The 64,646-nt window shown below is 34.9% G+C and overlaps 3 protein-coding genes and 1 pseudogene across 4 annotated transcripts; 1 reads left to right on the top strand and 3 right to left on the bottom strand.

The window, feature by feature from the left end:
• The first annotated feature begins 20,474 nt into the window (after positions 1 to 20,474).
• On the top strand, positions 20,475 to 24,869 carry LOC120167906 (transcription factor E2FB-like). Its single transcript, XM_039176787.1, has 12 exons — positions 20,475 to 20,618; positions 21,513 to 21,699; positions 21,886 to 21,942; positions 22,075 to 22,160; positions 22,242 to 22,330; positions 22,421 to 22,475; positions 23,113 to 23,165; positions 23,252 to 23,302; positions 23,400 to 23,448; positions 23,568 to 23,633; positions 23,717 to 23,793; positions 23,964 to 24,869. The coding sequence occupies exons 1-12, from the start codon at positions 20,526 to 20,528 to the stop codon at positions 24,190 to 24,192; spliced, it is 1,092 nt and encodes a 363-aa protein (XP_039032718.1). The 5' UTR covers positions 20,475 to 20,525; the 3' UTR covers positions 24,193 to 24,869.
• Positions 24,870 to 25,006: 137 nt separating this feature from the next.
• Positions 25,007 to 26,153, bottom strand: LOC120167907 (annotated as a pseudogene).
• A 9,717-nt stretch (positions 26,154 to 35,870) lies between these two features.
• On the bottom strand, positions 35,871 to 56,880 carry LOC120167920 (probable CCR4-associated factor 1 homolog 9). 2 transcript variants are annotated; one of them, XM_039176809.1, is made up of 3 exons: positions 56,876 to 56,880; positions 41,813 to 41,817; positions 35,871 to 36,738 (listed from the first exon to the last, which is right to left on the bottom strand). In XM_039176809.1, exon 3 carries the CDS (start codon positions 36,714 to 36,716, stop codon positions 35,871 to 35,873), a length of 846 nt encoding a protein of 281 aa, XP_039032740.1. In that variant the 5' UTR covers positions 36,717 to 36,738; positions 41,813 to 41,817; positions 56,876 to 56,880. The 2 variants fall into 2 exon arrangements, with proteins under 2 accessions (XP_039032740.1, XP_039032739.1); XM_039176808.1 differs by lacking the exons at positions 41,813 to 41,817; positions 56,876 to 56,880 and adding an exon at positions 54,354 to 54,410 and having other exon boundaries at positions 35,871 to 36,734.
• LOC120167921 lies at positions 54,363 to 54,784 on the bottom strand. The gene has a single exon (XM_039176810.1). The coding sequence runs from the start codon at positions 54,704 to 54,706 to the stop codon at positions 54,395 to 54,397; it is 312 nt and encodes a 103-aa protein (XP_039032741.1). The 5' UTR covers positions 54,707 to 54,784; the 3' UTR covers positions 54,363 to 54,394.
• Positions 56,881 to 64,646: the final 7,766 nt, after the last annotated feature.

The raw sequence follows: 64,646 nt of genomic DNA, 5'->3' as shown, positions 1-64,646 counted from the left end.
TCCGTTTGATTTAAGTCTCTCGACTGTTAATTTCCGTTAACTCATTAACGGAAGCCTGAGATGACAATTAAATAATAAAAATAAAAATAAAAAATCCATGTGTAAACCCACTGTCTTCTTGTTCTTCTTCTTCATCATCATAATCACTCTCGGGTCTTCTTCTTCACCACTACCACCATAATCCAAAAAGAGTTTACTTTTCATTCACTCTTGTTCTTCTTCTTTTCACCACCACCAGAATCCTAAAAAAAAGGAATTTACTTTTCATTCGCTACTATAATAAAAATAAGTAAAAGCAAAATGAAACCAAATATATAATAAGTTAGAAAGGTTCTTTCATGTTTCGTGTTTTCAAACAATTTTGCTAGTCATATTGTCTCTCTTTTTCACTTGTTGTTTTCTCGCTTGAATCATTCACTGTTTTTCATTTCTTGTTTTCTTGAGATTTCACATTTGGAAATATGTAATGAAAGAACCAATCATGGCGATGATCATAAGATCTTTGAAAATGTCTCTACAAAATGGCAATGTCTGATTTCTTGCGACGAATGGATGAAAGCAAGGCTACCGTCGTCGGAGATTCACTTGGTGGATATAGTTATTTCACGAGGACCAAGACGCTTCTTAATGATATCTCTGGGAAGGCTCGGGATGGGGAGATAATGGTCGTGCTCGGAGCTAGAGATTTTTATAAGTTGATGGTAATGCATAAAAACACTATCCCACGTTGAATGAGAAATACCACTGGTTTGGGTATTTATAGTGTTTATTTTTCCCTTCCTTATACAGTGATAGAGAACAAGGAGTAATCTTGTGCGTTGCCGCCATTGTCCATCTGTCCATCTCAACTTGACTTGTGCTCATGGACTAGCTTGTGGCAATACGTGTCTTCAACTTGTTTGCATGGATATTATATTTTTGAAGATTGATATTTATAGGCTACACGTTGATCTATTTAATTTAAATTTTCATAGGGTAACAGCTGATTAATTAGTTGTCATTTGTTTTTTAAAATCATAACAGTCAATTTCTGAGAATTAAATCTGTAAACGTTTTGGATGTATCTGGACAATTTCTCAGCAATGTTCAAAGCAAATAATGGGCTGATTATTGTGCCAGTTACAAGAGTAATTACAACATTTACATGTGTAATTACAAGAGTTACAAACGATTGGAAATAAAATCACGAATCTAGACTGTTTTGGGGCCAATAGTTACAACAGAGTTTAATTTCAAAAATTAAATCATATTTATATCTAATTTTCGTTGGACATTTCTGTCCCTCAAGCTCAACCTATAAATAGAGAGGCTTTCTACGCTTCTCAACTCGCTCTCAAACACACAAATCCTCTCAACATTCAAAAGCTTCTTAAAGCTTTCTTATATTTTCTCTGGTGATTCAGAAGAGCAGTAACATTGCAGTCCACTCCAATTTTGAGTGTATGAATTCTCAGAGCGATTATACTAACCTCGGGGGACGATCCGCTTATCGTGACAATTACATACATCGAGGTGAATTTGTTTCTAAGACAGTGGTTTTCACCATGACACTGTTTTGATTGTTCACTTGCTTTTTATTTTTATTTGTCCTGTCAGTGTTAACAATGTGATTTCGCAGTATTCATTTCCAGCATAAGTCAACTATGATTGATGCTTTGGTCGATATAATTGCTAAAGGGAGTTTGAAGGAGAAAGTGGCTCTAAATGATGAAGCTTTGGAATCGTGAATGTTGAAAGTGTTGGGGAAACCGGGTTATTTCCCACACAAACGTAGTTTCAAAATTGACCTAAAATGTCAAAAATCAAAACCACCAAAAGGTTACACAGTGGATAAACCCGTCAAACTGTTGAATATTGAAACACAATGGAAAAACCGAATAAAAAACAATAAAGAAAAATTTACGAGGTTCGACGAGAATATCGTCTACTCCTCAGGCACTACACCGGATGATAACTTCACTATCAACAAATATTACAACAAATGGAATTCTTTAGAATTCCCAAAGTGAGAGAATGAAGAAAACAAATGGAAGAGAGAACTTGTTTTTCGGATGATTTCTAGTAGAAATACTTCTGCCTATTTATAGTTGAGTTTTAGGGACTAAACTTATAAATAACCTAATATTTTAGGGATCAAAGATGAAATTCCCATGTGCACAAGTTGGCCACCTACCAAAGATGAATTTTCCAATGTGTACAAGTTAGCCACCAACCAAAGATGTCAACTTTGCCAACTTTCAAGTCAAACATAGCAAATCTCCATCTTGGCTTGAAATTACCAAGCCTACTCAACTTCTTCAACTCCCCAAATTTGATGAAATTATTTTAATATAGTGCCTTTAATTGCGCTTATAAGCGCCACACACTCGAAGGTGTTCATACTTTCAGGATTTTAATCAAGTTCAAACAATGATTGAATTGATTACTGTTACCACATTGGTCATCATATCTGCAGGATTTTCTGCTGTTGCAATTTTATGAAGTAGAATCTTTCCTTCTTCAAAGATCTCCCGCACAAAGTGATACCTCACGTCGATATGCTTAGTCCTTGAATGGTAGACTTGATTTTTCGCTAAGTGAATAGCACTCTGACTGTCACAATAGAGACTAATGTGACTTTTAACAACTCCCAAGTCTTCCATCAACCCATTAAGCCAAATTACATCCTTCATAGCCTCTGAAACTGCCATGTATTCTACCTCTGTAGTAGACAAAGCCACCGTAGATTGTAAAGTAGACTTCCAACTTATTGGGGCTTTAGCAAGAGTAAACAAATACTCAGTAGTTGATTGACGCTTATACAAATCACCAGCATAGTCAGAATCAATATATCCAACCACACACTGACCAAGTGATTCATCCTATTCAAAAACTAAACCAACATCCACGGTTTGTTGGAGATACCGTAGAATCCATTTCACAGCTTACCAATGTCTTTTTCCATGATCATGCATGTACCTGCTCACAACTCCAACTGCTTGTGAAATGTCAGGACGCGTACACACCATTGCATACATCAAGCTTCCAAATGTATTAACATATGGAACTTTTTCCATATACTCTCATTCTTCGTTAGTTTTAGGAGATAACTGAGAACTAAGTTTTAAATGAGAAGCTAGTAGGATACTTACATGTTTGGTATTTTTCATTCATGACAAAACATTGTAATACCTTTCTCAGATACTGCTTCTGAGTTAAACAAAGCTTTCCTCTTTGTCTATCTCTGCTTATCTCCATACTAAGAATCTTCTTGGCCACACCTAGATCTTTCATCTCAAACTCATGATTCAACTGAGCCTTTAATTTGTCTATCTCCTTTTGACTCTTCGAAGCGATCAACATATCGTCAACGTACAAGAGAAGATAAATGAAAGATCCATATTTGAGCTTTTAGAAATACACACAATGATCATATTTGCTTCTAGTGTACTTTTACCTCCTCATAAAGCTATCAAATCATTTGTACCATTGCCTCGGAGATTACTTCAATCCATATAGTGATTTGTTCAGCTTACAAACCCATTTCTCACAACCACCATCTTTGTATCCTTCTGGCTGAGTCATATAGATCTCCTCTTCTAAATCAACGTGCAATAAAGCCGTCTTTACATCAAGTTGAGCTAGCTCCAAATTTAACTGTGCTACCAAGGCCAATAATATTCTAATGGAGGAATGTTTCACAACAGGGGAAAATACTTCATTGTAGTTGATTCCCTTCTTTTGAGTGTAGCCTTTAGCTATCAACCTTGCCTTGTAGCGAACATCATTCTTACTATAAGATCCATCTTTCTTTGCAAATATCCACTTGCTTCCAAATGGTTTTTTACCTTTCGATAATTGTGCAGTTTTCGAGTGTTGTTCTTTTAGAGAGATTGCATTTCTTCATCCATGACACTTTTCAACTTATCACTTTCCAAGCTTTGTATTACTTCTTGGTAAGTGATTGGGATATCATCATCAACAACTGGAAGAGCATAAGCCACCATATCAATAAATCGAGCAGGTCTCTGAATTTATCTCATTGGCCTTGTAATTGTAAGTGGTTCTGGTGTCTCCAATGGTTCTTGGGTTTGAACCTCTTCATCTTCTGATTCTTCTATTGAAATTGAAGAATCAGTTGCATCAACTTCTGGGATCATCGTCTGCTGAAACTCCACCTGTTTTGGAGTATGCTCCACCTGCTGCGGAGTACTACTTGTCTAGACAGCTTCATTTGTTACCTTCTTTACTAAGGCAGATTCATCAAAGGTAACATCTCTTCTACAAATTGTCTTCTTGGTGTCTAAACACCAAAGGTGGAATCCCTTCACTCCATGGGTGATTCCCATAAAGAAAGCATTCTTTGCTCTCGGATCAAGCTTGGATTCCTTCACATGATAATAAGAAGCGAATCCAAATACATGTAAGGAATCATAATCAGTAGCATGTTTTCCATACCATACCTCCAATGGTGTTTTTCCTCCTATCGCTGATGATGGCAAACGATTGATGAGATAGCCAGCATATGTCACAACCTCAGCCCAAAATGCCTTGCCTAACCCAGCATTAGATAGCAAACATCGAACTTTCTCTAATAGTGTTCGATTCATACGCTTTGCCACCCCATTCTATTGTGGTGTATTTCTAACAGTGAAGTGTTGAACAATATCATACTCATGGCAAACATCAAAGAATGGGTCACTTTTATATTCACCTTTATTGTCCATCCTAAGACGTTTGATCTTTCTACCAGTCTGGTTCTCGATCATATTTTTTTCTTTTAAGGAAAATTATGAGCACTTCATCTTTAGACTTCATTGAATAACTCAAACTCTTCTGGAAAAGTCATATACAAAAGTTACAAAATAATGGTTTCCTCCCAAAGACGATGTCTTTGAAGGACCCTATATATCTGAGTGAATATAATCCACAATACATTTTGTATTATGTATAGTAGTGTCAAACTTTACTCTCTTATGCTTTCCCAGAACATAATGCTCGCAAAAGTTCAATTTGCAAGCCTTTGCACCTTTCAACAATCCTGGCTTTGCCAGAATTTGCAAGGATTTCTCTCCAGTATGTCCCAACCACATATGCCACAACTGGGTTGTGTCCAACTCATCACCTTCGAAAGCTGTTGTAACTGCTCCAATAATTGTACTATATTGGTAGTAATATAAATTATTTTCATGATACCCTTCATTATCACAAGTGCACAGATGTGACTTTTAAAACTCCATCTCTCATACTGACTACTGAGCCTTTGGATTCCAAGGCTCCTAATGAGATGAAATTTTTCTTCAAATTGGGCACGTATCGGACATCAGTTAGAACTCTGGTTGATCCATCTTAATTCTTTAATCGAATTGAACTTATCCCAACAGTTATACAGACATTTTCATTGTCCATATAAACAACTCATGCATTTAGTTCTACTAAATCGGAGAACCACTCCCGATTAGGGGACATATGATAGGTGCAACCCGAAACTAATATCCACTTATCTGAATGAAATGTTGTTGATGAAGCAACCAATGATATGTCAGAGTCATTTGCATCATGTTCTGCTACACATGCATCTAGGGCAGTTTTTCCTTTCTTCTTCAGCTTCAAACAATCTTTATTCCAATGACATTTCTCATGATAAAAGGCACATTTATCTTTTCCCAGTCTGGACTTCGACTTTGATCTCCCTCTCCACTTTGCCTTTTGACTTTTCGAGCGACCTATTGCCACCATGGCCTCTACTGCTTTGTACTTGCTCTCCTTCTTGGTTTTCTTCTTGAGCTCATAACTATACAGAACATTAATTACATCTTTAAGAGTAACATTATCCTTACTATGAAGTAACTTTGTCTCAAGGTGCTCAAATTCATCTGGAATAGATGACAACAACATCAAAGCCAAATCTTCTTCTTTGAAGATTTCATCCATGTCAAATAAGTCTGCCACTATCTCATTGAACGTAGTGATGTGTTCATTCATACTGGTGCCTGGTTGATAAGCAAATCTGAACAATCTTGTTTTCATATGGAGACGATTCTGAGAGCTTTTCTTTAGGAATTTTTCCTCCAATGCTTTCCACATCTTACTTGCAGAAGTCTCGTTCTTGTAGTCATACTTCTGTTCTCTGGAAAGACAAGATCGAATCGTGGTGCACGTCAAACGATTGATTGTTCCCCGTTCTTTATCCTTCATATCTACGGGTTTTTCTTCCTTAATGGCAATGTCTAGACCTTGTTGGAATAAAGCATCTAACACCTCGCCTTGCTACATGCTAAAATGACTGGATCCATAGAACAACTCTACCGAGAAATTTGCATTTGACATCACCCTTATCACCGGTCCAGATGAAAACCTTGATGTCTCAACTGATCCGTATTTTGACATTTTAATTCTAACGAACAATATTCAATAGCACGAAATGTATCATTTCAGTAACGGGGCCATCAGGATACCTCAACCGAAGCTCTGATACCAATTGTTGGGGAAACCAGGTTATTTCCCACACGAACGTAGTTTCAAAATTGACCTAAAATGTCAAGATCAAAACCATCAAATGTTGCACATTGTATAAACCCATCAAACTATTGAATATTGAAACACAATGGAAAAACCGAATAAAAACAATAAAGGGGAGAACACACCAAATTTACGAGGTTCGACAAGAATATCGTCTACTCCTCGGGCACCACACCGGATGATAACTTTACTATCAACAAATATTACAACAAAAGGAATTCTTTAGAATTCCAAAAGTGAGAGAATGAAGAAAACAAGATTAAGAGAGAACTCGTTTTTTGATGATTTCTAATGAAAATACTTAGGTATATTTATAATTGAATTTTAAGGACTAAACTTATAAATAACTTAATATTTTAGGGACCAAAGATGAAATTCCCATATGCACAATTTGGCCACCTACCAAAGATGAATTTTCCAATGTGTACAAGTTAGTCACCAACCAAAGATGTCAACTTTGCCAAATTTCAAGCCAAACATAACAGAAAGTGATTTTAGCTTACGTTATGCAAAATGATATGATTTATCCAATGTTCATTTTGGAGGAAACCTTAATGTTCGATACTGAGTTTTGACTTCCTCGGACAAGAGACATCCTTAGTGGTTGGAAGCTTCAGCAAATGAAGTAAATTATTAGGGAAAAAAAATTATCGAAGAAGAATGGTGGTTACTTATTATCAAATAGAGTTGAAGGTCGGATTCAAAACAAGTTGAAAATGGTCAAAAATAAGGAAAGTGAAGAGTCTTATCCAATGGAAACATTTTTTTTTTCATTTTTACTTTGTTTGTTTTTTATTTTCTTTTGTTTTGTTGAATTAGAAAATATATGATCTTTGAAATAGGGTCACCTTGGCTTGTGGAGTAACAAATGAGATTTGTGTTGCTCCATAGGTTTGGTAGTAAATAAAAGCTATGATATCTCTGCCGACTTACATGACAGCAAGCAGATGGCAGCAAGCAGATGACAGCACACTGGTCATTGAAAGAAGAAGAAGAAGCAAGTTCGTACCCATTCGAGAAACCATTCGTGTTGTTCATCAATGGTGTTTTGCACTTTATGTCATTCTACTGCGTTTTAAAGTACTGGAACTAGAGTTTAGAACCCTCCAACAAGGTTTTATCTTTGAAATAAGAAGACATTAAAAGAAACCCCATTAAACATGTGGATAAACTAGCTTCGTTTATGGGGAAATCATTTGTTAATGATAAAGAGGTTGTAGATGTTATATGATGGTGTAGTTTGGAGAAGTTGAAGAATTTGGAGATGAACAATAATGGAGTATGAGATGAGTTAACGTTTGAAGAAATAACAAAAGAAGAAAAAGTGAGTCCACGTTTGAACAAAGATTCTAGGTTTTTTAAAATTTTGAAATTATTATTTTTTAATTGCCAATTCCGAATTTCGTTAATGGGTTAACAATCCAAGGACTTAAACAAGACAGACCGATAACATAAAGACCAAGTGCACTTAATTAAAATATGTTGAAAACATTTTGATATTTCGATATAACAAATTAAGATATATGAATTTTAAGATTTTCCAAAAAGATTTTCTAAGTATATTCGATATAATTATTCGAATATCAAAATATTACTCCAAATCTTTCAAATGTCATTTTTAATCCTTACTCAAGTGTAAAATTAAGTTTTAAACTTAAAATAATTTCAAAACAATTTTACAAAATATTTTGAACTATTTCAAAGCCAAAAATTCCAGATTGCTCAGAGGGAACCGATTTCCCCCCAAGGGGGTACCGATTTCTCCCTGAATGGTTTGGCTCCGAGAAAAACATAATGCTCGGAGGGAACCGATTCCCCTAAGGGGTATCGATTCCCCCTATTCAACGGTCGAAATATTTGAATTTTACACTTAGGGAATCGATTCCCTATGAGGGGGTACCGATTCCCCCCACGCTCCAAGCAGAAATATTAATTGTTTTCACACTTAAACGGCTCCAATAACTTCATTAATGATCCACAACATTCAGAAATGATTCAAGGTGTATTTAAACAAGCTTAGAAGCCATTGATCAAAAACAAGAAACAACAAGCAACTAGAATCAAGAGAGAATCAAAGAGAAAGCATCAAACCTCAAATTTGAGCATTTCAAGCCTATTTTTCATTCAATATTCATTTTGCTTTCAAGAACACTACTTGTACTCAATTGTATTCATTTTTTACTGTTCTTTTCTTTGTTCTAGAATTTTGCAAACAATCTACCTTGTGAGGATTTCCTTGTAAGTTTGCAAATTTGTAATCTTCTCTTTGAGAAAGAGTGTTCTTAAGAATTGGGGTATATTCTTGAGGGTGTTGTAAGGTTATCTCTTTCACCTCAAAAGAAAGAACAAATTAGTGAATTTGTTGGAAAATCCTTAGTGTGAATAGCTAAGGTAGTGGACGTAGACTTTGATTGAGAAAGTCGAACCACTCTAAATCGCTGTGCAATTACTTTTAATTTTCTGCAAAAGCTTCCACAAAATTTTAATTGGCAATTCACCCCCTCTTGGCCGATTCTGTCGATCGATTAACTCAATAATTGGCATCATAGTTTGACTCATTTGAAGGTTTAACCGCCTCTTGAGTAGATCCGAGAAGAGTTACATCGATAATCAAAATCATCAATGGCCTCCACTTCAAACGTCGACTCCGGTCTCGATTCCATGCCCGTCAACAAGCCTCCTTTCTTCAATGGAGCTAACTATGCCTATTGGAAGAATAAGATGATGTATTTCATTCAAGCCAGTGACATGGGAGCATGGAATGTTGTAGAAGAATGATATATCAAACCTCTCACTCATCCAAGATTGTGGAGTGAAGGAGAGACAAGAATATTCCAGCTCAACTCCAAAGCTATCCATATCATATTTTGTGCTCTTTGACCAGATGAATATGGAAGAGTTTCATCTTGTACAACCGCCAAAGAAATATGGGATAAACTACAAGTCACTCATGAAGGCACCGACGAGGTAAAAGAATCTAAAATTAGTCTTCTAACACATATCTATAAAAATTTCAGGATGAAACCAAATGAAGATATCAAAGTTATGACGGATAGATTCTCAACTATTGTCAATGGTCTCAAATCATATGGAGAGATCATTCCTAACGAGAAGCTTGTGAGGAAGTTAGTTTACTCACTTCCAAAATCATGGCAATCCAAGAAGCCGACAATCATCGAGGCTAAGAACCTAAAGTCCTTAACTCTTGAAGAGCTAATCGGTTCTCTCCTCACTCATGAAATGATGCTTGAAGATGAGGTGGACCTCGATAAGATTGAAGAGACACCAAAGGATAATGAGAAGAAGAAAAACATTGGAGTTGCTCTCAAATCCACAAAAGATGAGAGTGATTCGGATGAAGATGACGAGGAAATGGCATTGTTTGCCAAACGGTTCAGAAAAATGATGAGACCTTACCGAGGAAGAAAATTCAAACGAAATGAAGGCCTAAAAATGAACCAAAATAGAAGGACCCGATCATTTGCTATGAATGCAAAAAGTTGGGGCATATCAAATATGATTTCCCACAATTGAAGAGAAATGGTCAATCAAAGAATAAGCACAAGGCTCATGTGGCTACATGGAGCGATGAAGAAGGTTCCGATGAAGAGGAACAAGAAGTAGCAATATTGTGCTTGATGGCATTCGGGGAAGATTCTAAGGTAACCTCTAACTCATCTGAATTTGATGATTTATCTTATGATGAGCTATTAGAGGAATATAATGGGTTGGCTTTGGATTATGAGAAATTTTTTTTAAAATATAAAAAATGATGTTTCAAAATTGAAAAATGAAAATAAACTCATATCCAAAACCAACAACGATCTTGAAAGTAAAATCAAAGATTTGCAAATCAAACTAGAAGAGTTTGAAAAGAAAAATTTGGATTTGCTAAATTTACTTTCAAATGTCAATGATGATCATCAAAACAAAATTGATGATCTTAAAGCTTCTTTTGATAAAGTTGGAACAAAACGTTTTTGAAAAAGGAGAAAATTCAAAATCTAACTTTGTTAGAAAAAAGTTTTAAAAACTACAATCATAGAGGTCCCCGAAAAACCTCTAATGGAAAAATCGTTAGAAGTATATGGGTTCCTAAAGGACTCATTACTACTAAAGATAAAGATATCCTACACAAATGGATACCTAAGGGGACTAGGATTTTAGAAACTAATGAATATGGACCCAAAAGAATTTGGGTACCAAAAATTAGAAATTAATCTATGTTTGTAGGAAAATGAGTATTGCTATAAGGCACGGGAAACAAATTCAAATTCATGGTACCTTGATAGTGGATGCTCGAGACACATGACCGAGGACAAAAACCGGTTCATTGAGCTTAACGCCAAAAATAGAGGATAAGTGACTTTTGGTGATAACTCAAAGGTCACATTGAATGTATACACACTATAGGTAATACCTCTTCCATACAAATTAAGAATGTTTTATATGTGAATGGATTAAAGAATAATCTTTTGAGTATTAGTCAATTATGTGATAAAGGATTCAATGTCATGTTTGAAACCAATGGTTGTAAAGTTATTGACATTGCATCTAATCGAATTATGCTTGTTGGTCATAGAATAGGAAACATATACATTGTGCATTTAGACTCTATTGATATGAGTAATTTATGCCTAGTTTCTAAGGATGAGCATGATAGTTGGTTATGGCATAGGAGACTAGGACATGCTAGTATGAGTGTTTTGCAACGGTTAATTCAAGGAGACTTAGTAAGAGGGCTGCCTAAACTGAAATTTGATAATGATAAAATCTGTGATGCTTGTGCTAAAGGAAAACAAAAGCGGGTTTCTTTTAAATCCATTAATGACGTATCAACTAGTAGAGTATTATAATTGATCCATATAGATCTTTTTGGGCCAACTAGGACTACTAGCTTGGGTGGAAAATAATATGCATTTGTCTTGGTAGATGACTATTCTAGATATACTTGGGTTCTATTCTTAAGTACTAAAGATGAAGCATTAGAAAAATTCATCACGTTTTCAAAAGTAATCCAAAACGAAAAAGGTTACTCTATAACTAGTGTTAGGAGTGATCATGGAACTGAATTTGAAAATCTTGGATTTACTGAGTTTTGTAATTGTAATGGTATTAGCCATAATTTTTCATCACCTAGAACCCCTCAACAAAATGGAGTTGTTGAGAGGAAAAATAGAACTTTAGAAGAAATGGCTAGAACCATGCTTTGTGAAAATAATTTGCCAAAATACTTTTGGGCAGAAGATACAAATACCGCTTGTTATGTTATAAATCGAGAAATGATTAGGCTTATTTTAAAGAAAACTCCATATGAACTTTTCAAAAATAAAAAGCCTAACATTAATTATTTTCATCCTTTTGGATGTAAGTGTTTTGTTTTAAACAACGGTAAAGACAATCTTGGCAAATTTGATGCTAAAAGTGATGAAGGATTTTTTCTGGGTTATTCCTTAAATTCAAAAGCTTATCGAGTATTTAATAAAAGAACTTTAGTTGTAGAAGAGTCTATACATGTTGTTTTCGATGATAATTGCTTTCCGAGGAAGGATTCTTGTTTGAATGATGATATAGGTATTATAAATACAAATGACATTAGACATGACGTTGGAGAACCATCATCAAATGAAGAAACGAAAAATGAGGAAACTCATTATCCTCTCGAGAATCCAACCATTGAAGAAAGGGAAGTCTCTTACCCAAGGGAATACAACTATATCAAGGATGGTGAGATTATAGGTGATCCATCCAAAGGACTTCAAGGGAATACAACTATGTCAAGGATGGTGAGATTATAGGTGATCCATCCAAAGGGGTAACAACTCGATCTTCTCTTAGAAATATTTGTAATTATGTTACATTTATCTCATGCATAGAGCCTAAGAATATTAAAGAAGCATTAAATGATGAACATTGGATTATGGCTATGTAAGAAGAGTTAAATCAATTTGAGAGAACTAAAGTTTGGACACTAGTTGAAAGGCCTAGTAATAAATCTACTGTAGGTACTAGATGGGTATTTAGGAATAAGCTTGATGAGAGTGGTAATATAGTGAGAAACAAGGCTAGACTTGTTGCTCAAGGGTATACTCAAGAAGAGGGCATAGACTATGATGAAACATACGCTCCCGTAGCTAGGATGGAAGCAATTAGAATGGTATTAGCATTTGCATGTTTTCATGAATTTAATTATATCAAATGGATGTTAAAAGTGCATTTTTAAATGGTTTATTAAAGAAGAAGTGTATGTGGAACAACCTCCAGGTTTTGAAGATTCAAAATTTTCGGATCATGTTCTTAAATTGACAAAAGCACTTTATGGTTTAAAACAAGCTCCTAGAGCTTGGTATGAAAGATTGTCAAACTTTTTAAGTGAAAAAGGTTTTTCAAAAGGGAAGGTTGACACTACATTGTTTTTAAAGCATAAAGGTAAAGATTTATTAGTAGTTCAAATTTATGTTGATGATATAATATTTGGTTCTACTAATGATGTTCTTTGCCAAGAATTTTCTAAGCTAATGCAAAGCGAATTCGAAATGAGCATGATGGGGGAGCTCTCATTTTTCTTGGGAATCCAAATCAAGCAAAGAAAAGATGGCATCTTCATCAATCAAGCTAAATACGTCAAAGATATGTCAAAAAGTTTGGACTGGAAAATGGGAAACCTCATGACACTCCAATGAGCTCTTCTACAAAGCTTGACTTCGATGAAGGAGGTAAATGTGTGGATGTTAAATTATATAGGTCAATGATTGGTTCTTTGCTCTATCTAACTACAAGTAGACCAGACATTATGTTTAATGTTTGCTTATGTGCTAGATTTCAATCATGTCCTAAGGAATCACATTTACTAGCTGTTAAGAGAATCTTTAGATACCTTAAGGATACTCCTAGTTTAGGACTTTGGTATCCTAACGAAAAATTAGATAGGAAAAGCACCTCCGGTACTTGCCAATTCCTTGGAAATATGTTGATTTCTTGGTTTTCAAAGAAACAAAACTATGTTGCATTATCTACTACTGAAGTCGAATACATTTCTGCTGGTAGTTGTTGTGCACAAGTTTTATGGATGAAACAACAACTTTTTGATTATGGAATTGAAGTAGGTACCATTCCTATCAAGTGTGACAATACTAGTGCTATTTGTCTCACTAAAAATCCCATCCAACACTCTAGAACTAAGCACATTGAAATAAGACATCACTTCATTAGAGACCATGTCACTAAGGAAGATGTAGTTCTAGAATTTGTTGATACTTTGCATCAATTAGCGGATATCTTTACAAAACCTTTAGACAAGGAACGTTTTTGGATACTTAAGAGAGAATTAGGTTTAACTGATCTATCTTCACTTAGTGTTTAAAATAATTTTAGCACTTTTAAGAATAAATGAAAAATGCATATAATAGTATTTTTGATTGCATTCATTACTTTTAGTTAGGGGGAGTTTATGATTCTTGGTGAAAATTAATTTTATGTTTAAATAATTTTTAATGATAAATTTGATTGATTAAACATGATTAATTTTCAATATATGAGTTGCCAATACCACTAGAGAAAATTAATTTAGCATTTTGAGTGTTTAAAAATCAGATTTTAGCATTTTAGTGCAGAGGGAATCGATACCCCCTTAAAGGGGAATCGATACCCCCTTAAAGGGGAACCGATTCCCCCTTTGAAGGGGAACGGATTCCCCTTGTAGGGGAACCGATACCCCCCCTGGGGTTCTATTTTTAACACGGGCAAAACACCCCAAACTCTCAAACCCTCTCTTCTCTCTTACCGTCGTTCCTCTCTATAATCTCTCCCTATCTCCATATTTCATCAAAACAACATTTTTAATCGGAATTCTCTTCAAATATCATCTCCTAAACCTGTTGGAATCATCAAAATTGTGCAAACTTCATCTAATCTCACTCAAATCTGAAAATCTTCAAGGTATTTTTCTAAAACTTCTTTTTCATCAATTTTTTATTTTAGAACTAGTTTTAATTAGTTATAGGTTGAACTTTAGATCAGGCATTGATTGTTTAGTGATTAGAAACTAGATTTTACAACTAATTTCATAAAAAACACAAGAATTTTCCAAAGTTCTTTGAAATTTTTGAAATAAAAAAAAATTGTTTTTCAAATTATTGTGTTTTGATTGAATTATGTTGTTTTTATGAAAACTATACATATATTGACTTTCAAAATCTTATTTTTCAATAGTTTTTCAAAACTTTGCCCATTAGGATTGGTTTAGAGAACCTTGAAATATTGAGGACTCAATTGAGTTTTGGGATTGATTACATTGCATACATGTGTTTTATAATTGCAGGTTATTCATTCTATTCTGATTTTCTTAAACCATGTCAAATCCTAAACGTGCTAGGTCTTCATCTAGTCGTTCAAACCAACAACCAAATCCACCTCCAAATCCTCCTCCTATTCCTGAAATTCCTATTCCTAATCCCGTTGATCCTAATATGACTATCCAAAACTCGTGCTTCAATCAACATGGTCCTAGAAATCATCGTTTTTGGTATTATCAGTATTTTGACTCTTACAAAATTAGAAAAGAACGTATCCCATCTCTTCAAGCTATGATAGATATCAATTTTAGATATCTTCCTCTTTTACAAGAGTGGAAATTTGATAAACTTTGTGACCTTGAACCTATAGTTTACCATCAACTTGTTCGCATATTCTATTCTAATGCCGTTTGTATTAAAAACTGAGCTCAAACCAAAACCTTAGGAGTTCGTTCCTATCTCCTAGGACAATTCTTCCATCTTGACTCGGTTTACATAGCCAATAAATTAGGATTAGATAATGATTGTATATCAAATGAAAAATAGATTTTAGGTTCTTGTTATAAAAGAAGGGATAGTGCGAGTGTCTTAGATCTTCATGATCGTTTTCTTCATCTAATGATTTCTTGGTGGTTTCGACCATCCGGAGGTCGTTACTCAACTCTTAGAGCCTTGGATCTTTGGTGGTTACATTGTTTCCAAAACAATATTAAAATAAACCTACCTCAGATTATTTTTGCTGAAATTGTTGAAACCGTAAATCTTGTTCCTAATAAGAAACTATGTTCATCTCTAGTTTACGGTTGCATTCTGAGTAATCTATTTTCTAAAGCCGGGCTTAGAGTTGGTATAGATGTCGTATTTCCTCTCAAAAATCAAATTAATATTCTTTCCTTAACGAGAGTGGGATGGATAAAGAATAAAGAAACCGATGAATGGGTTCGATCCTCTGAGGATACTCCGGGAGCTAGTTCTTCACAAGCTCCACCAGAACCTGACGACGATCCCGAGCTTGAACAATTAATGCAAGCTATTGACGAAGCCGACGATGAGCCGGAGCAGCACGAGGAACAAGCTCAACAAGACGATCAAGTGCCTCCATATTTTCAATCATTTATGGAGACATTTGATTTCTGTTATGCATCATTGGATTCTCGCTTCACTTCCATAGAATCTCATTTCTCGACTATGGAAGCTCAATAATTGGAAATTCTCCAGGAGATGCGTGCAAACAATGAAGCAACCAACACTCGTATTAATGCACTCACTCATGAAACGACAGCTATGCGAGCTTATTTCCCTCCTCCCGATCCTCCTACGAATGCTTGAACTTTGATCTTTGCTTTGCTTGTTTGGATTGAACTTGGATATTTGCATTATTGTTAAAACATTTTGAATGTTTTTGGATTGTTTTTACTTTGGTTGTTTATGAATGTTTGAACCTATATTTGATTTGAATTTTATGTTTCAGTTTAATGTTTATCAATTTTTGAATCATTATATATATATGACCAATTTCCATTGCATATTTATTTATGAATATTGATTATGGAACTAATGACTAATGTTTCTCTTGATTGTGATCTTAGCAGCTTAAGCTATATATATTTATCATCAATTGGCTAAATGATTTCAAAACCTTGATTAATATCTTTTAAAAGTCTTTTTGATTTAATAAAAAGGGGGAGAAATGTTAAAGTGTTTTAAAGGGGAGAAGTGTTAGAGTAAGGGGGAGTAATTTCAAAACTTGATTTCAAAATCTTAAAATTACTAAAATGTTTTGTTATATCAAAAATTGGGAGATTGTTGAAAACATTTTGATATTTCGATATAACAAATTAAGATAAATGAATTTTAAGATTTTCTAAGTATATTCGATATAATTATTCGAATATCAAAATATTACTCCAAATCTTTCAAATGCCATTTTTAATCATTACTCAAGTGTAAAATTAAGTTTTAAACTTAAAATAATTTCAAAACAATTTTACAAAATATTTTGAACCATTTCAAAGCCAAAAATTCCAGATTGCTCAGAGGGAACCGATTCCCCCCCAATAGGGTACCGATTCCCCCTGAATGGTTTGGCTCCGAGAAAAACATAATGCTCGGAGGGAACCGATTCCCTCCCAAGGGGGTATCGATTCCCCCCCAAGGGGGTATCGATTCCCCTATGTTTAACGGTCGAAATATTTGAATTTTACACTTAGGGAACCGATTCCCCATGAGGGGGTACCGATTCCCCCCCCCACGCTCCAAGCTGTTTTATTAATAGATTTCACACTAAAATGGCTCTATTGACTCCACTAATCATCCCCAACGTTCAGAATCATTTGAAGGTGTATTTAAACAAGCTTAGAAGCCATTGATCAAAAACAAGAAACAACAAGCAACTAGAATCAAGAGAGAATCAAAGAGAAAGCATCAAACCTCAAGTTTGAGCATTTCAAGCCTATTTTTCATTCAATATTCATTTTGCTTTCAAGAACACTACTTGTACTCAATTGTATTCATTTTTTACTGTTCTTTTCTTTGTTCTAGAATTGTGCAAACAATCTACCTTGTGAGGATTTCCTTGTAAGTTTGCAAATTTGTAATCTTCTCTTTGAGAAAGAGTGTTCTCAAGAATTGGGGTATATTCTTGAGGGTGTTGTAAGGTTATCTCTTTGGCCTCAAAAGAAAGAACAAATTAGTGAATTTGTTGGAAAATCCTTAGTGTGGATAGCTAAGGTAGTGGACGTAGACTTTGATTGAGAAAGTTGAACCACTCTAAATCGCTGTGCAATTACTTTCAATTTTCTGCAAAAGCTTCCACAAAATTTTAATTGCCAATTCACCCCCCCTATTGGTCGATTTCGTCGATCGATTAACTCAACAAAATATCGGTGACCAAAGTCAATCATACCGAAAACAAAAGAGACTATTGGCGTAGTTTACCTTAAGTTAAATTTTCAGACCGATAACGTTTTTCAGAAAATGTTTTATGTGAAACACGCAGACCCTGAGTCAAAGATTAAGTAATCAAAATGTAACAATCGATAACATAAGTGACAAAAATTTAATAAATAAATGATATAAGTGATCAAAACGTATTTTTTTAATTTATTGAGTAAAAGTGATCAATTTGGTAGTTTACCTAATTAAAAATTAATCTTTTTACTAACATATCACATCATCAAACTAAAGATATTTGACATGTTAGTGATCAGTACATTATAAAACAATAACGAAAATGATCAACATGTTATAAACCGAAAATATAAGTGACTAAAACATTACTTTTAAAATTTAATAGTCAAAAGTAAATACTTATAAAACAAAGTGACCATTTCAATAGTTTTTCCGAAATAGTGCTGAGAGTGAAATAAAAGAAGGCTTTAAAGAATTCAACAGCAATGTGAAAAAAAGGCGGTTACGACCTTCGGCGAAGATTTCGATGACTTTGAAAAATGCTGATATTTTCAAAACGAGTCGTTTGAATATTGATGAAATGCACCGGCAGGATTGGTGGCGAAGGGAAGATTCCGGCAACTGTTTTGAGATTTGGAGAAAAATATGTCAAAATGAAAAATGAGTTTTCAAAACAATTTTCCGCTGCTCCTTTTGTTTTTGTTTTTTTATTATAAACATACAAGAAAAAAGAGGACAGCCAGTAAAGAGTTAATAGCAATGGAGCCGAGAATGGATCATTACGAGATCATGGAACAAATCGGCCGTGGAGCTTTTGGCGCTGCCATTCTCGTTTATCACTAAACCGAGAAGAAAAAGTACTATATATATTCGATAGGTACTCAATGCCCTCAGGTGTTAAAGAAAGGGATTCTGGTAACTCCATTTCCTCGTCTCCAGAACCCATCGGTGTTGTGAGAGATGAATTCGATATGAGAACCATGGCTAGGCGAGTGACCCTGGCATCAAGCTGCTATGAAGCTTTAAGTTCGACACCAGACGTCTCAAATAATCCTGCCGTTAAAGAGGTTAGGAACTCCATTACCTCATCTCCAAAATCCAAGTTATTGGATCCCGTGAATACACCGGCAAAGGAAACTTTGGATGTCAATTCTTATAGGCAAAGGGCAGAGGCACTTGAAGGGCTTCTTGAATTGTCAGCCGAGTTACTGCAGCAAAACAGATTGCAAAAGCTCTCCGTGGTTTTGAGGCCTTTCGGCAAAGTTCTGGTGTCCCCAAGGGAGACGGCCATCTGGTTATCAAAGAGTATGAAAGGAACGATGACCGAGGACCGCGAATGGAGTTCATGAAATACCTGTTTCCAGGGTGAGCTTTCTTTCTCTTTGCTAACTTAATTCACATTGCTGTTGTAAATTGTTAACTTCTTAATCACAACATTCATCTCCTTTCACCTCTCTCTGTAATTCTCTGATAGCATTATCATTTTACAGTTGGAAATACAAATCGTTCGTCCAAACAGATGTATGAATATGGTATAGAAATAGAATCACGTTTAATGCAAACCAAAGTGAAATTGCTACGATTTTTATTTGTTGGTTGTACCCTCGTGGCATTGTAATATAATTTTATGAATCAACTGAATTAGAGATGAGCAACTTGAAAAAAATTAATTTTTTTATTTGATTTGACTTAACTTGAATCGACTCATAATATCATAAATTTGATTTAATTTGAAAAATTTTAAGTTCGAGTCGAATTATAAAATAAAACTTGAGTAACTTAAATTTTTTAATAATTGATAAATTAGTGTAAAAGTTTGAATAGTGTATTTTAAGTTTGTATATATATATATATATATGAAAAAATATGTGTATATTGTATATATTATAGTAGATAGTTTAAAATTTGGAACTAAATTAACTTATCAAATTATAAAAATTATAAAAATCAAAGGGTAAATTACACGGATCATCATTGTACTTTGCTTTATTTTTTATTTTATTCATTGTACTTTAAAACTTGTCAATTTCATCATTGAATGTAATATAATTGACAAATTTGATCACCCAATCGTTTCCCCCACAAACGACATTAAACAATATTAGTTTATTAATTATTTCTTCTTCTTCACCCGAACTCTCTCTCCCTTTCGATCCATCGTCTTCAACCAACGATGGCTTACACCGCCGCCACTAGCAGTCTCAATGTCACATCCCGAGTAAACCCTAACCACCCAAATCGATCATCAAAACGTTGCAAATTATGAAAGCCCATAACGACGTCGCTATTATTTTTGCCATTTTTGATCGATTCTGTCTTCTTCGCACCTCACCGCCTTCACTAATGAGTTCCTTGTCAAGTTCCGACCGAAACCCAGGTGATAATGTCCCTTCGTCGTCGCTCTATCATCGTGCGTCTTACCTCCTCCGTGGGTAAGAGAGGAGGGATGATGGGGAAGATGACGTGAGCATTATGCTAGTTGGGGGTAACAGCTCAGTGACCCAAAAACTAATTTTATTAAGTTTAGGGGCCAAAAAGGCTAAATGTATAAAATTAAGTGATGAAATTGATCAGTTTTAAATTACACTGAGTAGAATAGGAAATAAAACGAATAATATTTCAGTTTTCAAATAAAGTTACGGAATTTATAATTTATTTATATTAATTTTCCCTCGTATTTGTTAACTTCTCTCCTTCCCGCTTTTTTCATTTCCCATTGTGCCAAACACTAGATCTCAAGAGCAGTTAAACCAATCAATTCCCCTGCAAAATCAACACCCGCAAAACCCACAGCTAACTTTCTCTGTAAAGCCATCGTTTATGGATCCCGGAGGCGATTATCACCGCTTTGCTACGACTGAGCCTCACCGCGTCGCCGATCAAGAACTCGATGCCATCGTGGTCAAGTCTCCTGTAGTTTCTTTTCTCCTCTATTTCAAACTTTGTAATTTAATGTGTTGTTGACCATGGGATTTAATTGAGATCTAATGTATGAAGTAAATTTTATGAATTTTTTATCGTTATTTGCTGGATTTAGAATTATTGGAGAAAAAAAGTTTGGTTTTTAGTTGATGGGGATTCTCTGTGGGTTTTTTAATTGGGAAGTTTGGCGGGGTTTGACGAAATTGGTTTATTGTTGGGTTAATTACTGTCTTGATTTGGTTTATTATGCTTAATTTGACTGAATAGGGTTTTATTAATTAAGAAAAAAGAAAGATAAAGTCGGGAAATATATTAAAAGATCTAAGAACAAAAACAAGGCCAAAGCATAAAGTAAATATAATGGAAAAACTTTCTACTACATCAAATACTAATATAAGTGTTAATGTGGAAGTTCAGGTCATTGACATGGATTATTCAGAGATTTATGTCATTAGAATTAGCTTTCTTCAGGCTACTGGTTCCGGAAATGATGTTTGTCGGAAGTAGAATTAAGCACAAAACCGGTATAGTCTTGACTGTCGTTAATAGCGCATTATGAAATGCAGCTTCTTACTAACCCAGTTTGAGCCGAAGTGAAGATTTTCCCCTTGGGCAAGTAACAGCCCATTTAACTTGTGATGATTTCATTTATTTGTATGTTTTGTTTACGAATCTATAATGCTGATCGGGATCGATGGTATTGTGAGTGGTAAAAGTTCTTGAAGCTTGGTTGTTTAATAAAAGATTATTGTTTCAATATTAAATTTTTTAGCATGCCAAAAACATTATTTACTTCGTGTGACAATTTCTTTCTTGATTTAATTTTCTCCCCAAAAATGAATGTCCTATCTTTCTAATTGCAATGTGAAAATATTGTCATATTAGTTTAAGAGGAAGAGTGATGTAGCAGATCAAGAAGTTGAGTCTGGTGACTGGGCCAGGCCTCCAGGGCACACTGAGGTGGTTGGCAGACCCCTCCAAACACCTGTATCAGGAAAAGGGGGGAATGCTCAAAAAACATCAAGGCTAACAAAAAACAGTAAATCTGGTCCTCAGGCTCCTTCAAATCTCGGTGAGTAGTATTGTACGCAAGTTATATGGCTAACGTGATGTCTTTGATTCTTCGATATACATCTTATTTAGTGACAGATCATTGTAAATCCACAAAATTTACTTCCAAACCTCTACTTTTTGACCTAGTTCTACTGATTAGGAATAAAAGTTGATGTAGATAATGATGAACTTCTGAAGCTCACAGGTTCTCCTGGCAATAATGTCACTCCTGGAAGTCCTTGCCGTTATGATAGTTCCCTAGGTATTTATTCTTCTTCTTCAAAATGATTCTAAATGTTACTTGGCTAATTATTGTTGGCATTGTTTCAAACATCTTATGGAATTGAGTGAGTAATTCGTAAGACACTCATAATGTTCTCTGAATTTAACCCAGGGCTTTTGACAAGGAAGTTCATCAATTTGATTAAACAAGCTGAAGATTGTATTCTTGATTTAAATAAGGCTGCTGGTACCTTGGAGTTAACCGTTTCATTGTTTGGGTAAACAATCCGGTCATATAATTCATTAATTATAGTTCTTGATGGTTTTCTATTCCTAAAGGTGCAAAAGAGGAGGATATATGACTTAACCAATGTTCTTGAAGGAATTGGTCTCATAGAAAAGAAAATAAAGAACAAAGTTCAGTGGAAGTACGAGTTACATATTTTATTCTCAAAACCCTTTTTGGCTCTGATTGATTTTCTGCTTAGGAAAGCACTCAAACCTTTTATTTAAATCGGGGGGCTTGATGTCTCAAGGCCTGGCGAAGTTGATGAGAATGTTGCCACTTTGCAGGTATGCTTTTTATAATTTTTGACAAATTGTTAATCAAGATGCAGATCCATGTATGGATTACGCTTCAGCTGTTATGATTTGTTATTTAGTGTTTGTACTTGATAGAAAATTAATCTAGTTTTACCGTCTTTTCCTCCTAATCAGGTGCATGTACATGTAATAATAGTTGATTTTGTGTTTCTCTCTGGATTATTTTATTGCAGTTTTGACTGTGTTCATTCAACATGGTTGTATTTCCATCTCAAATGATGAAAGTGTTGTGCTGGTTGAAATTTGAAAAAGACTATATATTCATTTATGGTAAAACCAATCTGATGTATAAGTGTGGATCCCCCAATGGCTCCTTAGGATACTGGGAATATTCTTTACAGCTTTTCAGACCTAGAGTTGTGTCAAAAGCCACATCATCTTTTCGACCTTTGTCTTTGTTGGCCTCTAATTTTAGCTCGGAAGTTACAGGCATGTTAATTGAATGTTCTAAGCACAAATGATGATACTTTGTTGAGTTCAGTTTAGCTAAGTTTTATTGTTAATAAGTACTATACTTGGCAATGATGGATCAATGTTTTTCTTTTTTCTTTTTGGTTTATCATCGGCCAAGTTTGTATTGAAAACTTCATAATGGTAACATTTGTAGGCAGAGATTGAGAACCTTTGTTTTGAGGAACACAGATTAGATGAAAAAATCACGTTAAGCTGCTATGGTCTCCTTCTGTGTCTCTCTTCAATCCATTTCATCCTCCGGATTGTTATTTACATTTCTTTTAATTGTATAGAGAAATGCAAGAAAGATTGAGGAACCTTAGTGAAGATGAAAATAATCAAAAGTAAACTTTCACTTCCTACTCAAGATGTTACTACTTTTACACTTTTTCCGTAATCTCAGCTGATCAACTTAAATCGTTTCATCTTTTCCCATATCAGATGGCTTTTTGTGACTGAGGAAGATATCAAGAGCTTACCCTGCTTCCAGGTTTGTTCATTGCTCAAACACTATATATTAATGTTTTTGGTTCAGTAATTGTGAAGTCATCTAGATCTGTTAACGCTGGGGATGCTTTCTTCTTTCTGTTGTTAATTTGCCTTGTTTAGAATGAAACGCTAATAGCTATTAAAGCTCCACATGGAACCACTCTGGAAGTCCCTGATCCTGGTGAGGTAATCTCAAAAGCTTGAAGAATCTAACATGTGTTATATGTTTTTATTTTCAATCTTAATAGCAACGTTCTCCTTAATAATAGGCTGCTGATTATCCCCAAAGGAGGTACAGGATTGTCCTTAGAAGCTCAATGGGTCCTATAGATGTTTACCTTGTCAGGTACCACTGCTTCTTATTGGTTAAAAGATGATATCCTAACATTGAAATTTCTCTTTTTTTTGTGGCATGGTAAATGCTTTGTGACAAAGACAAATGTCCATCCAAGCATTAAAATGTCAACTTTCTTGATGATTCTCTCTCTCTCTCTCTCTCTCTCTGTGATATTATAGCCAATTTGAGGAGAAACTTGAAGAGATACAAGGAGTGGATCCACCTCCAAACTTTCCATCAACTTCAGGCTTTAATGAGAACCCTGTAACAACAATGGTGCCGGAAGAGAGCAGAGGGAAAGACATTGAAATGAAGAGGCAGGACACTAGTAAAATGTGCTCAGATCTTAATGCCTCACAGGACTTTGGCGGATCGAATGTATCCTCTACTCTGATGTGTTCGGATTAATGCTATTTTTCCTCTTATTGTTTTTATTCCGTGACTCTTGGCTATAGCTTTGATCGAGTGGAACAAGTTTGATTCGCTAAACGAGGACCATGGCATGGCTGCTGTTAGCTCACCATGTCCACAAACGCCTCCATCAAATGTAACTGAAGTGCATTTTGCTAACTCAACCGGGAAGTGACAAGCATGTTTGCATATGTGAAAATGAAGTTTCCTCAACTTGTTTTATGTCGAGAGCATATCTGATACTTTGGACATTGGCGTGAATGTTCGCAAAAAGTTGGCTACTTAAAGTTCCTCAAAGGAGGAATCAAAGAACATGTAGTAGGTATCACAATCACTGTACAGGAGTAAAATACAAATGATCCACGTGATCTTGGTAGTAATAAGGTCATATTTTATACAAGTCTCAGTATATTACTCCATTCTATTTTGCTTTTATTGCATCAACCAGATCCTCTTGTCAGATTGACTAGCATAGCTCATATAGACATCATGAGGTGACAAACAACTGATCTTCTGTACCTTGTTTTTTTCTGTATTGAGAAAATCTTGATGAAATAAAGATGTAATCAATATTCAGTGCAGAGCAAGCTTGTTTCTGAGAAGATTTTCCACCTCTGCATACCTGAAATATGCAAGCTGACGCTGGCTGCAATGCATTGCATCACATAATACCTTTGATTCATATTGTCTTAGACCAGACTCCGATGACTGACAAGTTAAAAGGATTCAATTCTTTGATCTGTTTATCATTTGCAGAACTTGTAGATTGGTATTTTGATGCTGAAGTTGTATATAGGTTGAAACTCTTACATGATAACAATCTTATGTCTTATTTCCAACAAATCGGTGTTGTTCTTGCAATTAACCCGATTGCTAGCACACTGAAATCAACCAAAATCATTTTGGAGCTTCAAAAAACTCTTAAATCTCCAAGGGAAACAACAAAAGAGAAGATATGTTTTACCTGTACACTTAAATATTATGAGATGGACATTGAATTTGGTAGTACCCCCAAAACTCAATCATCTTTTTCAACCTTCTTTCCGATCCAACTCGCGACAATAGGAGTGAGAGCCACGGTTGGAGGAAACCTTATAGGAGATGCAGCTTTGTGTGCAGCATATGCTAAAGCAAAGGTCCCGACTTTCTCTCCGGTCGCATCAGTTGAGATTCCCACCTAAAAGTCCCATCTAATGGTTAGTCCTCTGAAACCTTTCATCATCACAAGTTATGAAATGAAGCATTAAGGAGAATTTGCTCATATGATGGATTTTGTTTTACCTTTTGCAGCAGTGCTTGAACATCAACGCCTGCATTGATGAGTACATAACAAAGGGAGAAGGATATCAAGGAGAGGGTAATAGAGGTTGCCAAGTAGGCTCCTCCATATTTGGCTAGAAGCTCTTTCGCTTGATCCCCCTTTGATTTCTTCTCTTCCCCTTCTTCCTTTGAGCTGAATATCTTGAGGTAAAGTTCACAAAAATACACGAATCACAGAAAAGAAGTTAGCTTCTCATTCACAAAACCCCAAAAAATAACATCTTTCTTTAATCTACCAGGCACCACATGTTAATGAGAGGCTCTGCAAACAGTTGGCTACCAAGCTGAATTTGTGTGGTTGAGGTTTCTTAGCAATCAAGCCTACGAAATTAAGCATAAGTAATGAGGAGGAGGAGTAGAAATACGTACCTTCCATAACCCAACTTCAAGGCCTTACTTCTTTGTAACTTCATCCGCATATGATGAAGTAGGGGCTTTAATTTCTTCAGTTTTTTCTTTGATAGCTTTGATTTTGAAGGTTTTGAGGTTGGGTTTGATGGAAGTTGAAGTTGAAGCAACGGAGAAAAGCTTGGGATGATTTTGGGCGTTGAAGAAAGAAGTGGAAGAGAGAGGAGTAGGTGTTGGAAGTGTTATCGCCATTGTTGTTAAGCTTACCTCTATCCGGAAAAAAAAGGGGGGGGTGGGAGGGGGGAGGGGAAGTTTAGATTTTTAATGTTTCTTTATTGACAATACCGGCCCTCTAGTTTTTTCATATGTTTCTGGTTGGTTATAAATCCAGGAAAGCTTCTGAAATTGAGGCCAAATTTCAACGTACGTGTCTTCATTTCCCTTCATTATCTCTCAAGGTTAGGGTTAGGGCACCCGCCACGCTAATTTTACTTCAATTACTATTAATTTTTTTTACGAGAAACAAACTCCCGGGCTTAACTCTATGATTCTCATCTCGAGGAGCTGCCCCGATGCTTTTTTGGGACTCGGAATCAGATTGTTTTTCTTTTGATCAAGTGAAGTGCTATTATACTCCATAAATAAATCTAAGTGGACATGAAAAGTTATTGATTTTAAAACACATAAGATACGGTCATATTTATTTTTTTTAATTAAAATACGATTATTAAGAGTTAATTACCGTTAAATATTTTGGTATAATCACACATTTGGTCTATGTTATTTACATATTCTCTCATTGTAGTCATATTTTTAATAAATTAAAATAAATTTAATCCTCCAATCGAATGATGTCACATGTCATTGATACCACATCTCGTGTCATGTGTTATCATTCGATTAGAAGACCAACTTTATTTTAATTTACTCTACTTTTAAGGCTTAAGAGTCACAGTTGCCATTGTAGTAAACCAAATTTATCAATTTTGTCCTTATCGTATTTTCGCATCAATTTTGTCCTCAAAGTTGTTTAATTGCATCAATTTATACATTTGACCGTTTTAACTAACAAAACTGTTAATTTCTGCTTAGGTGGACGTCAACCGTTTTCACGTCAGAGGATTGAAATTGTGATTTCTCCTTTTCTTCTTCTACCACCCTAAAACTACGTAGTTTTAAAAGCAAATATATATCACCATTTTAAGTTTCCTCCCCCCATATTTTTTTTTCACTTTATTTCCTTTCTTCTCTAAGTCTTTCACCTGTGCTCTCCACTCTCAGGTATGGTTGCTTCATTGATCATTAATCAGCTACCTTTGACTGTCGTGACCACCATGTTGGTTGTAGTCGTCGATCACCGTTTGGTACGCAAAATACATCAACAAAATCATCTTGTGCTCCTCGTCATGAATCCGACCTTCGATTACTTAAATACATCACCGATCATCATAGGTATAACAAAAATCAATCAATTTATTCGAAACAAAATACTTAATTTCGTTGCCAGTAACTATCCGATGGAGCCATCTTCACATTATGTTGCTCCTTGTTGCCATTTCAACCTTTCCACCGTACAGATCTTCCAACCGACGTCTAGATTGTCGGAAAATGTCAAACTCACCCTGTCGACCTTTTTATTTTCTCTTCTTCTTGTTTTGACTTGTGTTGATTTTAGGCTTATTATTTTTGCTTTTCTGTTTGTTACTTTGTTCCTTTATTACCCATATTTTTTCTCATTGCAAATCCTTGAATTGTTTTGAGCCATAAGAATTTTGTTTTGTGATTTTTTAATTTATATACGTTGTTTTATTAGTTTAGATAATTTCTTGGATTGGTTAGTAGAGTTTATCTCAATTGTAATGCAATCAGGAAACATAATTTTATATGATAAAATGCAGTTTTCAAACTTCCAGCTGGAGCTGATGCTGTTGGAGTTACCGGAGGCGACGGAGCTGCTGCCTTCGGAGGAGAAATCCAACAACAGCACCAATGTTCCCCTGATGAGGATGATGGGTTTATCCATTGGTTATGCGGGGAATTCGCCGCCGTCAATGCCATGACCGATTTACTTTGTCATCATCTGCTTGAGATTGGGGAGGTTGGTGAGTATGTTGCGGTCATTGCTTCCATTCAACAAAGGAGACATAGCTGGAATGTTGTAGTCCATATGCAAAATTATTTTTTTATCGTTTTCTTAAAAAAAATTATTACTATCACGTCATCATGTTGACACTTCAACAAAATTATCTTAGGTGGAACAGCTGGTGTCCACGTAAACAACGATTAATGGTTCTGTTAGTCAACATGGTCAAAGGTATAAATTGATGCAATTAAATAACTTCAAGGGCAAAATTGATGTGAAAATACGCTAAGGGAGAAATTGATAGCTTTGGTCTACTACAAGAGCACATGTGACCCTTAAGCCTTATTTTAATTTAACAAAGCAAAGCAAATTGGTGGAAAATACATATATTAAGTTAAAATAAAATTAGTCTCTAACCAAATGGTGACACGTGGCACAACAAATGGCACCAGTGACACGTAACATCATTCGATTGAATGATTAAATTTAGTTTAATTTATTAAAAGTATGACTAAATTGAGAGAATATGTAAATAATAAGGACAAAATATGTGATTATATCAAAATATCACGTCACTTAATATGTTAACGGTAATTAACCTGTGGTGATCATGTATTAAATAAGTAAAAATATAAGTGACTATATCTTATTTAAATAAAAATGAAAGTGATCACATCTTATATATTTTAAAATCAATGATTAAAAGTAGATAAAACATAAAAAATATAAGTGATTATTCGTGTAATTAATCTAAATGGAGAGGAAAAGATTACACTCCTAACATAACCATCGGAATTCGATCAGGTTATGACAGTGGAGAAAACCCCGGATCCTTGCTTCAGAATTGAGATAACTTTTGGCACGTGCGGGGATGATGATTCATGTGAATACGTTTAATTTGCACGTGCGAAGTAGCTGCCATCTTCTTGGCATTTTGACAAAGTCAAGTTCTCGTTGTAATTGATGTTTATATGCGTAAGTTTTTTTTATCAATCTAATTGATTATAAGTGTAATCACCAATTTTATCCTAAAAATATATTAATTAATTAATTTAAAAGGTAAGAAGCCATATCCTGCCACTCACTGTTGAAGCTGATTGCCAACCTGTCTGTCATGCACGCCACCAACCAGTTGCAACAGCCCATGCCGATCATTCCCTGCCATCCAACACTCCACACAATGTAACCACAGCAGCAAAGAATTTATTTCTATTTCTGACAGTTGTAATGGGTATATAACCCAACCAAACAACACTGTAAGCGGGGCTCCTCCATTTTTTCGGAAGCAATAAAAACAGTTATATATATATATATATATATATTCTTTTTGAAATAACTTTACAAACTAAAAAAGAAAAATAAAAGAAAGGAAGCTTTTACTTTCGGTCGGAGCCTCGTCGGCGATAAGAGCCCCGCTGTCCAATCCGAATAGTGAAGAGGAACATTTGGAGGAGGGGAACGTCATACTTCAATATTAGATCGATCCAACGGCGGAGAAGGTAGATCGGAGCATTGGAAGCCGAAGGGTCTCGACCTTGTTTCATAGCGTTGGGGCCATTCCACGTGAATCTGAGCCCCGATCTGAGACCACTGCATCGAAACAAATAAACCCTGAAAGCTTAGTGGCTAACGACAGTCGGTGGCGATAGGCGCGACTGTCGACAACAGTGCTCGTCGCTGGTTTCTGGATAAGTGAAGAGATAAGGGGGAGGATTGATAGGGAAGAGAGAGAGAGAAGATGAGAAAATGAAAGAAAAAAAGGGGTATTTATAAACGAATCAAAACGACACCGTTTTGGCGTTTGCCCAAACCCCTGTGAAACGACATAGTTTTGGCATCAAGTAGTGTGTTTAGGGCTTCTAGGGTCAAATCACGAGCGCAGTCACTCCAGTTCTCTCCCTTGTTCATTTTGGTCCCCCATTTCAGCTTATTTCACTTATTTTCAAATATTTTGTCTTTATTTTGTGATTTTACCATTTTAATATTTTAATACTGACATTTTGGCTTATTTTCGTACAGGTCCCACAATGTTTGCCGTGTTTTTTCATTTTGATCATTGGATCTCTCTTTTCTAATTTATTGCACTATTATTATTCAGATTTATTCGAATTTAGTCACAGTTTTTACGTTTATTCATTTTAGACACTGTTTGTATTTTGCATCTTATTTTATTATGATTTGGATGTGATATTTGCAATTTATTCATTTTAGTCACTTTTTAATTTCTGATTTAGCTACTATTATTTTAATTTTTACATTTTGGTCACTATTTATTTCTTATTTAACTACTAACTTTTATTTTCTTGCTTTTTAGTCACTGTTATTTTATTTTATGCAATTAAGTCCTTGTACTTATGTTTATTTAATTTTTTATTTTATGTTTTTTTCATTGTTTTTATTATTTTTCTTTTTTAAAATTAAGTTTATTATTAATTGTTTTGTTTCATAGTTTAAATTCTAGATTTAGTTTTAAATTAGATTAATATTCGAATCAAGCTTAGAAATTAGGATTTCACATTAGTTTTAATTAGGGAGCAATTCGAGTCAAGTTTTCGTAATAGATGACTGATTACTCGAGTCGATTGCTTGACTTTTAAAATCTATTAATAATTAATATTTTCTAAAAAACTTTAGGTTTAATAATTTAGATAAAAATTAAGTTTTAATTAGTCCTCCAACTTTAGAAATTGTCGATTTAGGTCCTTATTATTTTAAGTCTTTTAGAACTCGGTGTTTTAGCCCTTTGACCTTTTAGTTCCCGAACTTCAAATAGACCTTTAAGATTGACATAATTAAATAGGTTAAATAGAGGCTCCACTTTAGATTAATTTTTGATTTAGTCTCTTTAATTTAGGGAATAATTCGAGGTGGCCCTCGCATAAATGCTTGAGGGACCATCTCGGTTATTCGATCCAATAATTAGTTTAATAATCAAATAGGGTTAATATTAGAACCTACACTTCTAGTTTTGTGCATTTAGGTTCTTTAACTTTCATAATTCGACACTTTAAGATAGAGGAAGCCTTAATTTATTCTTAGTTAATTAGGATGAATAAACATTTGTTTAATTGCCTTTTATTTTCAAACCTAAGGCAATGTTCACTTATTAGGGAATTAATGGTACATCTCCCGCAAGTATGCTCAAGGGGTGACTACTGGTGATTCCCGAAATAGGTCGACATCCTTTTCAATGATCGCGCCATGATTTTCTAAAAATGAGGCAATATTCAGTTATAAGGCACAATAGTTGATCTCCCGCATTTATGCTTGGGAGTGAATGCTATCGGTCACAATAAATGAATACCCTTTTCAACTTTGCATCCGTAATGATTTTCAAATTAAATAAAGATCGAACTCAAAATTTCTGATTTTAAATATAGGGTAATCAACTAGGTACCAATTTTTGGGCGCTTGTGGGGTGCTAATCCTTCCCCAGGCGTAACTGACTCCCGAACCCAATTTCTGGATTTTCGCAAACCTTAAAACTTTGTATTTTTATTAAAATAAAATGTTTTATTAAAATCACCTGGTTTTACGGTGTCCCAATCGCACCTTAAATTATTGGTGGCGACTCCTCACATTTCGAAATCTTTTAAAAGAGAAAACCCCCGAGTCGATATCGGTATTTTCCCTGCCTAGGCGAAAAACGTTGTTGACAATAAGTAATAATATTTGTTTTAAAAATTCTAATCATTTTGAAGATGAAGTATTTTGCATGTGATTTTCATTTGTTTAAAACATATTTTGAAAGAGAAAAATGCTTGAAGGATTTTTATTTCTCCATGTAGTGTACCCGCCAAATTATTTCCCCAAATAGGCAATTTGCTACAGTACACAGTGAAGACACGGAGTAATTCCTACGGCCTGTTGAAGATGCTAAGATTTCTATGCGTCTTGAAGCTGAAGACCCGGGGATTATCATGCGTCTTCAACGCATTTTCCCTCCCCTTGCAAAGTTGCATTACCGTCATCCGCCCCGTGAAACCTATATCACAGTAGAACTAACCCTATTTGGAGAAATAATTTGGCGGGTGCACTACTTAGGGAAATAAAAATCCTTTGAGCATTATTCAAGCATTTTTGCCTATTTCCAAGTCTACATAAATCGCACACATTTAAAAAAAATCCGTTTGACTATTTGTTAGAGTAAAAAATTTGAAACCAACTATTAATACATAGGAAAATTTTACAGCGCTCGACAAGCAATGATGAGTACCACTAACGAGGAGCGTCATTAATTTAATTTATAAAAATTTAAATTCCAAAGGACTAAACGTATAATTATAAATTAGCTAAAAATTTTAAAGATAAATTATTTAAAATAAAGGGTAAATTATACCAGTGACCACTAACTATTGCCCCTTTTCATTTTGACCAATATTTTTGAAATTTTGTTAATCAGATCACTCAACTATTTAAATGCATTCAATTAAGTCACTTGCCATTAATATTTAACAGAGAAGCTGATGTGGCAGTTAAAATATTTAGTATAATTACACATTTGGTTACTGTTACTTATATATTCTATCAATTTAGTCCTATTTTAATAAATTAAAATAAACTCAACCCTCAAATCTTTAATTTTAAAAGATTTTTAAAAGTTACGACATATTCTATATTTATAACAAAACAAATTTTTTATGAAAAAATCCATTTATGGTTCAAACGAAGCACAATTGTCACATAAATCTACATGCATGTCACGAATTTTCAACAGGAAAATTGTTACAATTAGGAGTGCAATTACCGAGCCAAACTTATTAAAGGAGTTGAAAATCAAGCCAAGTTTCAAAATCACACTCGAAATTGAATCGGTCAGTATTCAAACTCTGTTACAACTTGTCTGAATAGAACAAAATATAAACTCTAATTACAACCTATCTTACTAGAACATAATATAATCATATGAACATGGATTAATTTAATTACCCACAAAACTTATCAAATATGAATATTTCAACAAATATATGAAGTGTCTAAGCAACATAGATTTTGTTTTGTTAAAAATATAGAATATGTTGTAATTTTTAAAGTCTTTTAAAATTAAAGATTTGAGGGTTAAGTTTATTTTAATTTATTAAAATTACCAAATAGATAGAATATATAAGTAACAGTGACCAAATGTGTAATTATATCAAATATTTTTAACTGCCACGCCAGCTTCTTCGTTAAATATTAACGGCAAGTGGCTTAATTGAATGCATTTAAATAGTTGAGTGACCTAATTAAAAAAATTTAAAAAATATTGGTCAAAATAAAAAAAGGCAATAGTTAGGTGCCGCTGATATAGTTTACCTTTTATTTTAACTAATTTATCTTTAAAATTTTAACTAATTTATAATTATACTTTAAGCCCTTTAAAATTTAAAATTTTATAAATTAAATTAATAATATTATTTGTTAATAATTCTCATCACTGCTCGTCGAATGTAAAAGAATCATCCTAATACATATTGTTAAATTTGCGCTGTAGCAATTGTAGTATAACATCCCAAACACAGGGTTAGTGACCAAATTGTAAAATTTTAGTATTTAGTGACCAAATTAGATAAATTGAAAGTTTAGGGATTTAATTGGAATATTTTTGTGTAGGTTGAATAGAAAAGAAGGATGAATGGAAGGGTATAATGGTTAATTGACAAGAAATAAATTTAAAATTTGTTATGGTTATTCTATATAACCACGTGGAGCAATTGTGAGGAGGAGAAAAAGATTTCCAGAGAATTCTTCATCTTTCTTCCTCCTTCAGACGTGAATCCCATTTGAAAAGGTGAGTTTCATATTAGTTGATTAATTATTGAAATTAAGTTTGGTTTATGTTCTTTAGGTAATACTTAAACTTAAGGAGAGCTTAAGTTGTCTTAAACCTAAAAGAATTGTAAGTTATGACGGATTGAATATAAGAGGTTTCTAATTGAAATTGTGAGAAAGAGTTAGTAAGTCAAGTTTGATATTAAATTTGACTTGTCATCAGTTAGAATAAGAAGTATAAAGTGTTAGAAATGAAATTAGAACATGTTGGAAATTTAGCAAGATTCTTGGTTTCAAGATTTATGATGAGATATTGAAGATGATGATGTGTTATATGGATATAAGATGGTTGGAGTAAGTGTAGTTGAGTTTAATAGCATGAAAGGAGTTCAAAATGAAAGGTTTAAGTAGGAATTGGTAAATTTTCGGGCTATAGGAGTGAAGTCTGTGCAAGAAGTATCGGTACTGTTCATCTAGTACTGATACTTCAAAGAGAAAATGGATGATATTTGGGTATGGGTATCGATACTGGATGAACAATATCGATACCATAAGGCAAAATATCAATTATTCAAGGAGTATCAATACCGAAGGGGTAGTATTGATACCAATGGTACCGATACCATTAGGCAAGTACCGATACCATTTTTGAAATGGAATTCCAGAACCGGAAAAGGGTATCGATACCAAAGCACAATATCGATACCTCAGTAAAGGAAGTATCAGTATTGTATCTTGGGTACCGATACTACTTAAAGTGAAAAACTGAATTAAGTATTTCTTTTAACTTAGGTTATTGATGATCAATTCATAATACGTAGAATTCTAATATTCGTATCAAATGTATAATAGTGTAGATATAGAACATAAGCAAGTTCCGGAACAGTCGACGCGTCAAGATCGATCAAGAGAGAGAGATAAAGAGTTATAGAAGTTGTTGGGACTAAGTGAGGCTAAGGTGAGTGCATACTATATTACAGATGGTGTTTTATGGAAATAAGACTTGTGATGAGTGTATTTCCTATGTTTGATTTCATGATTCTATAATTATAAGCATGTAGATGTCATGATTATTATGAGTACATGCATAAGTGACATATGTTTATATGTTATGAGATATGTTATGTGATCTATGTGAACTTAAGAGAACAAAACATAAGCTATATGATACAATATAAGTGGTTATATGCACATGTGATTACATGAGAAATGATATGAGTTATATGAGCACATGTATAGTGATGATTTGGTTGACTATGTGAACATGTGAAACATATAAATGGTAAAGCTCATGTTATGTGATATGAGAGCTGAGGGTATAATTGGCATGCCAAGAGTCGAGGGTTCTACGAGGTCCTTCGGGATATATATGTGGTCCTTCGGGACAATTCTACGAGGTCCTTCGAGACATTTTATATGGCACTTAGTGCAAATTTATACGAGCTTTGGTGACAACATTTGTGCACAACCTCAATGCACTCACATACCTTAAGTTCTCCGTAATGTACATGGGTTAATAAAAGATATAACATGAAATAACATTGAATGAATTGATATGTTATTATTGGTTAAATACATGTCCATGTATGTGATTGTTAATTAGATATATGATTATTGTTATTACATTATGAGATTATAGGGTTGCATGTTTCATGATTTCATGATTTCCTTACAGTTTTATATGCCTCACTAAGTCTGTGACTTAGCGTGTGAGTGTTTCACACGTAGATTTAATGAAGCAGAAAGAACAAAGTAAGGATTAGTAAAGACATCATACCTCTACCAAAAGATCAAATCATAAGTAATTTACAAAGTATGTATTTTGTTGTAATAAATGTGTTGGCATGCATATAAATGTGTGAATTATATATGCTCTGATCACTTTTGTAAACATACAATATTTTATTTATGTGAATTATTGAGTTTTTACTTTTTAAAATAAGTTGAATGATGTTTATCTATTTTTGATTAAAGGTTTTATCATATTTATTCATATGTATATTTAAAATTTTAACAATATCTTCAATATAGATTTTTTGAAAAGTCAATATGACACCTCGTACTCGAATTCAAGTCGGATACGTGTTAGAGGTATTACATGTAGAGTGTTGGACAGAGTAAAGAATTGAACGCATAATGTAGGAATAATTTTCAACTTGATCAATGAATTAATTTAATTAACTTCCAATCCATACAGTACACCCGCGTGCATTTCCGGTCCATCCTTCACGAAATACACTTCCCTAATTTTTTGGAACGCATGCCACGTCATCAAGGAGTCTGACCCGGCCTGGTGACATTTCCCGACCGCTCGGTTCACATCCAAGGTCCTGGCCACCCTATCCAACCCTCCGTACAAGCTCCGGCAAAATCTCATCATGTGCTTCACGTCATAAACTTTGCTCCCAAAAAACACCCTCACTACCTTCAGGAACTCGTCCAAGCCGCCGGGAAGGTCGCGGCGTGTCAGGATCTTAACCAAGTACCAGAAATCGTACGCGCTGTGAAAAGTCACCCAACTCACCGACTCATTGCAAACCAGTCCGGACGACATCATCAACTCGGCAAACCGGACCGAGTCGATCCCCTCCTCCCTGTTCTTCTCGAAATCAATCCCTTGCTTCCTCAGGAGGGCGATGTAATCAGGCGCGTGAGAGTCGCGCTCCACGTCGAAGTCTCGAAAATTGAATTCCCAGATGAACTGCTCGTCGTGGGTGCCCAGGTGGGGTAGATTACCGGAAGAATCGGTGAGGGTGAGGCTCACCTGGATCAAGTTCAAAGCATCAACGTTGGATTTGAGGAGCCTGTAATGATCGGAAGGACGAAACTGGGCGTTGTAAGACCGGGTGGGATCCATTATCGGCCTGAAAACAATACCCGGAAATTCAGTGTCTATGGAAATGAAAGGGTACTCATCGATCACTCGGCTGATCAACTCGAACTCCGCTTCTAGATTATCCGACGAAACCTCCCTTATCTTAACATGTCTCGAAACCCTGTCTGAATCATCGAACCCCATGATCTGAAGAGAGAGAGAGAGACTTGTGTTTTCTAATGGGAGTGTTTTTTGCTTGCAGAAAACAGAGCGAAAGGGTGGGTATATATGAGTAAGGGGGAAGTGGTCAAAGAGAAAGAAGGGACGAGTTTCCATTCGGGAAAAAACTATGAATGTAGACTAGGGTGACTGTATGATGGGCAAACTATGAATCCAGTTTACTTATTATTTCTCGAAATGGGGTGAAATGTACTGTGCTTCAAGTGGTTCTTCGGATATCTCGGCGTTTTTAGGGTTAATTTTTTCCATGCTTGATTTCTCGGCGTCTTTGGGGTTATGACACTATGGGAATGCTCGGCGTCTTCAAGCAATTGGACTGTGGGATCTCTCGGCGTCTTCTGCATGCTACAAGGAATGCCAAGGTGGATCTCTCGGCGTCTTCACCTGTCGTCTGGCGCACGGGAATCTCTGCATGACTCTCTGAATCGTGCATGCATGCTGGGGGGCCTGGACGTCTTCATCTCTGCATGACTCTCTGCATGCATGCAGAGTTGATTTAACACTTGAATACAATAATAATGGGAGTGCTCGGCGTCTTTAGTTAATAGGGTTACAAGGGCATTCGATTTCCCGGCGTCTTAAGTTATACATGGAGAATATTTGGTTGCAGGTGGTCGTGAAATCTCGGCGTCATTCGTTCTGCATGCGTCTGTATTCTTTGTGGTCGAAGCGTGAGATTCGTCTGAAGCGTCTGTATGCTTTAGGGTCGAAGCGTGAGATTCGCCTGAAGCGTGAGATTTGTTGTATGCTTTGAGACTAATAATTTACTCGAAGTCTTCAATTGCAGGGATGGTATTATAAAAAAAACGTCAATAATTGGTGCACCGACTTGTTATAGAATAGGGGTGGGTATTGTATTTCATTGCATGCAGTTGGTTTTAACTTACAGAAGTAAGTGAGGGAATTTTTTTTTTTTGCATTAGATTCAATTGGAGCTGCTGCTTGAAGTGATATTGGAGATTTTTGTTGGTTCGGTAATTTTTCGAGCTTTGGTTTAACGTCGTTCAAAAACACGTAAGTTCTTTCTCGTTTCCCATACGAACTCTGTTTTTTTTCGTGTTGAAAGAATGCTCATATATGTTAGGAGAATGATACATTTAAATTTTGTTCATGAGACCATAGTAATGTAATTTAGAGTACTAATGTTAATTTAAAATTAGAAAATGTAAGTTTGATGATTAGGTATACAGAAAATTTAAGTTTGAGTATTATTGTTAATTTAAATTTTCGTGTAATTTTTAGTTGTATTTTTATATAATAATTATTAGAATTTTATTTTGATTTAGTGGGAAAAAAATTCTCATTATGTAATCCTGACATTTTTACCGTAATAATAATGTATTTAAGTATTATTTTATAAAACAATTGTTAACATAATTATATTTATTATTATAGTTTGTAAATAATTAATTTTCATTACATTATTAATGTAATTATTCTGAATATCTATATTTTTACGTGTAGAGAAAATGAGCAACAAATTTTTCACGATTGTCCATTACAATGGACATATGATGGAAAATGAGGTCGGAGTTATTTTTCAGTCTGAAACACCTATAAATATGATGTTTAAAAGGGACATCACATTGTAGAGATCAAGGAGAGGATAGAAAGAAAAAACGTGCTAAAGTTGATGGTTTGAGGTACAGATTTATGGTATGTCCCAATCCGGTCAGGTATGCTGCAGTACCACTTGAAGAAGACGATGATATTATAACTATGGTTGAATTACATGACTCAACAAATATTCCAATTATTGAGTTATTTGTTGAGTTGTGTAATATATCTAATGTGCCTGGGTCATCAATAAATGCGGTTGGAACTTCATCTCAAATGGGTTTCGAGAGTCATTTCGATAACCCAACATATAGGTCGATGAACAACTTTGTGGCGATGTTGGAAAGTGCAAATGAAGTTGGTGGAACATCTGGAGCCGCAGAGTATTATGCTGAAAACCGCTGGGAAGAAATACTTGAAGATTCCAGTGAAGATGAAGAAACTGAGGAACCTTTTTTGGCTGAGGATGATGCCATGTTCCATGGTGATGAAGCTGATATCAATATTGATGAATATTCGACATCGTATCAACCTACCCCTCACATGCAGGAGATTGATTATGAAGCAATGAGGGCACCTGAATTCCCGGAGATGCCACATTTAACTTCAGGCTATATGATTGAATCGTCCAATAACTCTGGTGAATTAGCAGTTGGGAAGCAATACAGAGGAAAAAAAAGAAGCTACACTAGCGATTAAAGAGTATTGCATAAGAGGCCATGTAGATTGCAAGACTGCAGAGTCCAACCAGAAAACTTTGTACGCGAAGTGTGTTAAATATGGGCCCGAGTGTAAATGGTTGATCAGAGTGTCCAAAATGCAGAGGCAAGATGCTTGGGTCATCACAAGGTACAATGGTCCACACACATGTTTGCAAAACTCTATCGAACAAGACCACCGACTACTGGACTCCGATATAATTTGTCAATATGTGAAGGTTTTGGTTGAACAAAATCCAAGGATCCCTTTCTCGGTGTTAGCTGCATCTATTCGAGACTAGTTCGGATACAATGTAAAATACAAACTCGTGTGGCATGCGAAGGAGAAGGCAAGGAGGTTGATATATGGCGATTGGGATACATCATACAATGAGTTACCTGATTTGTTACGAGCTATGAAATAATTCATACCTGGAACCATCGTGAAGTCTCAGACCATGCCTGCATACGACCGAGAAGATCAACTTGTTCAAGGGAAGAGAATATTCCATAGACTCTTTTGGGCATTCAAGTCTTGCATAGAAGGTTTTCCATTTTGCAAACGTATGGTCCAAATAGATGGTACGTGGTTATACGGTCAATACAGACATATATTATTGATAGCAGTTGCGCAGGATGGTCAACGAAATATATTCCCAATTGCATTCGCCATCGTTGAAGGAGAGACAACAGAGGCTTGGGACTTCTTTCTCAATAATCTACGTAAGTATGTCGTCGAGAAGAAGGAGTTTCCTTGATATCCGATCGAGGAACTGGCCTTTTGGCAGCAATTTTTCAGCATTTGTACTCATTTATGTGCTTGTTTATAAATTGACTTTAACACAATATCTATTTTGAAACAGGATATGAACTACGCCAACCAAATTTTGACAAGAGATTGGAGGAAGTTTCATAACGGCCGTATTCGTAGGAGATAGTCAGCATGGGTAAGTTTTATTTTCAGCATTTGTACTCATTTATGTGCTTGTTTATAAATTGACTTTAACACATATCTATTTTGAAACAGGATATGAACTACGCCACCAATTTTGACAAGAGATTGGAGGATTTGAAGGTCATAGATGAGCGCGTTTGGAAATGGGCGTCGAAAATCGAGCGGGAGAAGTGGTCGCAAGCATACGATTGTGGTCGGAGATACGGACACATGACTACAAACCTTGCTGAGGCCATTAATTCAGTACTAAAAGTACACGACATCTCCCATAGCGAGTGTGGTGAAAGAGACATACTTTAGGTTGGCTAAAGTTTGGTCGATAAAGGGAAAGATCGAGTGTCTGATAAATCGAGGTAAAATATGGCTCCGGCGGTGGTAGAAGCAATGGAAGCAAATGAGCGTATGGCAACCTCAATGTTTGTTCATGACTTCGATCGAATTGGATATACTTTTTCAGGCGTGGAGATATCCGTGTGCTCATGCAGTCGCTGCATGTATGCATACTGGAATCAATTCATACACTTATGTTGATGAGTGCTTTCACCTACAGAGGATATTAAATATATACAACCATGAGTTCAGACCGATCCCAATGAATCTTATTGGGACAATCGAGATCATGATGAATGGTTGCCAAATCCACTACTTCGTAGAAGTCCAACGGGTCGACCGGAATCTACTCGTATCATACCAGTATGGATGTACATATTAGAGAGAAAGGCCAACCGAAGAGGTGTGGATTATGTAGAGGTGAAGGGCATTCAAAGAAATTGTCCAAACCTTCCACAGTATAGACCTCAGCAGTAATCTTATTATTTTATAAATTTTATATTATATGCGATTCAATTACTCGAGTACATATTAATAATAATTATTTAAATTTAATTATAACTTTAATGATTTAATAATAATTATTTAACTTTAATGATTTAATAATAATTACTTTAATAATTTAACTTAATGATTAATAATAATACTTTAATGATTGAATTTTAATGATTTAATAATAATTACTTTAATGATTAATTTTAATGATTTAATGATTTAACTTTAATGATTTAATTTTAATGATTAATGATTTAACTTTAATGATTTAATAATAATACTTTAATGATTTATGATTTAATGATTTAATAATATTACTTTAATGATTTAACTTTAATGATTTATAATAATTATTTAACTTTAATGATTTAATAATAATTACTTTAATGATTTAACTTTAATGATTAATAATAATTACTTTAATGATTAATTTTAATGATTTAATAATAATTACTTAATGATTTAATTTAATGATTTAATGATTTAACTTTAATGATTTAATAATAATTACTTTAATGATTAATAATAATTACTTTAATGATTTAACTTTAATGTTTTAATAATAATTACTTTAAGATTTAATGATTTAATAATAATTACTTTAATGATTTAACTTTAATGCTTTAATAATAATTTAATGATTAATGATTTAATGATTTAATGATTTAATAATAATTACTTAATGATTTATTTTAATAATTTAATAATAATTACTTAATTTTAATGATTTAATTTTAATGATTTAATAATAATTACTTGACTTTAATGATTTATTTACTGATATAATAATAGTAAATATATTCGATTCAATTACTTTAATTGATACAATAATTAAAATAAGGATTAAAACTCTTGTCGGTGTCGGGGTGTTGTTGAGTAAAATGTCGAGGCCCACGTCGGTTTCGTTGTGTCGTTGCAGTTGTCAGGAGTTTGTTCAGCATAACCAACCTGCTCATTCATCGAGGGCATAGGTTCTGGTGTTGTAAATACATGCCCACCACCACTATGCTCTCCCATCTGAGGACAAACACTCGTACTTGTGATTATAGATGTCATCTGATCAAAATCATTTGTTGCCCCAAACATAGGAGGGAACATGAGTGATTGATGAGGAACATGTTGAGGAGTGTAGGGCGTAACACCAGAATCACCAACCACTTGACTAAATGATCTTGTGTGATCAAAAGATTCTGGTGGGATATTATCCATTGTCTCTTGTTCTGCTCCACGGTGAGAAGAACTCCTACTCCCACTCCCACTCCTACTCCCAGTCCTTCTTGGTTTCTCGGGTTTACCGAATTTTTTCGTATACTCTATAAATTGTCGCCTTCTCTGATCGTTTGTCAAGAACGGCTTTCCATTTCCCAAAAATAATTCAGGTAATCCGAACTCTTGAAGTCAAAGTCATCTGCTTGTATGGGAGTGAGCGTTGGCAAGTATGAACCCCTGTTGTTCCAATGATTGATATGGTTAGCATGCCTCACCGACCAATCCTTACCGACCCTACCCCGCCCATCTAATCGATGGAGAGCATCATGATTCTCTGGAATGACTGGAATATGTTGGTGGAAGCCGAACTGCCTCAACACTCTATCGGTAAATTGGAACTCCACAAACATGAAATGGATCAATGGTGTAACAGCACACCAATATTCACAACCCTCCCAGACATGTTGCGGTACGCACGACATAATTTCTTGATCATCGTACGGCCTCCAAATAAACTATAAAATAAAATTATAGTTATTATTAATTAAATAAATTATAAAAATCACAAATTAATAAATAACAATATTATATATAAACATAATAAAAAATAAATTCACTTATTAATTTTATATATACCTCAACTTTGCATTTGATGTCAATCTTAAACCTAAACTCTTTCACGTTGTTGTGCGCCACCCGTTCTTTCTATTTTATGCCTCCATCTGTATACCATCAAAATAAAATTTTGTAATTATTTTTCATTTACAAAATATTCTTATTTAATTAAGATAAAATATTTTAAATCAATAAAATTACCTTCCGGCAAGAGGAAAGTCAACTGCAGTTCGGCTAATCGGTGTTAACCATGGAATTCTGTACCACACCCACGATTGTAATAACATCGTGCATCCACCGATTTCAGTCGTGTACGCATCATTAACAATTAATGATGCCTTGCACATCGCGATACAAGAATGCCAATATTGCTGATCCCCAACTATACTGACGGGTCATAAAGAAGTCTCCAAAAACGGAAGATATTGTATATGGACAAGATTACTGGATTATCTGGCATCAAGATTCCGCCGATCAAACGTAATATATATGCTCGAGTTGCATATATAATGTCTCGCTCACTACATTGTGGATCGGCTTAAACTCATTTGCCAACCAGGATAATCTCAGCCGTGACCCTTTTGCTATATCTTTGTCTGGTACCTTCCCAAGGTAACGCTCACATATTGCAAACATATCAAGATCTGTATTTCCAACCACTGCCATTCCATTTGTAGGAACCCTAGTTGTAAAGCCACATCTCTAAAGTGATCGTACATTCACCACATGGAAGATGAAAGTATGAGTTTCTGGTCTCCACCTTTCAATTAATGCACTTATCAAACCGGGGATCAACCGAAATTCTCTTACAAAAGCAACATCATAAAAACCCACTGTTTTCAAATTATCACAATACGTTGATCTGGCATCTCACAGTTGATAAGTCGAGGACGAAGGACTCGTTGTTCGTCATCCTGCAATTTATTAATCATTGTAATTAGAATTAATACACCGTTCTCAAATAAAAAAAATAAGTCGATCATATTACCAGTTCTCCCAAATTACTCGAAATGTGTCGACCATCTAGCCTCAAAAGAACATTTTCTTCTGCCATGTTTCAACAAATCTAGACAAAAAAAATTAAATATTACACTCAATTATTACATTGTTTTATTCAAATAATCAATTGCATGTTATCTACTTTAATAAAAAATAAACATCAAATATAAAATGATCCCTAATTACTATTTGCTTCTCAACATTTTCAAACTTTGCAATTTAATCACTAAATTTATAAATTCTTTCAAATTTAACCAATTAAGCATATTAATACTAAATTCAAGCATAGTATACTAACTTTTTATAATTTACTCTAATTCCTTAAATTTCTCAAATTTTACAAAACGATCCCTAATTACTATTTGGTTCTCAACATTTTCAAAGTTAGCAATTTAATCCATAAATTTTAAATTCTTTCTAATTTAACCAATTAAGCATACTAATACTAAATTTCAGCATAGTATATCAACTTTTAATAATTTACTCTTATTCCTTAAATTCCTTAAATTTTACAAAACGGTCCCTAAAACTTTACAATGTTCCAAAATGGTCCCAACCTTATTTCAAATTATGTAACAACATATAAATTATTATTTCAGAGTGTAACAACATATAATCACAAAATTAATAAACTTATGAAACTAAAATTATGAGATCAATATGAAACCCTAAACCTTTAAAATAAGAATCAAATGAGATTTAGGGCTTGAGTTTAAATTACCTCAGGCTATGCTTTGTGATCTTGCTGCTGATCGATCTCCCTCTCAGGCTCTCACTGCTTCTGTAATTGTGAATTGCCTCAGCCCCAAACTCTCACTACTTCTGTAATTGTGAATTGCCTTAGCCCTAGCAGTCTCTTATAAACACATTCGTAACTCATCCATGCATTATTGGATTTATTTGTTAAGAAGATGCCGAGATATCCAGCCTTCCATGCAAAGACGCCGAGAAATCCTTACCTAAATGTGAAGAAGACGCCGAGAAATCCAACAATTGCATGCCCCCCACATGCAGACGTGCAGGACCCCCACATGCAGACGTGCAGCCCTGCTCAACCCGTGATTTCTGTGCTTTCTCCCTGCAGAACCCGTGATTTCTCACGTCCAGTCCCATGCACAGCACTGAAGACGCCGAGATTTCCTACGAAGAATCCAACTGAAGACGCCGAGAGTTCCTATGAAGAATCCAACTGAAGACGCCGAGAGATCAATCATACATGCACAGCTCCCACGCTTCCACATCTGCTGAAGACGCCGGGATATCCAAGTTGAAGACGACGACAGCTCCATCAAATCTGAAGACGCTGAGCTTTCCATATTTCCTATAGCAATCACTCCATTGTGGGAAATAATATCATGGCTTCATTATCTTGGGAATAAAAGTTTCCCTTAAACATTATCGTGGCAGTTTTGCCCTGTATGATGTATAATATTGTTGTACAAATTGCGGCTGCCCATATATGTAATTAATAATAATAATAATAAAATCGATACGAATAATAATATTTTCGATCTTTTTATTTTATTTTATTATTTATAATAATAATAAAACTGATAATATTTTTTTAATCGTATATTAAGATTGTCACACGTGAACATTTTTCGGTTACGGTTTCATGTCTTTTTGTATGAATATCAACCTGAATTTTATGTTCAACATCATCTGGCTAATTTCAAGAGTTAAATAAATTATTATTATTTTTAAAACTTTTAAGTTTAAATTGCCAATGATTATATAATATCTAAATATTTATTATTAAATAGTTAAAAAAATTTAAAATAAATATTATCATTTATAATCAACTTAGATTAATAAAAAAAAATCAATATGTTTCATGAATTTTGTATTAAATATTTTTCTTCGATATTTCCTAAAAAGTAATAGATATGTGAGATGATGCATATTTGTTTCGTTCTGTTCTTAATTTATGTCTTTTTTTGTTTAACATGGACATTTAATTGGGTGAAATAATATAATTTTTTTCTGCTTCAGCACAACCGATCGAAGAGGGAGAGTGTCAAAAATCTCTCATTTGATAGTTTTTTTTCTCGACTCATCTTAATTAATAAATCAGCTACAACTAGGAGTGTACAATAAAATTCGATCTATTGATCCAGTGATTCAATCCGAAAATTCGGATATCCAATCCGTTTTTTATTTTTCGGATAATTCAGATCGAATATTTAAAAAAATTTAGATTATCGAATCGGATACAAATCATAAAAATTTCAATTTTAGATTATCTAAAAATCCGAAAATATATTAGATTTTTGGATTTTAGATACCCTTTAGCCCATGAATGAGTAATCCACTAACATAATAAAAAATAGGATATTTAATTATTTATTGTGTGTGAGTAATTAAATATATATAAAAAATCTAATAGAAATATCGAATAAGTTACATTGAATCATAAAATTTAAAATTATTTTTTTGTCAAATTAAATTTTAAATTTAAATATCTGATCTGAAAATTTGGATATCTGATTTTTTTCAAATCAATACGGATCACTATTTTAGATATCCGAAATTCTCGAATTGAATCGAATCCGATATCCGAATTTGCATATCCCTAGCTACAACATTTCCTTGGCAATATAGGTTGAAATTTCACTTTCCTCTCGCATTGAAGTAGCTTATGAATTAATTTTATGAATGAAAACTCTTAACAAGTGTTAAGACTTTATTTTAAAATTCTTCACAGCCTCCATGTTATCTGATTCAACGAGCACCTACCTGATTAACAAATTATTTTATGTGTTTTCTTTTATAATCTTAATTTAAAATTTTGACGAGTGTTAGTATTTAATTTAATTTAATTTATTTTATAATTTTATGTTTTTTTATAGAATTATCTTAATTTTTTAATAAAATTAATACACGATAAAACTCGTAACACCAAATTAATAGGAAGGTCAGAGAAATAGAAAGATAAAATATAATAATATTAACATAAAATGAGTTTTGGTTTGACTTGTTCTAACTCAAACATTCATTTGAAAGAGAATCTGCACGTGATTAAATATTAGATTGTTGGGCAAATTACAAATTTCACTACTAAACTTTACTCACTCTCCTATTTTACTCATCGAACTTTAAAAGTTTTCAATTTTCTCAATGAACTTAATACATTAGATTTTTTTGGCCATTAAACTTTACTCTCTCTCCTATTTTGGCCACTCCGTTGTTAAATAGTTAACGACGTTAAAAATGAAATTGTTTTAAAAAACAAAATTTTCACCAAAAAGACGTGGTTTTGCATCTATATAACTGCTCATTTTAATACCATTAACTATTTAACGATCGAATGACAAAAAACCCAATGTATTAAGTTCAATGAGAAAATCAAAAAGATTTAAAATACAGTGAGTAAAATAGGAGATAAAATAAAGTTCAATTACCAAATTAATTTACCCTAGATTGCTTGGGTGTAATTTTAAATTTCGGTTGAAGTAGCTTCTAAGTAATAAAAAAATATTTTGGGAGTCTAATCTTCTAGATTCCTAAAGGGAAATTAGATAACTCATGATGAGTCAATGATGGGCAAATTTTGACACCACTCACTGGCCACCCTCTCACCATTGGACTCTTCTCCTTGTTGACTTCGAAACTACCTCTAAATTTCCTCCCAAAATTCAAAATATGAAGATATATTTAATTGACTTAAATCTACAATTATTAGGTGAAATTATAATGTTTACGAAGCATGCATTATGGAGGTGTATTTAATTGGAGTTTTTCCCGAAAAATCATTGGTGATCGGTATATTTATCGATCTAACACCGGTCAGACTATATTTCCAGATCTAACATCTTTTGCAGTAAAGAGCGCCCCCTACACCACGCTATATGCTGATTTGGCGTCACGTGGGGTAAGGCGCCCCCCCTGAATCGCGCTATATGCTGACATGGAATACACGTGGGTATAGCGCGGCCCCAGGAGTGCGCCTTACGCCACGTAGGGTATAGCGCGGGTCAGGGGCCGCGCCTTACCTTTAATTCTCTAACATAATTATATATAGCGCGTGACAGAGCCCGCACCGTACCTTTAAGTGATATAATTATATAAGGCGCGGTGCAGGTACCGCGCCTTGTATAATTATAGCAACTTTTCTCGGCGATAAATACCTTTCTCCCCCGGTTAAGTTCCTCACATCTCTCCTCTCAACTTATAAATTAATACAACAATTCCGTCAACGAGTCAATAATTCTGACAATTGTCTCATATTTGATTCAGAAGTTCGTGCGATTTTTCGTTATAAGGTAATTTTGTGATAATTTTTTTATTATACTTATTGTTTATTATGATTATTTGAAGAAAAAAAATTATGCTAATTGTTGTCAAATAATAAAAAATTACAATTAAAAAGTCCAATAAACTAAATACAAATATAATAAAAAACAAAATCTATCGATGCCTGCGACGCGAATGTGTTCCGCAGGGCGATGACTGTCGGTCTCGAGGAGGATTTCTTCGTATCACTGGTTGTGACTCCTCGCTGTCATCATCATCATCATCACCATCATCGTCGTCGTCGTCGTCCTCCTCCTCCTCCTGAGTAGGTACATTAGGTTGATGAGGAGCTGATGACGATGAAGCACCTTCATAGAATAAGGACCCTGGAGGTGTATGACTGACTATCCCACTGGCTTGCGAAAATTGGGAAAACTCATAAAACCTAGACATCGTTGAGTGTGAAAACTGTACAAGAGGTGTTTGTGTTACGGCCATGGGTGATGAGGCTGAACCCGCCAAATATCCAACATATGAACCCCAAGTCGGATATGCAAACATAGACTCATAATAGCCTCCAAGAGGGGTCATCTGTGACGGTGGCGGGGGGGGGGGGGTCATAAAACCAGGTGAAGGCAGCGGCGGTGGCATCTGGTAATGGAAAGGCGGTGGCGGCATCATTTATGGTTGCGGTATGTAGTGTCGCTGGATACAAGGCGTGGCGGCATCATTTATGGTTGCGGTATGTAAGTCGCTGGATACGGTGGCTGCTGTGAAGGTCTTGCTGGTGCAGCTGAGGATGAACCGGAAGCACATGCTCTCTGTCCACGAGTCGGCGGACGATGGTGCTGTGTCGGTGAACGTCTCTGTCGACGTCGTGGAAAGGTCTACCCTCGTGCATCTTCGGGAAGCAGAAACGGTTTCCCGTTACTGTTGAACCACTCATAATAACCGTCAGTAACCATCAAGAGGTCAAGTAAAATGGGCTCTCTATGGGGAAGGCACCGATGTCGATCCTCCCACAACACGACCCACTCATGATGCCTCACCAGCCAATCTGTATCTATCTTGTCGCATCTATCTGTGCTATGCAACTCGTCCATATTGCGAGGTGCTTCTGGAATTGGTTGAAAACAACCAAATTGCCGGAGCACGCGATCAGTGGAGTGCCACTCGACAGTCACATAACAGATCAAGGGGTCCATCGCCATCCAAACATTTGATGGGCCCCTCAACTAAGGTGGGATCACCGCCCTCACATCATCAGTAGAATATGACACCCATTCAAACTAAAACAAATATATATAATTTTTATCAAAAGAATAATCTAATTATATAACTATAATTTAAAATCGATTTTTAAACATTACAATTCATACTTGCGTGACAGCCTTCTGATCGATTAGCACCCTAATTTTTTCTAAATAATCAGGTTGCTCTTGATGATTTTTCCTATCAGTAGACCACCTATTCAAGGAAAAAATTTATTATACGCTTTATAAAATTATTAATATACGAAATCAGTTTTATAATTACCTCAGGAGTAGTGGAAATACGAATGGGTTCTTCACAACGGGACATAAAAAGGGCAATCGATACCATGCCCAAGACTGCAGCAGCAGGAGACATCCGCCGATAGCATTACGCCTGTAGTCAATAGCTCGACACATCTCCCTGTACAGAAAAGCAAAAACTATCGAGCCCCAACTGAATGATCCGGCCATATGAAAGTCGCTCAGATGTTGCAACCACATGCAGTGAACTTGGTTGTGCGATTTGTCCGACATCAGTAACCCTCTTATCAGTTGCAGTATGCATGCCCGTGCATACATTTTAACTTCATCCTCAGACGCGTCCTCGCTCAACTCCTGAAAATTGGCATTTAACCAATTTAACGGTATCCGACCACCGTTAAAACTTTCCGGGACACGTCCTAGATTTTCCCTGCACAAAGTAGTCCAGGAACCCTGCGCGATCCCTGATATAACATCCCCATCCACCGAAAGCCTCAGGTGCATAGCAACATCCTCAAGTGTAATCATGCACTCTCCGCACAGAAAGAAGAATGTGGGTCTCCGCCTCCACCGCTACTAAGGCAGAGATAAAGTCTGGTTCTATCTTACAGTGACCCTGATATCTACCTATGTAACCAAATCCAATCTCTACTAAATACAGCAAGACACGGCTAGATATCACTAACTTAAGGTTCCTAATAAAAGGATCTAATACACGGTCCTTCTCCTAAAAATAAATAATTACAAAAATTAATTCTTAATCTAATAATCATGCATTAAATAAATCAACAAATTATTACTAATAATTTAAATTAAATTAAAACATTAAAATGTTATTGTATCAGCAAAGTGTCGAGATATATGATTTTCATCCAAGCGAAGTAGGTCGCCTTCCATTATATATCTGCAAAAAAAATTATATAAGTAAAATATTAAATAAATTAAAATACTTAAATAATTTAAATACAAAATATTAAAAATATAATAAAATATACCTTAAACAAAGAATATAAGAGTATTTGAGAGAAGTTGAGAGAATTTGGTGTGATGAAAGTGATTGAGGATGAGAGTATTTATAGGGAGGATTGGGGTGTGAAGCGTCGGGGTATGGGGGTAATTAAACATATAGCGCGGGGTAGGGGGCGCGCTTTTCTGACGCGTGGCAGATACACAGGTAAGGCGCAACCCCTGATCCGTGCTATACCCACGTGTATCCTATGTTAGCATATAGAGCGGTGCAGGGGGCGCGTCTTACCCCACGTGGATCCAAATCAGCATATAGCGGGGTTCAGGGGGCACGCTTTACTGTTAAGGGTGTTAGATCGGAAATATAGTCTGACCGATGTTAGATCGGTAAATATACCGGTCACCGGTGATTTTTCGGGAAAACGCCTATTTAATTGACTTTAATCTAAATTGTTTGAAAACAGGGTACACTATCGGAATCGTCACTTAGTTTTCACATTTATACATTTTCATTCATCAAATTCAAAAAATTTAAGTTTCGGTCACTTATGTTATCGTCTTTTTAAGTTTTGATCACTTAGACGTTGAATGTCGTTAGTTTTATGATGTTGCACGATAGTAAAAAGATTTCATTTCTATTTTAACCCTAGATTTTAGATAAAATTATTTACCCCTCTTTTTAATATGCTTTTATTTTAAACTCTTAATTTCCCGGTCTACGCCGTATCTGTTCATCTTCTCTATCACTGATCACCAGTGTCCAACGAGCACAGGAGTATAGATCTCTCCTTTTGAAACCTTTTCTACATACATCCCCCATCATTATGTAGCTGATATTTATGTAGACTAGCACATTCTAATGAATCATTTATTTATAAAAAAAATTTATATTGAAAACAAAGATTCTAAGGGCCTGGGCTTGCGACCCCGCCAGGTTGCATATATGGTTTGCAGAACTGCAGGGCTCGTTGGAAGACGAAGCAGCTTGAGAAAGACTACGACACTTTGCAAGCCAGCTTTAATGGGCTCAGGAATAAGGATAAACTAAAACAATAGGTGATTAGTAGTTAGCTTTTCTATCTATATGCTCAAGATTTGTTGGATTTTCATGTTTACTTCTTGTCAGTCAGGTTCTTCAGCTCACAGATGAGTTGGTTATGGAATAGAAAGGAAGTATGAATGTGAACCCTGTGTCACGGGAACCACTGTAAAAGTTGTTGTTGCAGATCAAAGGGGTTCCGAGGTCGAAGATGCCACCAAGGTGGTCTGCAAGTAGGAAGAAAGTCGTACGTTTGAATCCCACATCCCAAAACCTAACAAAAAACCCTAAGTGATTAAAACTTCAATATTTAAAATTTTGTGAATTAGCATTTCAATAGTTACTAAGCATTCAATAGAAGTTTATATACATAGATTTGAAATGTAAATCAACAACAACAACAATAACAAAACCCTATTCCCATATGTAATGGGGTAAGGGAGAGGTAGGGTAGTAGGCTGTCCCCCAACGCCAGGTTGAGAGCAGCTTCCGTGGAAGACCTCCGGCAATCAAAAAATTAAAAATAAAGATAAAATACAATGCATGTTTAAATAAATAAATAAAATACGTAGTTAGACAATCTTCATATGCAGTCTTCATATGGACGTCTGTAATGGGAAGTAATCCCTGAAAATACACCCCTGCGTAAAAAATATCTGCATATAGACAGAAAAGTAAGACCCGTCCAAAATTATAAAGAGGAAACATGAAGAAAAGTATACAAGGAATTCAACGATAGCAGGCTTCGAGAATGGATAAAGTCAAATGGGTTAAAACCTAAACTAAGGCAACACTACTCCGTTACCTTAGTTCTAGGCCTTCATTAATTCCAATGACATAAACGTATAAAAAGTATAAGTAATGAAATTACTACAAAGGCATTAAAAGAAGACAAAGATGATACACCCAATGGATGTGACTCGCCCTACTCGACTACCCTGATCTTAAGTCGCCATAATTTCCTATCAGAGGTCATGTCCTCAGTAAGGACTAAATCCTTCAAATCAGATCTCAAGCAGTCTTCCCATTTCCGCCTTGGTCGACCTCTCCTTCTGGTACCGTCGACTGTAATCGACTCTACCCTCCTAACCGCATCCGATGGTTGTCGTCTTTGGACATGCCCAAACCACAGTAGTCTTCCCTCCCTCAATTTTTCGGATACAAGCACCACCCCCAAGGACATCTAATAGCAGAGTTTGGTGTCATGTCCCATAGAGTCCTACCACACACCCATCGAAGCATTCTCATTTCTACGGCCTCCATCTTCCTTACGTGATCCTTCTTGATAGCCCAACATTCTGATCCATACAGCAGCACTGGTCTTATTGCCATTCTATAAAATTTTCCCTTAAGTTTTAGAGGTACATTCTTGTCACACAAAACTCCAGTAGCAGCCCTCCACTTTAGCCATCCCGCCTTTATACAGTGTGAAACTTCTTCATCTACACCCCCATCTTTACGTATCATAGACCCTAGGTACTTGAAACAATCCTTTGAGGGGAGAACGTGCCCTTCTATGCATATTTCTACGTCTTCATCGTTTTGGTTCCCACTGAAGTTTGAACATAAATACTCTGTCTTTTCAATATTGATCCTTAGTCCTCTATGCATTTACGTCTTCATCGTTTGGTTCCCACTGAAGTTTGAACATAAATACTCTGTCTTTTCAATATTGATCCTTAGTCCTTTTTCTTCCAAAGCTGTTTTCCATGTAGACAGTCTACTATTCAGCTCAGTTTTTGATTCAGCCACTAAGACAATGTCGTCAACGAAAATCATACACCATGGAACACCGTCTGGTGTCGCACAATAGATGTCATCCATAATCAAAGCAAAGATGTAAGGGCTAAGAGATGACCCTTGGTGGAGTCCGATTTCCACCGGGAATACCTCGGTCTCGCCAACTGTAGTCCTGACGTAGGTAATAGATCTATAGTACATATCACGAATCGCACGGATATAAGCAGTTGGGATCCGTCTCGTTTCCAATGTCTTCCAGATCGTATCGCGGGGAACGCTATCATACGCCTTCTCAAGGTCAATGAACGCCATGTGAAGATCTATATTTTTTTCCCCTATATTTCTCCATAAGCCGTCGAAGTAGATGAATCGCCTCCGTAGTAGACTTGTCTGGCATAAAGCCAAATTGGTTTTCCGAAACCCTAGTAACCTGTCTCAACCTAGCCTCTATCACCCTTTCCCATAGCTTCATGGTATGGCTGAGTAGTTAATACCTCTGTAGTTGCCACAACGTTGGGGATCTCCTTTATTCTTATAGATTGGTATCACCGTAGACTCTCTCCACTCCTCTGGCATCTTGGCAGTCTCTAGAATAATGTTAAAGATGTTGGTCAACCACTTTACTCCCTCTTCTCCTAGGGCCAACCACACAGTGATAGGAATTTGATCTAGACCGACAGTTTTGTCCCTTCCCATCTTTCTAAGAGCCATTTTGACATCCTCAAACCCAATCTTACTTGTGGGGTAGTCAATGACCGTTGTATGATGGTCGGCTGACCCATCAACGGTACTATCTCTACAGGGAGAGGCACCATCATTAAATAAGCCAAAGAAGTAATTATCCCACACCCTCTTAATGTCATGATCTTTCACTAAGAGGACACCATTGTTGTCCTTAATAAACCTAATGCGACCTAGATCCTTTTTCCTATTCTCCCTGGATTTTGCAAGCCTGAAGATGTCGTTTTGTCCTCCCTTGAAATGTAAATAAAACAAGTAAAATCGAAATAATCTCTTCTTCTTTGTATTACACAACTGAATTCAATTCAATTAATTTCTTTCAATTTTTTGATATTATTTTAAGAAATCAGTTAATTTAGTGAGATGAGACACTAAATTCCTTGCGTGAAAGAAGCTACCTATCTGTATCTACCTTTAATTGCATCATATGAATTTAAATGTTTGGAAAAAAAGAAAGGACCATTTCTAGAGAATTACGTAAGTTGTTTGTTTCATGACAAAAAGAGAGGGAAGAAAGAAAGAACAATCATGGCCTCCTGGGACATTCTTGTTCATTTACTTGTCTTCTTAGTGTTCTCTTCCTTGAGAAAATCAAGCAAGACGGTGCTCTTGCATCGAGGGCACTTGGGATCCACTTCCGATAACATGACATACATGAGGCACCGAGGGCATCCCACCAGCATCATCGGGTACTGCACCATCGTCGCCGACTCGTCGGGCTCCGACAAAACGCAAGAGCTCTCCGCCGACATTTCGCAGGAGGAAACCGACGTGTTCGGCGACCCAACTTGTTGGTTTGGCGCCCTTGGTGGCGATGAGTTCAGCGTCAGTTCCAGCTCTGGACTGTTCGCTCTCCGACTCATTGTTTTCTATAAAAATGGATTAAACAGTCAGCTAAAAGGAAGAATAGAAATGGAGAATTGAAAACTGAAGAAAAAGATGTATAATTCAAAACCGACGTGTTCGGCGACCCAACTTGTTGGTTTGGCGCCCTTGGTGGCGATGAGTTCAGCGTCAGTTCCAGCTCTGGACTGTTCGCTCTCCGACTCATTGTTTTCTATAAAAATGGATTAAACAGTCAGCTAAAAGGAAGAATAGAAATGGAGAATTGAAAACTGAAGAAAAAGATGTATAATTCACCTGGGGAAATGAATTAGAAGGCTTCGTCTATGAAATTTGGAAGTGTTTGGGAACCGAGAAAATTGAGTCCGGGTTTCTCCTGCAGATTGATTTTGGAACGCTTTAGGCCGTTTTATATCCAAGGATTTTGAGGGAGGGAAGAGAAAAGGTGTGGATTTTTCTTTGTTAGTAATTAATAAGGGGTAGATACGGAGGGTAAGGAGAATTAGGGTGGAAAACATGATGGAATTCAATACTGGATAAATTAGAGAGGTTAAAGATGGTCACTTGTTACGTATCTCCCAATTTATGAATTCCTAAATATAATTTTACCCTATATATTTATTAATAATTACAATAATATCTTTTTATATATTATTATTTTTAATTAAATCTCTATTTTTATTGAATAAAAATAATATTTTTTTAATAAATATAATATTTCGAGTCGGATTAAATTCAGATTTTATCTCAAAAAGTCGGGTCGAATTTGAGTCGAATGAAAGGTGTAAATTTTTTAAATTAGATCGGATTGACTGAAACCCAACCCAAAATCGACCCGTGCCCAACCCTATATGCACAAGTAATTAGAGTTTTCAGGTAACTTAGTTGAGCCACCCATATAATTAAATTACTTTATAAATGAATTAATTAGACCCTAATTTATCACGATACCTTATTCAAACTTTTTGTTTTAGATTTTTTTTATCTCAATCTGAAATTTGAATCCTATTTTATCTAAATTAAAATAAAATATTTATTAATAAATAATAATTTGAGTTTGATTTAAATTATTTGAAACTAATTTGATACGAATCCAAATGGACATATTGAGCAGAATAAAGGTAGTACAATTTGAAGGGAAAAATACAAAATTGTCATTAAAATATATATAAAAATGATCTTTTTAGCCATGAAAGTTTAAGAAGTTATAAAATAGTCATTACATTTTATCAAACTATTACAAAATTATCATTAAACTTATCGAAATTTATTACTATTTTATAGCACACATTGACAATTTTATAACAGTCCGATTAATTAAATAATTATTTTATAACTTTTAAAATTACAATAATTATTTTATAACTTCTGAAACTTCAATAACGATTTTATAACTTTTAAAAATTTAATAGAAAAAATGATTATTTCAATATAATTTAGTAACTTTATGTATTTTATCCAAGAGTAAAATATAAATGCAACGGGAAAGTAAAGGGGTGGTGGTTAACAGAGGTGGCGTATCTTCATTCTGCTTTGAACAATTATCTGGTGATGAAATATTACAACCGCCGGTTTTTACAGTAAACGCAATTCTCAACTACCTTATGAATAATTTCAATTTGTTTTTTCAAGTTAAATTATTCATTTATTTTTAGGGTGAAGTACATCAATGGTCCCTCGACTGTAGTATGTTGCATTGTCGAGTCCTCCGACTATTAAAAGTTACAAAATAACCCCCCAATTATAGGATATTATTTTGTTGAACTCCCGACTATTAAAAGTTACAAAATGGTCACTCAACTATTCATATGTTTCAAACTCATCTTTTTTCTTTTTGGATAAATTCAATCTATTTACCCAAAGAAAGTAGAAATATGCTACAACAAAACAGTCAAGCCAACAACCAAAAACAAAACAATCAAGCTAACAACCGAAAACAAAACATCAAACAACCAAAATAATTTACACAATGCCCCAGCAAGAACAAAGCCTGCTATTCACAACATCAAACCTATTTATTTGCAAGCCACGAAGTCGAATTTGAATCATCTCCTTGATATTCTATAGGACAGCACCAACCGAACGTGAAGCATTCCTAAAGTGCCTGTGATTCCTCTCCTCCTAAACACTGTACACATGACATCCCCAAGCAAGCTTAAGGATCAAAACCAAGAGAGACTCCCCCCTACAATGAAACAAAGCCCACACAAACTCATGTTCTAAGCTGCTCACTCGACGAGCAATACCACACAGAGCCAGAATTCCCTCCCACAACTCTCTAGGAAAGCCACACTCGAAGAAAAGATGCCCTCTGCTTTCCAAATAATATCCACAAAGCACACACAACACATTCTCAATATTAACACCCAACCTCAATAGTCTCTCCCTTGTAGGAAAGTGATAAAGAATGGCCATCCAAAGTATAAGGTTGTGCTTGTGGATCCGACCAGCAAACCAAATCATATCAGCCCAGGGAACTTTAGGGCCCTCAACCTGAAGCTTATTCCAAATCCTACTAACCTTCAACAAATTAGTATCATCCCCAGAAAATAGGCATCGAGCTTTAGGCTTGAGCTTTAAGATTTTCCTAAAGCTCCAACTGACATTTGAAGGAATCTCCATCTGCCAGAAATCTCTATCCTTCAAAACATATGTTCGGATCCAAGCCACCCAAAGGGAGCCTTCACCCGCCAAAATGCTCTTGATCAACTGCAAGATACAAGCTTTGTTCCATCCTCCAATATCCTTTACTCCCAGCCCTCATTCAGATCACACAAGATAAAAGTTTCCAACTAACACGAGTTGCACCACTCGCACTTATATCTGACCCCTTCCAAAAGAACCGGGAGCAAAGTTGCTCAATCCTCTTAATCGTGGCTTGAGGCAAGATTAATTTCCTACACCAATAATTGGGAATACTAAACAAACAAATCTCGAACTAATTGCAATCTCCCAGCAAAACTTAAGCGATGATTAGCCCACATATTAAGCTTATCTCTAATCTTGTCAATTATTGGTGTGTACTTTAATATGCTGACTAAAATATGATAAAATTGGATCCATAATCTCAAACAACTATACATCTCAAATAGTTCTAGGATCATATTTTATACTGTCTCAATCAACATTTTAACGTTCAACTCAGATAACTGTTAATTTTTAACGAAAAATGACGAGTTTGAAATATATGAATAGTCGGGTAACCATTTTATAACCTTTATAGACGAAGGACTCAACAAAGCAACACACTATAGTCAGTGGACCATTTTGTAGCTTTTAATAGTCAACGAACTCAACAAAACAATATCCTATAGCTGGGGATCATAGTCAGTGGTTCTTAAATACCATAAGATGCTTTAGTGGGATATACCATTGATATTCTTACTAGTTCTCTACTTTCAATTCAACATTGAAAATTCACTTAGTATTGTGGACCACACAACATTTTGTTATACATCAACGGGATAAGGTAGAATCATGCTCAAATATTTAACAGAATGGTCAAATTATACATATGATCCTTGAATTGTACGTTTCAGCATATTTAATCCTTTAATTAAGTTTGATCATTTCTAATTCACATCTTTCTAGGATTTTTTTTTAGAAATGAGATTAAGTTCTTTACATTGATCCCCACCAAATCTTTGAACTTTTTATTTTCGGGATTTAAAAGCCAAAATCTAATAACAATATATATAAATATACCATAATTATTTTGAACCCTTAAAAAAATCTGGTGAAGGATTTCATTTCCAAGGGTTTCATGGCATCCCACCACCTTATTTGTGACCAACTTATGAGCTTTGCAACTACTCTCAACCATTAATGAATCAAAGACCAAATATATTACTTTTTTATCACTATTTCTTAGGATATATATTGTCCTTGGGAAGGGTAAGGAAACTGTGAAATTTTTACGAGGGTTATTTTTATAAAAAAAAAAAATATAAACCGACCCTTTATTGAAAATGGAAACTTTTATGAGGTTTAGTTATAAACGTAATGGATATTACTTCCTCATCATTAAATAATGGACCTATCAACCACCCTTTACTATAATAAACCAAAACCTTATCGGCTTTTTTGATCCGTTTATTATTATTTATTACTAATTATCTTACCTTTGCCATAAAAAGGAGATACGATTTTCTTCATTTTTTAAGCTATAACTATAATTAATATATCCGTATGACTATAATTAAAATCAATTAATATATATCATATAGATAAAATGATTAAAATAAATTATCACAATGTATAAACGAATGAACTGATAATTAAAATAATTTTAGATCCAGACTAAAATAATTTTAGATAAACCTCACACATAGTTAAATTTAAATCTGAATAAATATAGGCGAAGAATCAACATATAATAAGACTCGAATCTAAATATAATAATCATAAAAAATAATTTGAATTCTGATATATAATTGAATTTTTAATCTTTAAAATTAAACATGACATGCATTACTAAGGAAGATTTTTACAACTACTTTATAAAATTCTAATTAGAATCTGACACTTACAACGTTGTGCAGTAAATTTATATAGGATGGTGTCAAGTTAGACGTTCATAGGAGGAATAATGGTGGCAAAATTATTTGTTCTTTCTGACCCTAAAATTTATTGTTATGAGAGTGCAAAATAAATGCTTCATTCAATGCATTTCATAGTTTTCTTGCAGCCACGTATATTTTATTTTTGGTTGGCTTGTCTTCCTCTTCTCAATTTCATGCATCATTTTTTTTGAAAGGGTAGTTTTGTATGATTTATTGAGTCGAAGAATGTAAAATAGGGGACTTAGTCAAGGCCCGTAATAGTTTTGTATGATGGGGTATTGATATTTGATCTCAGGGTATCGATACTACAAGTGGAGTATAGATTCTACCTATTTTTGATGGTTAGATTTGACCTTGTTAAGGCCCGTAATAGTTAAGGACGATTCGTAAGAGTGGAACTTAGTCCGTGAGGGACACAAAGTACCAAGGGGACTTAAAGACACTTGTAGGAGTGGGCTACAATCGAAGTAACCATACCAAGCATAATACGTCCAAGTATCTTTAGTCGAGCGTGTATCAAATAATTAAGAGAGAGGAACGTTGTAGAGGATGTACCGACAAGTGATATGATAAGTAAGTCGAATTTTGTAATAGCGAGGCCGTGTACTTTAGAAACGTCAATGAACCGAGAACGTATGACGTCCCCTTAATTCAAAAGGTATTGAAGAGACGTTCGATAAGAGCAACTAGAGTGTCGCTACTCAGTAATGAACTTGAGTTAGGTATCGGGCTAGCTAGTATTACAGGCAGTGAACAAAAAACACAATAATCGTCGTAAAATCATGAAATGCATAGAGAACTCTTTAGAGTCAGAAATGACTAAAATACCCTTAAGTGCTAATGGCCAGAATAGAGCAGCTTCATATTAATAAACCTTCGTATAATGTTTTAGATGAGAGAACGAGCAAGATAGCATAGCAGCTAGTGAGGGGTTGACCTCACTTTAGTTGTCGAGCTACACTAGTGTGTAGTTAGGCTACCTTAGTTGCCCTGGTGAGGTGTGACATAGGGCCCTCAGATATACATGTGTAGTTGTATCAGTCCTGTACAACATATATCCTTACAGCTTGGCTTGACGACTTTGTGAGATCGAGCCAATGCTTCAGTTGAGCGAGAATTTTACAAATTGCTATATGATGGTCAGGTACCCCATCCATGATCTACCTGATGGCTATGTGAGACCAAGAGATCATTCAGTAGCTTAGTGAGAATTCTACTGATGCTATGTGACACCAGGTTCCCTTAGTTAACTAGTGTCTGATGGCTATGTGAGACCAAATATTAGCAGTGTTACATTCAGATAATGTACAATAGAGTCAACGTTGCATTTAGATAATACACAACAGTGTTAGTGTCGCATTTAGGTAATGCAAAGCAATTACAATCAGTATGGATAGAGACCCATAGAGGTTTACTCACAGCGAGACCTTTACCAGAGGATTAAGGGAAGCATGAGGCTCCTACTTCAACGATAGAACAATAAAACCTTAAGTAGGCAATACTTGGTTAAGATCATGCATGTACCTACTACTTAGTACCATGTCTTTAGCATGCTTATGTTTATGGGATTCGTAACGTTGATCTAGGTTAGCGATTATATTGATGGGCTTTGTAAGCTCAACATTTAGATGTTTTCCATTCGCAAGTTATTAGCTTGAGCAGTTCGAGGAGCATCGTCGCAATAGGACTTTCAGCATTCTTCCTCAGAGTATTGTATTGTAGCTTTAGTGGGCATATGTATTCATAGGACCCTTATTATTGTATTTAGATTTATAACTCTAAGTTTGTACTATTTTGGTTTTTAAGTTGTGTCTCGAAGCTCCGGTTTATAAAATATTTTTATAACTATCATGTGTGTCTATTTTGATACTATATTGTATGTTTCAAAAAGAAAATGAAATAGTTTTGAAAATAAAGGGTTACCTCCGTGGCCCAATGTGACACTTTAGGGTGTTACACCTCTACTCTATCCAATAGCTAATTAGCCATAAGGCTCCTAACGATATGAAAAAGAGCACTGAAACCCCAAAAGCAACCTCACAACATAGATGCAAACACAGATCATCAAGTGTCCAAGCCACTAGTAAAGCTGCCTGAGACTCATCCCACCTCCACATGACAGCTTCCAGCATGTGACGATAATTACAGGAAAAACAAAATCTTCGTATGGATAGATAATAAAAACCAAAAAATACCAGCAAGATCTTCAACCAAAAGCACAAAGCCAAAAAAATCAAGCTTCAAGCCACAACCATTAGAGAAAAAAAATGATACTCGGACACGCCACAACAGCAGAAACCAGGTAGAAACTAGACAACAAAGATACTAAACACCTCAGCCATGACAGAAAAAAATGATAAACCTGGATCGCATCCATAAAAAGCTAATCTGGCAGAACAAAGAGGAGCACTACTAGAGCTAGAGAGCCAACATAAGGCAAAATAGACAACACAAACACAAAAATAAGAAAACCAACAATGACCATTTCAAAACTATGAAGGCTACCAACTAACACTCATCCAGTTAAAAACTCCATTAGGACACCGAAGAAAATCTGAAATAGATTGAAAAGAGTTCGACCATTTGTTTTTACACCAGAAGCTTATCCAAAGAAGGGCCAATTCAAAAATAGAAGAATTATTTGTTATTAAATAACACCTAATTTCTTGCCAGACAAATGGACCAGACTATTCCCCTTAGGGCCATGTTCTAAATGGCTTGACATCTCTTTGAGTCAGAAGACTGCTCCAAATAATTATGAAGGATTTCATATTTCCAGGTACAATGAAATTGAGGTTCAAAAGCCTACAAAACCTCTGTCAAATGCCCCAAACGACCTTACAGTGTCCAAATAAATGAACTATCGACTCCAGATCCTTACAGAAAAATATACGAACTAAACTAACCAAGTTCGAAACACCCCGTTTTTGCCAATTTGACTAACTAGGGGACTCTTTGTAGCGTTACTTTTCATACAAAGGCTTTGACCTTAAGGGGTGCTAGATTCGCCCATACTATGCTCCAGAATGGATCCCTTTTAGAGCCCATTTTCAAAATGAATTTGCAGAAGTTCTTTGGGTTATAGCAACCTTCCGATGAGACTTTCTATACCAACCAATCTGAATCCAACCTGCCGGAAACAACTTTGTTGATCATAAATAGGAAGTCATGCCAACAACTAATTTCTTAATCAAAAAGAGATCTTCTGACCTCTGTATTCCAAACCCATGAGCCATTGACTCTCCTACCAAAATCACAAACTTTTCTTGACTTATTGATAACAACACTAAAGATCCGTGAGAAAGCTACTTTTAGAGACTGCACTTCAGTCCAACGGTCATTTTAGAAGTCTATACACCTCCCGTTCCCTACAAAGTAAACTAGGTTATTAAAAAACGGAATCATAGTTTTGATTCGAGATTTATATTCAAATCTATAAAGTAGTAAAGTTTGGTAAGAAAACAGATAATTGAATCAAACCGAAATTTTACAAAAATTTGAAAGATACTAAATAAAGCTTGGAAATATTATTTTCATATTTTAAAATAGTGAAATTTAGCATGGATAAGTGGAATTGAAGTTAATTTTCCCTAATTAGCCGAAATTAGCAAAATTTAGTGACTGAATTGTAATTTTCAAAAATTGTAAAGTAAAAAGTCAACTTCAAGTTGGTTCATCTTTGACTATGAGATATTTTAATGGAAGATATTTCAATGTCATTTGGTAATTATCATGATTTATTAAGGGTGAAATTAGAATTTCTCATTAATTGAATTTAGAATTCAATTATATTAAAGGTGCCAAGTGTTTTAATCGATAATTACCATAGAAATTAGATGAAAATCAACCCCTTTCTTCTTGCAGCTGCCGTGAGCCTCCATAGCTAAATGGGTAAGATTGTCAAATTGATTTTTAAGCTTATTCGATTGATTTTGAATTAAGCTATTTGATAGATAATTAATCCTCTTGAAATTCTCTATCATTTGGTATAAATATTTCATGGAAAACATGCCTGAATGATGAATTACATGATTTGGGTGGATGAATTACATGATTTGGGTGTATGAAGAACATGTTGAATTTTGAAGAATTAAAGGATGATTTTTATGTTATTGATGTTGTAGATTAATTTCCAAGCCTTTGTGATGATTAAAATCAAGTAGAAATGCATATACCCAATTCAACCAAGTTAGGGTTTATAGGAATTGATTGAATTTAGATTGAATTTGATGTTAGGATGATTGGAATAGCATGAATTTAAACATATAAGCTTGAATTCATGCTTGAAAATGAATGGAAAGTTTACCCTAGCTACTTTATGATTTTTGGCATAGGGAAATTAATAAAGGAAAAATGTTGAAAAATTCCCTATGGTCTATAATTGATATTAGATGAGTTCTACATGGTTTGAAGATTGATTTGAATCAATTTGGAATCTTGATATTGTAAAAGGACTATTTTACAAGTTTTGGAAATGATAAGACATTGTTGAAAAATCCTTCATTTATGGGTATTTAATGTTCATGTTTAATTATTGAATGCTGAAATTTAAATTGGAGTAATGATTTGGGACAAAAGTGCAAGTTTAGTGAAATTCCATTGTGGAATTTGAATGGTTATAAAATTTAGGGACATGATTGCAAAGTTGTAAATGTGAAGGTATCATTTGAGTATGATACTACAGTACTGAAATTTATTATTTAAGTGCTGAATTTCAAGTTTAAGTTTATGTTTGGGATTAAATTACAAGTTAGAAAAGTTAATGGTTGAATTTGAAAAAGTTAAGGAAAATTAAGGATGAAATGCAAGTATTCAAATGTTAAAGTGTTGGATTGGATATACTATTTATTTATTTTAAATTTTTAGTATTTTGAATTGAAATAAGTAATTTGGTGAAGGACCATTTTAAATTAAATGGAAAAGTTGTGAATTCTAAAGAGAATTCATAAATGGCAACTTGAATGCAAAGCTTATAAAAGTTGAAGGATTGATGAGAGAAATGAATATTTATGGAATTGAATAAGGAAAGTTTGAAGTTATGATGGAATTGTGATTTTGGTTTTATATCGATTTAGTATCGATTATGTTTTATAGAATTAATTTTAGCGGAATTAGATTATAGTTGAAAACGATGTTATGTATGTGATGTCGTACAAATTACGACAAATTTTGTGATTCCATTGACTCGAAAGAGAAAGGCAAAGTACTTGAGTAAAAGAGTATCATATCAAAGGTTAAGTAATGAGGCAAAAGTGAGTGCAATTTATTTATTTAAATATTTTTGATCGAAGAAAACTTGCGATAAGTTAACCTCATATTATTTTAAAATATGAATTTTAAAGTATGATTTAATTTTTAATTATGGAATATTTCCATAATGTTATATAAAGGAATTATG

This window comes from Hibiscus syriacus, unplaced genomic scaffold (assembly GCF_006381635.1).
Source record: "Hibiscus syriacus cultivar Baekdansim isolate YM2019G1 unplaced genomic scaffold, ASM638163v2 tig00111708_pilon, whole genome shotgun sequence".
Lineage (NCBI taxonomy): Eukaryota > Viridiplantae > Streptophyta > Magnoliopsida > Malvales > Malvaceae > Hibiscus > Hibiscus syriacus.
Note: the sequence above shows the minus strand (reverse complement) of the source record. Positions and strands in the feature narration are given on the sequence as shown.

Coding starts and splice junctions, on each gene's coding strand:
- LOC120167906 (XM_039176787.1), top strand. CDS start 20,526: ATGGATCCCGGAGGCGATTATCACCGCTTTGCTACGACTGAGCCTCAC. Junction 22,161..22,241: donor AGGCTGCTGGTACCTTGGAG/TTAACCGTTTCA, acceptor CTATTCCTAAAG/GTGCAAAAGAGGAGGATATA. Junction 23,166..23,251: donor AGATTAGATGAAAAAATCAC/GTTAAGCTGCTA, acceptor TTAATTGTATAG/AGAAATGCAAGAAAGATTGA.
- LOC120167920 (XM_039176808.1), bottom strand. CDS start 54,398: ATGAACAAGAATGTCCCAGGAGGCCATGATTGTTCTTTCTTTCTT. Junction 36,735..54,353: donor ATGATTGTTCTTTCTTTCTT/CCCTCTCTTTTT, acceptor AACACAAGTCTC/TCTCTCTCTCTTCAGATCAT.
- LOC120167921 (XM_039176810.1), bottom strand. CDS start 54,706: ATGAGTCGGAGAGCGAACAGTCCAGAGCTGGAACTGACGCTGAACTCA.